This window comes from Phoca vitulina, unplaced genomic scaffold (assembly GCF_004348235.1).
Source record: "Phoca vitulina isolate PV1807 unplaced genomic scaffold, GSC_HSeal_1.0 scaffold66, whole genome shotgun sequence".
Taxonomy (NCBI): Eukaryota; Metazoa; Chordata; class Mammalia; order Carnivora; family Phocidae; genus Phoca; species Phoca vitulina.
Window position 1 is genome coordinate 7470994 of NW_022589769.1, and position 60948 is coordinate 7531941.

The following is a 60948-nucleotide window of genomic DNA, read 5'->3' on the forward strand; positions in this document are numbered from 1 at the left end:
TTCGCATGTCGTCCGAGATGGAGACCAACATCGTGGCGGTGGAGAGGCTGAAGGAGTATTCAGAAACGGGGAAGGAGGTAAAGCCAGCGCCTGGCCTGGCCTCTCCTGGCCTCTTCAGTGTGGCTTATCTCGCACGTGCGCTGAGCCACAGCCTATGTGCTACAAGGCAGCCTCTGTTCGACAAGAATTGTCTTCCGTTACTTGTCACGTATTTGCGTGGGGGACTTCTGTTATGGAAAATGAGACACTCGTTTCCTCTTTGAAGTTTAAAAATTAAGTACCCGTGAGTTGATTCAAAGCATGGAAAGGCACTCACAAGAGGCTCAGTACGTGCGTATTGTAAAAGTGGTGACGGTGGTAAGGATTTGACCCAAGTTTGGGGAACCCTGCAGTTATTCAACCAAAGTCCCCATTTTATAGATGGAGCAAAGGGTGGCCTAGGGAGGGACAGTGGCTGACCCGAGGTCACATGTGGTTGGAGCGGCTGGGAGTAGGACCCCAGTGTCCAGATTTCAGTGCCACATTGTCCTCAGAAACTGCCTTTTTCTGCCTGCGCACCGTCGCCTATAGCAGTGGTAGTGACGGTAACGAGCACCTGGGGAGACCCCACCGTCCCCGCCACCACCAGGCATGCCAGCGACCCATACTGTGGCCCTGGAGGTGCGTCAGGCCCCGTAGCACACATCTGACATGTTGTAATTCATACAGCCTTCCCGTAGCCTCGTAACGCCCATTCTGTCGTGATCCCCATTTTACAGGTGAGGAAACGGAGACTCAAGGTTAAGTTACTTGCCCAAGATTACATGGCTGGTAAATGGCTGACCTAGAATTTGCGTCTGGGCCATTGGCACACTGCCTCCCAAGAAGGTGCCCTTTGGGAATGAGACCAGGGCCCTGGTTAAACTGTCTTGAGGGATCTACAGAGGTGAGCCATGCCCCATCCTTAACGCTCTCACACAGGTGACCCAGGTTCCCCTTCATCAGAGAGCATTATTCAGAGTGGTGTGAGCACCCCCTGTGGAAATGTATGTATTACACCAGGGGTTTTCCCACTGCACTGAATTTTTTTTTTTTTTTTAATTTATTTATTTGACAGAGACACAGCAAGAGAGGGAACACAAGCAGGGGGAATGGGAGAGGGAGAAGCAGGCTTCCCGCAAGCAGAGAGCCCGATGTGGGGCTCGATCCCAGGACCCTGGGATCATGACCTGAGCCGAAGGCAGACGCCTAATGACTGAGCCACCCAGGTGCCCCTGAGTTTTTTTGTTTTTTTTTCTTACAACAGCTTTTAAGATATAATTCACATGCCATGCAGTTCATCATTTAAAGTATGAAATGAAATTGATTTTTTAGAAAGTACCATGTTTTTTTACTTCTTTTAATTGTTTTTATGTTTTTAGAATAAGAACATATTTGAAAAATACAAAAGAAAGTAAAGATTATCCAGGGTCTTATCACTACTAAAAATATATGTCTTTATATAGAATATATTTTCTTGGAAAGTTCCATCTACTTCTTTGTAGTGCTCTCCATGTTCTTACAGCTGTCCATTCATTTATATACCTAAGTTTATGAAAGGGAAATATGCTTGTTGAAAAAAAATTAATATAGCAAGTTTATGGGGGAGAAAGGATGAATGCTGTCTTTTGTCCTCTCCATTCCTGAGCTTTCCGCAAGCTAGCCCCAAGCCCGGCCCAGAGCACGTCCAGTTGTAGCGCTAAGGAAATATTGAACTGAACTAAGAAGCCCTTCAGAAATAAGAGCTGTGTGACCTTGGGCAAGTTACTTACCGTCTCTGTGTCAGTTTCCTCACGTGCAAGGACCCCACTCATGGGACTGTAGTGAGGATTAAATGAGGTCATGTGACCGTGCTCTTTAAAAGCATTAGCCATTGCTTTTATAGTTGCCCTCCACACGTAGGAGGCGTTTGGAGTAACACCTCTACCCTTGTGTCCGTCCGGACAAGATCACTCATTGATCGAATCAGTCCGTAAATATTCGTGGAGTCCCTGTTGTGTGCTGTAGGGGCTGGAGCATGGCAGTGAACAGTGAACGAACCTGTCTGCCTAGAGTGGACATTCCAGGGGCATGCGAAGCACAATAAGCAAATAAAAGCACGCCTCAAGTGCTAGGAGGTGCCACGCGGTGTGAGGGAGAACGGAGCAGGGGAGGGGATAGAGGGCACAGAGCCAGGGGGTGATCTCAGTGGCCCGAGATCAGCAGCACGTGAGGGAGCATGCGCAGAGGGGAGATGGGGGAAGAGCCTTCCAGGCAGGGTGCAGGGCCCCAGGAGCAGGGCGCGCAGGTGCGGTTTAGAAACAGTGCAGCCACGTGGGGAGCAGAGTGAGCCAGAGGGAGGGAGAGGGGTCAGAGGGGATGTGCAGCCGGCTTGCCGGAAGCCTTAGGCTGCTGAGACGGACCGAAGATTCCTTGTCCTGCCCCATCACAGGCTCCTTGGCAAGTCCAGGAAATGACTCCGCCCAGCACCTGGCCTCAGGTGGGCCGAGTAGAATTCCGTGACTACGGCCTGCGATACCGAGAAAACCTGGACTTGGTTCTCAAGCACATCAACGTCACCATTGATGGAGGGGAAAAGGTGGGTGCTCCTCGTCCCCCTGACCGTTCATAGCGGGGCATCACTTGCAACCAGGCAGGTGCAACCAGGCGCATCATTTCCCCAGTTTATCACAGTCCGATCCCGTGGGGTAGAGTGGCCTTTTCTGAGATGGGCTTGTGGAAGTAGAAGCTGCTAGAGTGTCCCAGCCACATTGCATACTGTTAGCAGGGAGCCAGATGAGGCCCGCGGGTACGTTTTGAAAAAAATCTGAATCTGTTGCAAATACTGAAAAATCTGGTATGTCTTATATAAAAATCCATTTCCTGTCCCCTTTTTTTTTTCTTTTTTGAGCGAGCGAGCATGTGCAACGGTGGTGGGAGGAAGGGCAGAGGGAGGGAGAGATTCCTAGGCAGGCTCCACACCCAGTGTGGGGGCTCAATCTCATGACCCTGAGATTATGATCTGAACGGAAACTAAGGATTGGATACCTAACCGACTGAGCCTCCTAGGCACCCCAACTTCCTGCTTTTCTTGAAAGATCAAACATCTCTGGGGCGCCTGGGTGGCTCAGTTGGTTGGGCAACTGCCTTCGGCTCAGGTCATGATCCTGGAGTCCCTGGATCGAGTCCCGCATCAGGCTCCCTGCTCGGCGGGGAGTCTGCTTCTCTCTCTGACCCTCCCCCTCTCATGTGCTCTCTCTCATTCTCTCTCTCAAATAAAAAAATAAAAATCTTTAAAAAAAAAAAAAACAAAACATCTAGCAGCACTGGGCTTATACTCCCTGCCTGGTTCTTTGTAGACAAGATGAGAGCCTCCAAGCTCACCCAGTCCCCTCCCATCTCACTTTTGTGCCTACTTGGCCCCTGAAGGAATTCGAGTTTGCCACCTCTAGAATGGAAAGATGCCATCGTCACTACTAGGGACAGCTCAGTGAATATGTGAAGTTGTCAGAATTCTGGAATATATCCCTAGTCCCAAGCTGTTGCTGGAAGATGTCCTTGCTGTTGAGACCCTTAGACCCTCAGGAATCAGACGAAGGGTCTTCCTGGCTGTCTGGCAGAGGACAGAGTCTCTTTCGTCTCTGAACATACGTGTTTGCTAAACACATATGTGTTTGCTAAACTGTTCCTACCCCACGGCTCAGAATGTTTAGTTCCCATGAGATAATTTCTCTAACTTCTACCAAGGAAAAGAACAGAGTGGATTGTGTTCTCACTGAGGCTTCATGGCTTATGTTCCATCATGAGACTGCTGTGTGACAATTCTGTTAGAGGCTGGAGGAAGCCTGCCTTTCAAGAACCCAGACGAGAAGGGGAGAGTTATAATTGGATGTCAGGAATGTCAGTCATTGGCCACGGAGCAGGGAGCCCCGTTTCCTCAAGGGAGGATGAGTGGAGACTGGGTCCTGTCCATAACCTCTCGTTGCTCCTGCAGCTGGGTTGGAGGGAGCAGGTATGCAGGGGGGATCTGCTTGAATCTTTAAGCTACTTCGACAGCTCAGGATGGAAAACTCACCATCAAAGGATTGAAAAACAGTATGGGGGAAAATACCTGATAATTAACATTATCTAGAGTTGAAAATAATAGGGCTTTATTGAAAATCCCTTCTCCCTGAGCCCAGTCTCTTTGGGAGGTCTGTACTAACTTACCAAAAGAGCTGAATATCATTTTAATTTATCAAAAGAGGTGGCACAGAGAAGGAAGTCCTTCTTGACCCTTCATACAGCCCCTGAAGGAGCGTCCCTGGGAAGCTGCTGACGGGGAGGAATGTGGTGGGCGTCAGATCGACCAGATGACTGAATTGCTTTAGGGCAGACACCTGAAATGTGGGCCTTGTGTGGGGGCAGGTGGGAGGTAACCCCCAGACACTGGCATTCCCACCTCACCCTGGGCCCTTCCTGTCCCACAGGTTGGCATCGTGGGGCGGACGGGAGCTGGGAAGTCGTCCCTGACCCTGGGCTTATTTCGGATCAACGAGTCTGCTGAGGGGGAGATTGTTATCGACGACATCAACATTGCCAAGATTGGCCTGCACGATCTGCGCTTTAAGATCACCATCATCCCGCAGGTGGGGTCTGGGTACACCAAGGGCGTGAGTGGGGGGCAGTGAGAGAGATGTAGGTATGTTTTCAGGACAAATATAAATGTATTCCTACTTTATTATTTTAATTCTTCTCATTGAAATGATACTGTTTCTTTGCCACTGAATCTCCCCTTAGCATATAAGTAACAGTGGGAATTAACTGGGTATCATTCCTTCACTCCTGCTGGCTTCACTCAGGACAAGAATAAGCCTCTCAAGAGCCAGGCGAGAAATAGGAATTTTCTAGACTGATTTCTGTAGGTGTGATTCTCTCATGTGTTGTCTGGTCGTGTTATTTTCCCTAAAATTTTTTTCTAAGATTCTCCTTTGGAGGCAGGGAACAGGGAGGAATCCACAGTACTTTATGATTAGGAATTACCCATGCTGCTTCTCCCCACCAGAAGGTTCCGTGTATTGGAGACTCTGGGAAGTTTTCCCAAAAGAAATTTATTTTATTTCACTTAACCCAGGATTTTCCAAACCTTTGCCCCCGTTTACTAATATCTCCAGAAATAGCGATTCCAAGGAACTCTGGAACCCCATCTTGAGCGATTCTGGCCAGAACTGTTCACGTCGCACCTGTTTGCCCCGGGTGCAGGCGTCATGACGTGAGCCTCACCTGCCGTCTGCCATCTTTTCTCGAACAGGACCCTGTTTTGTTCTCGGGTTCCCTCCGCATGAACCTGGACCCGTTCAGCCAGTACTCAGATGAGGAAGTCTGGACGTCCCTGGAGCTGGCTCACCTGAAGGACTTCGTGTCCGCCCTTCCCGACAAGCTAAACCACGAGTGTGCGGAAGGCGGGGAGAACCTGAGGTAAGCAGGGATGTGAGGCCCTGACCGGGTCTCCTCGGCTCCGCCTCCGTCGAGGTGTTTGAAGAGTCTGTCCTCCTGCATCTGTGTCAGGCCTGGGTTTGAGTCCCAGCTCTACCACGGATGAGCCATTTTCTCTTCACTTCTTGTAGCCTCGATTTCAGCATCTGTAAAGTGGGCTTCAGTCCAGGCTCGTTGTACCATGAGGTATAAAACCAGGATGGCCGATGTGGTTCTTTTCTTACACCGGGTTTAGTCAGTTGAGCGGGACTGTTCAACTATTGAAAGGCTTCTCTCTTGGTCAGTAAATGGCACTTTTCTGAGTTCTTTGAGTCACCACCCGCTGCCCCGGCCCTTGTCCCAGGATCCCCAGGATCCCCTCATGACCTGGCAACTACAGTGTGACTGCCTGGTGTCGCAGGGAACCTGAGCCCTGCTCCAGTGTCCTTCATGCCTCGTCCACCCCTGTGACAGCCAACCACCAATCCTCAGATGTTTTCAGCTGCTCAGACCCTTGGGGTGGTCAGCCAGGCGGTCGTGCTCTTCTCGGCTCCCTTCTATGGCTGGGGGTCCCCGGGGCAGGTCGGGTCGGCTGCGCACGGCCCTCATCCCGCAGCGACCAGCCCAGGCGTGTTGTCAGCGGCGATGGTGGGGGTGCGTGTTCCGTCTGCGAGCCTCCGCTGGCCTCGTCGGCTGGCATCCCGTCGACCACAGCGAGACATGTGGTTGAGTCCAGGGTCAAGTGGGAGGACCCTCCAGAAGGCACAGATACGGGGCCATCTGTTACCTGTCCCGTGGCCCATGCTGAGCTGGCCACATGTTTGGGATATCCCTGCCGAGCCCGGCTCCGGCTCCACAGCTGGGACGTCCTGAGCCGCCGCTGACGTCGGGTGCGGGCGCGGGGTGCGGGGCGCTCCTGGTCGTGGCAACACCTAGTGCCCCCTCCCTCTTCTCCCAGCTCCGGCCGGGGCTCAGGGTCGGGGCTGGTTTTGACCCTCTGTCCCCTGGCCTTTTCCTCCTGGTCCAGCGTCGGGCAGCGCCAGCTTGTGTGTCTGGCCCGGGCTCTGCTGCGGAAGACCAAGATCCTCGTGTTGGATGAGGCCACGGCGGCCGTGGATCTCGAAACGGACGACCTCATCCAGTCGACCATCCGGACGCAGTTTGAGGACTGCACCGTGCTCACCATTGCACACCGGCTCAACACCATCATGGACTACACGAGGTGACCCTGCCGGCGCAGATGCTCGGCACCGTCCTGTGTCTAGGGACAGCCCTCTCTTCCCCCTGGGTATTTCTGACATCCTCCATCATGTATTCAGTGCACACACGGGTGGAGTACCCGCCACATTCTCGGCCCTATTCTAGGCACTAGGGCCTCAGCAAGGAGGTATCAGCCAGGGAGCCTGCCTGAGGGACCTTCGCGGTCAGTCAGGGGCTGGGTGCGGACACAGACAGTAAGCACATGAGCACACGAAAGCACGTGGTGCTGGGAACGAAGTAGAAAAGGTGAGAGCCCTTCCCGGGGTAAGCATCCCAGGACCTTGACCGGAAGGGCTCAAGGATCGCAGCCAGTTGGAAGGCTACAGCAGGAGTCCTAACAGGTGTGAGGGGCCTGACCCAAAGCAGGGATTTGTTCGGGTGGCTCTTTGGGGGCACAAGATGCAGACCCCTTCCCTTCGCCTCACGTCTGTATCTCCTCGTCTTGCAGGGTCATCGTCCTGGACAAGGGAGAGATCCGGGAGTGCGGCCGGCCCTCCGACCTCCTGCAGCAGAGAGGTCTTTTCTACAGCATGGCCAAAGATGCTGGCCTGGTGTGAGCCGCGGAGCTGGTGCATCTGGTCAGAATTGCAGGGCTGACACGCCAGCGTCCGGGGGTGACGTACTGAGGCACCGTCCTTGGGAACCCAAGCCTCCTGTGTACTGAAACCAAAAAAAAAAAAGAGAAAAAAAAAACAACCCCCAAAACCAAAACTCAAAAGCAGCCACCGTCTGGCCCCCGAGCTGGAATTGGCCGTGAAGAAGCAGGAGAGACACAGAGATGCAGCCCACCCAGAACACTCCCGCCCTTGCCTCCGTGGCCCCTGCAAGACGCACATATATTCTCAGGCCCCCGGGATCGCACGCTCGTGCTCTTGGTGCTCCGTGAGGAGGTTTTGGCAGCCAGACTGCCAGAGAAAGTGGTTTCATAAAATAACGCTAGTGACCAAATCCAGCCAACTGCCTCAGATCTCTCCAGCCAAAGTCAACGGATTCCGTCTTTGAGAAGCTCCCCGGCCCCCGGCAACCCCCAGTGTGCTTTGTCTCCTTGGGGCTGCAGGTGGGAGTGAGGGGCCTGGGAAGATTACTCTCCCCTCAGGCAGTACCCTGAGGGCCACGGACACTCCTCTTACCAACCATCTGGTCTTCCAGGCGCTCAGACACTGGGAACCCACGTCCCAGCCCTGCTCTCCCGGTACTCGCCTCCCAGGCCAGGGGCAGCCTCCACGTCCCCGGACTTCTCACTGATGGGACTCAGCGGGACTTGGGCTGTCTGGACCCAGAGATCATCTCAGTACCAACTCCCCAGCCCGGCCGCTCCGCTCCTCATCCACTCCAGTCTTCTCCTTGCTTTCCTTGCTCCCTCTTTCTCCCCATCGCTAGGATGGCTTTACTGCCCTAGTCCCTGAGAGAGAAGATCTGCCGATGATGATGAAGCGGTCAAGGCCAAGAGCGCTAGGTACCTCCCAGGTGCAGCCGGTCGGGACTGAAAAGGGCCCCGTTGAGTCTCCTCCGTGTGGTTAGATTTTTTTTCCCTCGCCCTTGGCATCTGGGTGGCTTGAAGGATGGCAGTGTGGAGAACTCGACATTTCATGACCGAGTCTCTTCCAGGACAAGAAAAGGACCCATTCACAGATATCAGTGATGGCTTTTTCTTTTTTTTTGTTTTATTTTGTTTTGTTTTTTTGGCTTTAAGTGCTGCTCCAAGGGGGAAAAACAGTCTCAAGAGTTTAATTTCTTGGGAGGAGGTGTTGGTTGAGGAGCAGCATTCCCAGGGATTCCCAGCCACGTCGGCTGGCAGGTGACAGGTGGTCCACGTGTTCCTGGAAGAAAATGGAGAAGCAGAGTCCTTCTCGGTTTCTCGGAGACCAAAGCGAGACCCAAAACGCAGAGGAAGGTCACTGCTGCTCCAGGATTCATACTCGCTATGAATTACATTGCTGACTTCACACCCAGAGAAGCATCTTTCTTCTTTTAGGTGGAAATATATATTTATTTTTTTGTAAGTTATACCATTCTTTCACATTAGATAAACCAAGTTTTTCTTGGGGATCTTTTTCTAAAGACTTACACTGGAAACGTGAACATTTGCAAATAATTTACAGTAAAAAAAAATATTTTGTTTCTTACTGAACAATTGTTCTGTTTTCTTTGGGGCGTTAGCTGCGGGTTCTGCCACGTCCTTCAGAAGTTAGGACGGGGTTACGCTCTTGCCTGCTTCTGTTCTTTGTCTTTGGCAAACCCGTTGTCTCCAGTGGGAGCTCTTGTCCAGGAACGGGACCTGAGAGGTGAAGACGCAGGTGGGGTTCAGTGGGGAGTCGGCATGGTACGGTGGACGGAGCCTGGGCTTGAGCCCTGCCCTTGCGGTTTGCTGACTGGGTGACCCTGCATGAGTCACTGGACGTCTCTGCTGCAGCTGCCTCGTCTATAAAACAGGGCTGACCTGCCCCGCGGGATTGTTGTGCTGATGAGCAGTGATGGTTTGTGGCACGCACGACCTTGGTCATCTAAGACACAAGCCAGGCAAAAGTCCCACGTGGCCAAAGTTAGCCGAGAAACTGTTTAGGTGGGCCGGGCTGTGCTGTGGTAGCAAATTAGCCGTGAACGCTTAGGAAACGAACACCTGGGTTTATTTCTCACTCAGGCATTTTTTGATGAGCGTCAGATCCTCTCTAGGGTCCCTGTCTTCCCTGCAGCAACGGAGAGACCCAGGCTGTTGTGGTCTTACAGCATCACGCCTCCCAAGGGCTGGCTTGCGGAGACCGGCACCGCAGGGGAGGGGAAAGCGGGCAACAGGATGACGCACCCCCGTTCTTAAGTGCCCCAAACCGGAAGCGACACAAATCCGTTCCACTCAGCCCAGTGGCCAGAGTCAGTCACGTGGCCCCAGCCCCACCGCAAAGGAAGCTGGGAGATGGCAGGGGGAGGTAAGGAAGAGTAGTACCTCCCCTAGTGGTCGTTCCCGTGGTCTCTTGAGTCGTGGCCAGCGGGGAAGTGAGGCTGGCGTGTTGGGTTTCTGAGTTTGCACTGGGTGAGTCTTGCTCGTGAAGAGTTGCCGTGTTTGGGGAGCAAACCATCCGTGCTGCACCCTGAAAGCAGGCCCCGAGTAGCTGCGCAGAGCGGGCATCCTGCCGTGTCGCCCGGAGCGTGGACGTGCTCAGTAAAGAGAGGCTGGTCAGCTTGTTCCCATTAGAAGGGAAGTATTTGGATATGCCATGTGGGGGGGTCAGTTTTAGGGGTGAGGTCCCAGGTCAGATCCTAACCAGGTGTCCCAAGTGTGCGACCTGGTGTGTGCCTCATGGGCGTGCGCCGTGGGACAACCGGTGCTCAGGAGGGTCGCGGGCCTGGGTTCAAGCTCATGCTGCTTCCTGTAGAGGAGACCGCGTGCGGCCTTAACCCCGGAGAGGGTGGCGTCCAAAGCCCCGAGGCTGGGGCAGGGGTAAGCGCTTCAATGCCGTGGAAGGAGCAAGGGGGGCCCCCAGCCTCCTGGGTGCCCGGCCCTGGGCTCAGTGCTTAGCCTCACTCCTGTGGGAACGGACCCCCAGGCCAGAGCGGAGCGGGGAACAGGCGTGATGCTTCCCGCGTGGGTCCCACAGCACATTCCAGCAAAGTACTCACAGTCTGACCACTTCTCTGCCCTCCAGTTGCTGCCACGCGGGTCCCTGTCTCGTGCCCCTGTGACCACCACCTCAGCGATCTCCCTGCTGCCCTGGCCACCCCACTTCCCCCCAGTACAGTGTGTTCTCCACCCAGCAGCATCGTGTGCCTTTAAAAACCCTCCATCACAACCCTCCAGTGGTCCCCGTGTTTGGCGGCAGGCAGCTTCCCTGCACACCCCGGCTTCCCGTAACCTCTGCCCCCAGCTCCCCTCTGGCCATCTCGCAGGGCCCTCCAGCCACAAAGCCCCTCTGCTGTCCTTCCAGCATGCTGGGCACTGTCCCGCCCCCAGGGCTTCCCTCTGCCCCAGATGTCAGCGTGGCTGGTCGCTGCCCTGTTTCTTTCACAGTGGCGGCTCCCCAAGAGCAAGGCTCTGATCGCCTTACTCTGTAATGAATGCCCACCCTGGGCCCATAGCTCGCCCCCGGTGACTGCCTTCTCTGATCCAACACCGAGCTCGCTGTGCCGGGCCCTGGGCCAAGTGTGACGTCACTGGGGCCTCTCGAACCTGCCTTTCAGGAGCTGTGGTTTCTTCATTGGTACAGCTGGGATCGTGTCCATCTGGCCAGGTGGGTGTGAGGATGGAAGCCGATGCAGGTAAAGCACCCAGAGCCACGCCTGGCCCTCCGGACACCGTCCTACGTGGTGATGGCTTTCATTCATTCATTTGTCCGTCTATCCAGCCATCCTGATATCCATCCAGCCGTCCGTCCATCCATGCAATCGTCACTTATTGAACACTCCCACGTGCTGTGCACCGTGCCAGATGCTGGGAGACAGTGAACGCATGTGAACAAATCCCTTGTGTCAAGAACGAAAGGAGCCCATTCCTTCCCTTCTGGTGGGGGGGGGGGGTGTTGCTGCCGGAGTGGAATTCAGCTGTCAGCGAGCTGATGTTCTAGAGCTAAAGGAGTGTGCACGAGGCAGCTCAGTGGTTAGGACGTGGGCTCTGGCGCCAGGCCACCCGGGTTCAGATCCCTGCATTTTCTCCGTGAAAGGGGCCTCACGAAAGCGTCCTAGTAAGGTGATAACCCTGCTCCCTTCCTCCCCCCATTGTAAGGATTCACTGAAAGGCTGTGGCGGGCATCCGGGCAGGGATTGGTGAGCGTCGGCAGTGACGCGAGGGGACACGGGAGGATGAAGAACCGACCACAGGTCTGTACGTGACTTTCCCTGTAGCTGTCTCCCAGCGGGCCTTCGGCACGGTCTCTGGGGAGCCGTGGTGCGCCCCCCCCAGCACCCTCATTAGTGCTGGCTTCCATAGCACCCGCTCCCCTCTGTCCTTGAAAAAGCCTCAAAGGACCCCGAGTGCGTTTGCCAAACACAGCGGCTACCACTTTTGCCTGCGGTCCGTGTGCCCGGATGTCAGGGGCCCCGCTCCAAGCAAAGTGCAAAGTGCTGCGCCTGGTCCCTTCCTGTCCTTCCAAGTTGGGCAGGATCCCCCACGCGATGTCTTGGGCTGTGGTGTTAAATAGACCCAGGACAGACCCCCCTCACCCTCACCGGCCCGCTCTGCCACTTACAAGCCCGGTGACTTTGGCATGCCAAGGTCATGTGGGCTCTCTGGGCCTCATTTTCCACCTTTCCAAAACGGAGTTGGTAGGTGCTAGTAATGGTGGGGCCGGCCCTTCGGAGGCAGGACTGGGGGCCGGCAAGGGATGCAGCCCTCTGACCCCACTTGGAAGGCATCCAAATGAGCTTCTGGCCACACCTTGGCAGAGGGACGTAGAAGCTGCAATTAGATCTAGATTTAGTTTCCTCCGGGCTGAAAACCCTATGCTGGATGGAACAGCGTAAGGTCCCTGTGACGTGGCTAGGACAGGGTGGGTGGGTGTCCTCAGGCCCTTCCTGATACACCAACACAGCCACTGTCCGTGTATCTGGGTGATCGGTGGGTTGGCTTAGCCCAGTCCCTCTCAACTGGGTGACTGATCCCCCAGGGGACACTTGGCAGCGTCGGGAGACATCTTGTCACAATAGGTGACAGTATGATTGGCATCTAGTGAGGAGAGGCCAGGGATGCTGCCGAGCATCCCACGGTGCGCGACCCAGAATCATCAACCCCACGTCAGTAGCGATGCAGGTAAAAAAAATTCTGGCGTGTATACTCTCTGCCCCACGGAGGACCCGAGGAGCTCCTCAAACAGAACAGTATTGACACTAATAATGAAAGTTGATTGAGCACGTATTTGTGCCCAGCTCAGCTCAGACGCTTGCACGTATTAACTTTATCCCCACAGCGATGCCATGAGGTCACGGCAGAACCCTGGGCTGCCAGAAAGTTCTCATCCAAGGCGTGGACTTGTTCTCATGCTGCCCTTCACCGCAGCGTGTCTGTGTGACCTCAGGCTTGGCTATTTTAGACTCTGGTCCCTCTTGGCCCGCGCCTGCAGCCGGCTTCAGCCGCGCTGTATCAGCTTTCCGACTGCAGAGGGAGACGGGCCGAGCCCCACGGCACGCCGTGCTGGTGCCTCCCCTGGACGGGGGGGCAAGACCCGGCCCATCTCTGCCGCGGACCTGGGGCTTCCAACAGTCTCCGGAGGACACTCTCCGGCTGATGCACCTGCTGGTGGGCCTCCCCCCCACCCCCCAGCCGCCCACCCCCAGGAGCTAGAATTTGGTCTTTCACACACATGCAATGTGTGCCCTGAGCAAATTCTCTCCGTGGGGGGCCCGGGAGTCCCTGGCTCCGCAAATCTTGTTTTTGGCACTGAAGGTGCTGGTGTGGGGGGCCGGCCTGTTCTTGGTGGGGGGGTTGGGGGGTCGGCCTGTGTGTCGGTTCAGACAAGACGCTCCTTGGGGCTCACCTACGAGGGTGGAGGGGCAGCAGCAGGAGGTGTGGAATTCCCTGGAATCCTATGAGGAGCTTTAAAAATACTTACCAGAATGGAGAGCGCATCAGCACCTGGTTGTGGGCGGGAGGAAGGTGGGTACGGTCACAACATGGTGACTGGAGGTGTCCTAGTGGTACTGGCCATGCTCGGCATCCTGACTGGTGGTGGCAGGTGCAGAAGCTTGCCCAGAGACACGTGTGCGTGCACGCGCACAAATCCAAGTAAAAGTGGGGAAATCCGAACAGCATCGGCCAATGGTACCGATGTCACTATTCTGGTTATGATACTGTACTACTGTTTTTCAGGATGTTGTTATTGGGGGAAACAGAGTAAGGCTACCCAGGAACTTCCTGGAATATTTCTTATAATTGCTTGTCCATCTACAACCATCTCAAAATAAAGAGGGTAATTTGTAAAAGGTACATGCTCCACCCCCCCCAGCCCCAGCCCCAGCCCCAGCCCCGGGGATGTTGATTTTCAGGGTCTGTGGTGGAGCCCGGGCATGGGTGGGTTTTTGAGCCCCTCGGGTGAGGCCCCTGGGCAGCCAGCGCGGAGAGCCACCAGCAACTTCAGCTCCGGGGTGGACGAGGCTGGACGAGCCCTGATCAGACCGACCTGGGCATTGTTGTGTCCTCCCAGGGGTCTGTGACGGTTGGCCACTTCCTCTGCCATTTTCCTCCCAGAGAGCGGTGCCAACCGATGACCCCTGGGTCCCTGGCACCCCCAGGGCACAGCAGTCTCTCTGGGCTGGTACGACGAGGCGAGAGTTGAGGGCTCAGACCAGGCCCGATTCCTGCGCCAGCCTGTAAAACAGGCCCTTCTGGGCCAGCAGCTGGGCCGGGCTGCCACTCTCTGCCATCTGCCCCTTGTCCATGACCAGCACCCTGCAGGGTAGAGGGAAACGAGCAGCTCTTACCAGCCCAGTCGGCCCGGGCACTCTGCCGCCAAAAGCCCAGCGTGTCTGTTCTGGAAGAGTCTGGCCTTCCCTGCAGTTTCCTGACCCTGACATGCAGGGCGGAAGCATCAGCTGGGCATGAGTCCGTGGCCCCTCCCTTCCCCTCAGGGCATCAGTTCTGCCTCCCGTAGAGTGGGCACTCGCTAATCCATTCCAGCGCCCCTCCGGCTCTAAACCCCGCCGCTTCCTCGGCCGCTGCAGGGGCGGCGGGGGCCGGGGGAGCCCCCGAGGGCCAGCCGGGGAGGGGTGCGAACCTGGCGCAGTCCATCACGGAGCACAGGCGGTGGGCGATGAGCAGCACCGTGCACCGGGCGAACCAGCTGCCGAGGGCGGCCTGCATCTGGAGCTCCGTGCCTGGGTCCACGGCGGCCGTGGCCTCATCCAGGATGAGGATCCGGGTTTTCCGGAGAAGGGCCCTCGCCAGACACAGGAGCTGCTTCTGGCCCACACTGGGAATGAGTGGGAGGGTCAGGCCAGACACTGGTGTGCCTGCACGTCAGGATGGGCAGGGTCTGCCCACAGATGGGGTTCCCCCCGACAGCTGCAGAAGTTGGGGGTGTGTGTGTGCACATGCACGTCTACACGTGGGTCGGTCCCTGGTCCACGAGCTGGTAGGAATCCCCATCCTGCCATTTTTGAGCAGGGTGACTCGAGGCAAGACATTCAAACCCTGGTGCCTCAGTTTCCCCAGCAGTGAAACGGCTATTTCTGTTTCTATTCTGGGGTTTTCACCTTGTGCTGGACACATGAGTGCGTGCGTGTGCATATGCTGGGTCACTTCTCACAGTGACCACCAAGGTGGTTACTGTATTGAGTCTTGTGACTACTGACGGTGCGAGGACAATATAAGTCCCATAAAGTGCTCAGCGGTCTGCTTGCCACGGAGAAAGCCCTCAGCACCCGGGGCTTCTCCTACTCTAATTACAGACAGGGAAGTTGAGGCTCGAGGTCACATGGTCTGTGAGACCCCTTACCCTCGAGACCCAAGGGTGTCTGGGGCTCTTTCCTGCCATGCTTAACCGACTGAGCCACCCAGCCACCCCCAGAATGTCTTGGTTTTGAAAAAAGGCACACACCATACACCTGGCAGCATTATTCACAGTAGCCAAAAGGTGGAAGCAACCCAAGTATCCATCAATGAATGAATGGATAAAAAAGATGTGGTCTATCTATACAATGGAGTATCATTCAGTCTCAAAAAGGAAGTTCTGACACCTGCTACAACGTGGAGAACATTGTGCTGAGTGAAATAAGCCAGCCACTTAAATGAGAGGCCCAGAGTAGCCAAATTCCTAGAAACAGCAGAATGGTGGCTGCCGGGGGCTGCAGGCTGGGGAAAATAGGGAACTGCTCCTTTAATGGGTATAGGGTTTCAGTTTTGCAAGATGACAAAGTTCTAGAGATGGGTTACACAATGGTGGGGATGTACTCAACATTACCAGTTGTACATTAAAACATGGTAAAGATGCTCAATTTTATGTGTATTTTACCACAATTAAAATTTCTTTAAAAAGGCATAGGCCAGGAGCGCCTGGGAGGCTCAGTCGGTTAGGCGTCTGACTCTTGATTTGGGCTCAGGTCATGATCTCAGGGTCATGAGATCGAGCCCTGCCTTGGGCTCTGCGCTGGGCGTGGAGCCTGCTTGAGATTTTCTCTCTCCTTCTCCCTCTGTCCCTCCCAGCCTCACTCACACACACGTGCTCTCTCTGTCTCAAAAAAAAACAAAAAAAAAACCATAAACCATATGTTATTCAATACCCCAGTGAGTGTGTGGTTAAGCACCAATATCAAAAACCATACTTTTGCAGCAAAATAAATGCTGAGTGGGATAAAGAGAGACCGTAAGTAGCCTTGTGTGGGTAATTACAGGTTGGGTTTTGTCGCCCAGATACATTTAGGGACTGAATTTAGGAAAAAGAACCTGGCTACTCAGAGCCTGTGTTGGTGTTTGGGATTGCTGATAAGCGACGGGTTCATACTGTGAGTACTGACTGAATGGGCTGACTTCCAGGGCACATTAGCCCGGGGCTGACCCCAGTCGGGGCATGGGGGCCAAGCCTACCTCAGGCTGTGACCTTGCTCGGCACACTCATACTGCAGCTGGCCCGGCAGGCTGGCCACCACGGCTCTGAGCTGCACTGTCTCCAAGGCTTCCCAGATGGCCTCGTCCGTGTGCTCATTCAGCATGTCCAGGTTCATCCGCAGAGAGCCGGGGAACAGCGCCGAGTCCTGGCCGGAAGGGGGCAGAGGGTCAGAGCCGGGCCCGGCCGTGCCTCTCACCTCTGCCCACTCCGTTCCCTCCAGACCTCACCTGGGGGATGACGGTGATCCTGGACCGCAGCGTGTGCAGCCCCACGTGGGCGATGGGGACCCCGTCGATCCAAATCCCCCCCTCGGCCGCCTCCAGGAGCCGCAGGAGGCCCCCGGCCAGGGAGGACTTCCCGGCCCCCGTCCTGCCGACGATGCCCACCTGTCAGGGGATGGGAGGCGAGGCTCGTTCTGACCAGGCCCGACCAGACGAAGGCAGGCCATGGGCTGGAGGGTCCCCGGGCATCTCTGCGAGGTCTTTCCCCTGCGCCCAAGATCCATCCGTCTATCCATCATCCTTTGATGGATCGTCCTTCCATCTGTCCCTCTGTCCTTTCATTTGATTACCTTTCCATATACTCATCCCATTCTATCCAACCTTCTTTCTGGACATCATTACCTTCCGCCCCCGCTGCCCCCCCATCCTCCATCAGCATTTACTGTTGCATTCTCAATGTCTGACACTCCGTGGAGGTCCGGCACGATTTAAGAAGTGAATGACACGTGTCACCCATTGTAGGACAGGCACTGTTCTAGCCACCAGGAATACAGAAATGAAGGAGTCCTTGCTCCAAAGAGCTCCCTGGGTGGTCTGGGAAATAGTGCAACTGAGCATACTTCATTTGAATACAGTGGGATGAACAAGCCCCCTCTATAGTCAAAACTCTGGACCTGAAGCTGCCCGGGATGGGGGTAGTTAATGGGGCAATCAGAGAAGGCTTCATGGTGGAGGGGATTCTTGAGTGGCATCTTGAAGGATGAGTAAGAGTTTGGGGAGGGGGAAGATTCCAGGTCAACCACACTAAGTGCTAGACTGTAAACTCCCCGAGGGCAGCACTGGGTGCCCACCTGGGCCAGTGAGGCGGCTACTCCACGGTGTTGGCTAAGCCCCAACAGGGCAATACACGGAGACTTGGGCATAGCCTTGAATGCCAAGCTCAGGAGTTTGGGCTTTCTTCTAAGGGAAGCTGGGAGCAGACGGAAGGTCCCAAGCAGGGGAACAACATGCCGGGATAAAGATCATAGGAAAACAGACTGGAGGAGGTGAAACGGGAAGCTGGGGGCTCAGTTAGGGGCCTGGAGCCATTCGGGGGAAGGCAGGAAGGAAGTGTGCCTGGGTGGGGAGTCCATGGGCTAAACATCTGTAAAATGGGATAATCCTAGCGCTTCTGCCTAGGGTTGTTGTCAGAGTAAAAGTGCAAATGATAATGAATAAAAGCACTGGTAAACATTTCTGCAGCACTGGCAATGTGCCAGGCCCTGTTCCAGACAGTGTCCCCACGTATTAACTCAGTTAAGCTTCACAACAGCTCTAGGAGAGTGACACTATGATTTCCAATTTTACAGATGGAAAAACTGGGATCAAGACCTCAAGTGACTTGCCCAAGGTCAGCCATGGCAAAGCCAGGAACTGAGCCCAGGCCAACTGGATAAGGTACGTGGAGCATTCTGCCCCCTGCCCCGGCACATAGTAGGTGTTCAACTAATATCAGAGGCAAAAAGAAAGAAGGGAGTCAGGGAGATGCCTCCTTGTCTGGGAAACCAAGGGGGGCGGATGGTGCATCTCACCAAGATGGCGGCAGGTTTGGGGAAGACTAGGTTCGGTTAGGGTGTGGTGGGTCTGCAGACGAGGGGAGCTGAAGTGGGGTGTGGAGGAGGCATTGCTCACCCTGCGCCTGGCCTCCATGAGGAGGAAGACATGGAAGAGCCGCTCACCTTCTCTCCGGCGTGGATCTTGAAGGACACACCCCGGACGGCCAGTGGGAGCTCAGGTTGGTATCTTAGCCCAAAGTTCCGGAACTCGATCTGCCCCCCGTGAGGCCAGGGGGACCGGGCTGCACAGGTGGGCAGCCTCCAGGGTGCCTGGGGCAGGAGGGGACAGGGGGTCAGAGGAGTGTCTCTCCGAGGTGTCTCACGAAATGGCCCACCTCTTTGAGGTTCAGTTTCCTCTTCTGCAAAATGGGCATATTTACTGCTTTTTTACAGGGTGGTAGGGGGCATGGAACAGCAGAGCGAAAAACAATATCTGGGATTATAAAAATAATGCTGGTATTGGCTACTCTATTATTATTATTATTAGCCATTATTAATTGTCAAATAATAGTCTCTCTTCCTCTAGAAGGGGTAGACACGCCCCTTCACCTTTGCGAGGAGGACGAGACCGCGCCGTAGGGGGCATTAGCTGCCGCTGGCTCTTCCCGGGACCTTGAACGTGCCCTCCACGCCCTAGAGGTGTCAGGGGGCCGGTAAGAGCAGTGGGCGCAAATGGAGTGCCTCCAGTGGGCCTGCCCCGCCGTCCTTCCCTGCGGGGTCTCACGCCCCCCCCACCCCCCACGCCTGCACTGCGGGCTTGCCGCGTGGCTGTGATCTCGCTGGGACGCCTCTGTCGTGTTGCTAGCATGCGCGTGTCCTGCCACTGTCACTCGTGGTCCCCCCCCACTCAGAAGCAGGACCTGCTCTGCCCAAGTGAAGAAGCCCAGGAACCAGGATTTGTCCTGGTTCCACACGCTCTGCTCTGAACCGGTACTGCTATGTTGGCCCTGACTGCACGTGCAGCCCGCGGCGCTCGGGGCCCGCACGCCTGGAGCGGATCTAGACCCGGGCTCACCCCCCCCACCTCCCGCACCCCCCCACCGCCGTCACCTCCTTGGGCGTCTGGTCATAGTCCTTCATCCGCTCCACCGACATGATGCTACTCTCCAGGTCCGTCCAGCTGCGAACGGCCCACTGTAGCGTCTGCGTCATCTGGTGGGAGAAGGCACGAGAAGGCATGGCAGGCCAGCTTCCGCAAGGCCGCCTGCAGGCTTGCCTCAGCCCCCCCTGCAGACAATCACCCACGTCCTGGGACAGACAAGGGCATGGGATTTGACTGCAGCCGCCAGGACACCCCCCCCCCCCCAATGCCTTCTATGCAGAGTAGAAAGGAGCCTGTCCAACCCATCTTGATACAGGTGGGGAGATAGGACCAGAGAGGGCGTGTGGCCCTCCCAAGGACACACAGCAGGACCCAGGCCCACTGACTTCCGTTCTGAGAGGTTTCTATCCCCGGATTTTCCCATCATTTTGCCTCATTGTAAAATGAGGATAATGAGAGGATCCCTGATGGGGTTGTGGGCAGAGTTAAACGAGTTAATATTTGTAAAGCTGTGAGAACAATGCTTCATTCATAAAGAATGCTACTTAGGTATATATTTTTTTCCCTCATACATATGATCTGACATTAGATATTGTTATTAATAGTTAACAAAATTTAGCAAGGCACTCTCTCTATATACCTTATTTCTATATACCTTATCTCAACTAGTCTTTACAATGTGTGAGGTGAAGAGATGACTGCCCCATTTTTCAGATGCACACACTGAGGCTTTGTGAGGGAAGACTCTGGCCCAAGGTCCAGGAAGGTCCCCCCAGCTAAGCTTCTGTAGAGCTGTATTTTCCTCACGGGTTGGTAGTTTGGACTCGCTCCTGGAAGGTCCCCCTGGCAGGGGTCTGTCTTGGGCGTTGGGAGTACCTGGAGGGTGGCGGACACCGAGAAGCCCACGAGGCCGGCGCTAAGGTGGGCCTTCCTCAGCACGGCACACACGGAGGCCGCCAGCACCAGCACGTTTCCCAGCAGCTCTATGTTGGCAGCCAGCCACCTGCGAGGGGAGGCAGGTAAGAGCCCTGTCGGCGGGGGGCCCTGTCTGCAGGACTTGCTTCTCTGGGCACAGGGTCCGGTCATCGTGCCAGCTTGAGTCCCACAGGGGTCCCCAGCAGTGGTCCCCTCCACACCCCAGACCCCCCCCAAGCTCAGTGGGTGGGGGAGGTTGATGATTTCCTGTCTCACCTGTGCCCAGCTCAGAGCCTGGCTCACAGTCGGTGCCAGTTTTCTGTCCCTGGGAGACGCCTGCCCATATCCCTTGTGCTCCCCCTGCCTGAACCCAACTCCATCTTATCTTCTTGCCCACGTTGGCTTGAACGTCGCCTCCTCTAAGAGCCCTCCTGGACTGCTCCCTCCTTTCTCTCTCACATGTAACTGATAACTTCATAACAGTTACCATTCTTTATAATAAAACTATTTACTCAGCCCTTGACCATCAGTCTCCATTGGCAGGTTGTGAGCTCGGCGTGGGCATTGGCTTTGTCTCGTTCATGACTCTGTCCCCGGTACCTAGCACGGGACCCAGCGCATAGTAGATGCTCAATGGCGAATATATTGAATGCATGAATAAATACGCAACCCCTCCTACTGGATTCCTACTCTACCATTCATTCATTCAACAAACATGTATTAAGCATCTACTGTATGCCGTGCATGCCAGAGGCACTGGAGACACAGTGTGATCCAGTTTTAGAATCCCTGTCTTCAGGGAGCTCTGGGCTTTACTATATATAATATTTTGTTCTCCAAACAACCCCCCAAAGTGGGGTTGTCCCCATTTGACAGGTGAGGACACTAAGGCTCAGAAGAGTTAGGTATACACATTAACAAGTCTTGGAAGCCACATCGCCCTGACTGATACCAGAAAGCATGAACCTTTTCAACAGGTCATGGATTTTCAATGAAGCAGCCAACAAGTGAGTAAATAAGCCACTTCCTAGACGGCTGACCTTGAGACAGTCCCTTTGTTTCTTTAAACTCCAGTTTACCCATCTGTGCAATGAGGTAACGTCTGGCTCCTTACAGTTGAGAGGATTAAATGGGATGTGCTATACGTAGCACGGAAATCAGGGGGCCTTCCACATAGTAGGTGCTTTCTAAATGTTCATAAGTTCTTTCCTCCCTAGGCTGGGGCCCCAGGAAGAGGCAGGCCAGGTCACCCAGAAGGCATGTGGGAGTGAGACATTGCCCACAGCCAATCAGCTGGCCAGGGACCTGGGGCACAAAGGAGGAAGGAATTCGCATTTACTGAGTGCCTACTGTGTGCTTGGCCCTCTCCACACCATGGCACCTGGGTTCAAAGCCTGAGTCCACCACGTATTTGCTGCATGGCCCGGGGCAAGTTCCTAAATCTCTCTGTGCCTGAGATTCACCATCTCTAGAATGGCCTCTGCCTCGTGAGTTGTTAATAGGACTAAGGGAATAAATCCATGTAGAGTGCCCAGAACCGTGTCGGGCATGTAGTAAGCTTGTTACAAGTATTAGCTGAGTGTATTTACTGAATCCTGATAGCCACCCCATGAAAGCCATCCCGCTTTGACAAATGAGGCTCAGAGATGTATGTAACTTGCCCAAGATCGCCCAGCGAGGAAGTTGCAGAGCTGGGACTGGAGCCCAGGCTGTCTGTGCTCAAAGCCTGCATTCCCGAAAGGACGCTGAGGCTTGTAGAGCTGCTCTCTCAGCAAGGCAAGAGTCCAGTGGCCTGAGCACAGAGGTTTCTCCCCTTCTGCTGGCATCTCTACCTCCCGCCCACCTGCTGCTGGGGACTCGGCAGGCCACGTTCCATCTGCTCACGGCGCAAGCCGAGTGCACCCATGGTATGCAGCCTCGGTTTTATCCCTGCCTTGCTGTGTGACCTTGGGCAGGCCGCTTGATCTCTCTGGCCACGCAGTATGACCCTCGGTTCACTCTATGGGGACAGAGATGGAGTACAGTGTCTTCTCTGCCCCCGGGCTCGTCCTACCTCTCAGCCACCAGCCGTGGGAAACTGACTCTCTGGCTTTCGTCCACGTTTGTGTCATTCTGAGCCACAAAGGGGCACTGGGCCTGGAAGGCTCTGACCACTGCGTTGCCCTGGAAGGTCTCGGCCACATGGGAACACACGCGCGAGTGTCTGGCTGACTCCAGGCGTCTGAGCTGGCATAGGCTGGCCACGTACAGGCTCTGCAGTGGGACAGGTGCGGAGGGGAGAAGTCACAGACACCGATGGGGAGTGTGAGAAGCACAGGGAGCCCCGAGGACAGACTTTCCAAGCAGGCTCTGCTACCAGCTTGCTCTGTGACCTTGGGCTAGTTGCTTCCCCTCTCTGGGCTCCCATTTCCTTGCAGGATCAGAGTTACGTGGTTCTTTTTAAGATCACCTGGGAAGCTCTAAAACCCTCCCGTGGCCCAGCCCAGAACGAGTAAATCGGAATCTCTGGCGGGGTCACCTTGGCCCCAGTATGTTTTTAAAAACCCTTCTGGGTGATTCTCATGCACAGCCAGGATTGAGAAATCACTCCTCTGGTGTGAATGTCTCATTCCCAGCTCTGAGGCCACCTGCTTCCCTTAGGGCCCAGTCACTGTGGGAACAAAATCATAAAGGACACGGAAGGCAGTTGGCCAAGTGGAACTCATTCCCTTAACTGGAGCTTCCATGCCAGGTGCTGGCAGCGTAACAATGCGCGAATAATCTGCAGCGTTATTTGCTTTGAGTTGCCATTTGTGTGCAGGCAGGGAGGACTGGCGTTTGCCGAACACCCAGGCTGTGACTAGGCCCTTTACAAATACCATTTATGAATGCGAGGTGGGCGTTCATGGGCTTCACGGTCTACAGATGAGAACACCCAAGGCCCGGACGGACAAAGCAGCTGCTTCGGGTTTCTACGGCAAGCAAGTGGCAGGGCCTGGATTCAGACCCACCTCTGCCTGCCCCCAAAGCTGCCCCTCCCCAAGTCAAGGGGACAGAGAGAAGACAGTGGTGGTTGTGGGATTTTCCTGCTCTATTTCTGATTTCCTGGGGCAGGGCTTGGGGGGGTGGAGTTCAACCGTGGGACCCAGTCACGGAGGGCTGGCATGGCACAGCCTAGCCGATTGGAGTATATGCCATCCCTTGGGTGGCTGTGAGGAGCCCTGGGATAAACACACGCCCCTCCCCCCCATCCGGCAAGTCTAATCTTTCCTGGGACTGACCTATGCATGCTGAGCTGGAGAGCAGGTGACTTTGTGTCGGGGCTGTGAGCCTAGGGTGGCCAGGGGCCACCAGGCCTGCCCCCGGAAAGAGAGAGTGTGCAACCTCAGGCCAAGCAGAGCTAAAGCCAGTGGTTCTCAAACATTAGCATGCATCGGGGGTGCCTGGGTGGCTCAGTCGTTAAGCGTCTGCCTTCGGCTCAGGTCATGATCCCAGGGTCCTGGGATCGAGCCCCGCATCGGGCTCCCTGCTTGGCGGGAAGCCTGCTTCTCCCTCTCCCACTCCCCCTGCTTGTGTTCCCTCTCTCGCTGTCTCTGTCAAATAAATAAATAAAATCTTTAAAAAAACAAAAACAAAACATTAGCATGCATCGGAAGGACCTGGAGGGTCTGTGAAAACCCAGATTTCTGCGCTCCATTTTCACAGTGTCTGCGTCGGTAGGTCTTGGGTGGGGCCCAAGAACATGCGTTTCTAACTAGCTCCCAGCTGGTACTGACGCTGTTGGTCTGAGGCCACACTTGGAGACCCATGGAGCGAAGATCCGGAGAGAGGGACAGTGTCCTGGCGACCACTGGCCCACTGCACTTCAGGAATGTAAGCCATTAGATCCCGTCCTTTCGTTTAAAGCTAATGAAACAATTGCTCAGGAACAGGAAGAGTCAAACCTAATACTACATCTTTGAGATCTTGCAACGCCTTCTTGGTTTCTAGATCATTGGGAACGATGAAGCGGATTTCAGTTAGCTACTGAGAACTTTGATGTGGACATCTGGGAGACAGAGATGAGTATAGGATGTTGTAAACAAATTGTGGTGTCTCTGCCTCTGGGAATTCTTCTAGGGATTCTCCCCAGATGCCCACTGGGCAGAAGCTCCTACACCGAATCCTGCCCAGAGACAGGGGACTGGCCGAGGTGCCGTGGGCTGGCCCCGGGAACCTGCTCAATTTCTCCTACCTGAAACCCAGCATAGAGAACCAGCACTGGCAGGATGACCACAGCAGCCAGCGGGGTGACCACCGTCACCGCCAGAATGACCTCCAGGAGTCCGAAGACATAAATCAGCAATGACCGGACTTTGTCAGGGATGTCCACATCAACGATGTCTGTCTCCTTGGAGAAGTGATTCAGCAGGTTCCCGAAGGGGGTCCGCTCAAAGAAGCCAATGGGAGATAGCACCACATCCCATAGAAGTCTCTGGAAAAGCAGTCTGGATGCCCGGATCCCCCCTAGGAGCACCATGGCCATGGAGGCAAACAGCCCAAGGGCTGGGGAGAGAGAGAGGGTGTCAGAGCAGGAGAGCTGAGACCACCCCCCATCCACCCCATGGTGGCCATCTTATGATGTGACCACCTTGACAATCCCTTGACGGAACCACCCTGTAGTAGGTTGAATAGTGTGCCTCCCCACCCTGCAAACTCAAGTCCACCAGGAACCTCAGAATGTGACCTTATTTGGGAATAGGCTCTTTGGAGATGTTTTTAAGTGAAAGATCTTGAGATGGTATCACCCTGGATTTAGGGTGGGTTCTAAATCCAATGACTAGTGTCCTTCTGAGAAGAGAAGACATCCAGAGACACAGAGAAGGTGATGTGAAGACAGGTACAGATACTATAAGCTAAGGATTGCTGGCCCCTAACAGAAGCTGGGAGAGAGGCATGGGACCCAGTCCTGCTGAGAGCTTGGTGGTGGGCTTCTGGCTTCAGGACTGTGAGAGATACATTTCTATTGTTCTAAGCTACCAAGTTTGTGGTCGTTTCTGTCAGCCCTGGGAAACTGATATACCCCCTTCTTCCCAATGCTGATCTGTGCGCTCGGGATGCGGCTCACTTCCCTCCCTGTTGCTGGGGTGGGGCAGATTTTATCCCTGGCCCATCCAAACACCGCGGTTGGTCTGTCCCCACCCGAGTCCTCAGCTGCCCCCAACAACTGGGGGCCAAGATCCTGCATTTATTTGCTGATGAGCCAGGTACAGACTCTGGGGGCTCCAGGAGAGGGGGAATGTGCAGTGTCCCCACTCCCCCACGCCTTATCTGAAGGATGCAGGTCTGCACTTGGATCCAGGATGTTCGCATGGATGTGCAGGAAGGACAGGGTAAGCCAGGGACGGGAGGACCAGGGAGTCCTGAACACCTCGGAGGGGGCTGGGAGGATGGAGGGTGAGGAGGGCCCGGGGAGGGGTACCTTGGAGGCAGCCCAGGAGCCCGAAGACCCAGCCCCGCAAAGCCGCCTGCGTCTGCCGCCCGTCCACAGTGGGGTCGTCCGCCCACAGGCTGAGCCAGTAGCTGCAGCAGAAGGAGGCCACTTGCTGGCAGAGGAAGAGGAAGAGTACGTAGAGGCAGAGGGGAGCCCCCACAGCCCGTAGGTAGGTCAGGTACATGGTGGCCTTCACCTGTAGCACATGGAGGGGAGACGGGGGCAGAGAGAGGCCCCGGGGGAAGGGAGGGAGGAAAGACAACGTAAGACGCTCACAGCACGTCGACAGGGCAGATGGAACCACGATGCAGACCTCACCGGTCTTCTCTCAGTGCCGCCCACCTGGAGCCCCATCTCTCCTTTAGGCCCTACCTCGCCTCCAGAACCCCTTCGTCTGCAGAACCCTCAGAGGGCCAGTGGGGGCCATAAAGGGGACAGGCTGTGGCACTTCCTGGCTTGGGAGTGATTTATTGAACACATACTACAGGACAGGCATGTGTCTCTGCCCCCATCATCATTCTCACCTGACGGATAAGGAAACTGAGGCACGAAGAGGTTAAGACCCTTGCCTAAGGTCCAGCTCCCACGAATCTGAAGTTATTCACATGGCTAGAAGTAGCCAGAGCGAACTTCTGGAAACATCAACCGGCCCCATCTTGCTGTTGCTGTTGCTGACCTGCTCGTGGCTTTCCCTTGCTCTCAGAAGAAATTCCAAACTTCTGGTCTATCTCTCTGACCTTACCTCCTACTCACTATCTGCTGGTCTCAGGGGATCCCCTTCTCTTCTCTAGCACCCTAAGCTCCTTCCCACCTCAGAGCCTTTGCACCTGTGCCCTCTGCCTGGAATGCTCTCCCCCTGCTCTGTCTGTGGCTGGTCCCTTGCTTTAGGGCTCCGCTCAAGTGCCACTCTTCAGAGCATCTTAATCCAAGCAGGCTCCTGACTCTCGGTTGGTCCACATCTCATTGCCCTTATTTTTTTCTTATAGCATTTATCATTATCTGATATTACCTTGCTTACTAGCCTGATTGCTGACTGTTTCCCCCCGCTAGTATGCAGTCTCCACCAGAGCAGAGACATTGCCTAGCATGTAGTGGGGGTTCTGTAAATGTTTTCTGGGTGGATGAGTGGGTGGATGGTTGGGTGGGATAATGGGTGATTGGGTGAATGGGTGAATGAAAGGGTAGATGCGTGGATGGATGAATAAATGAGTCTGTAGATGAGTGGGTGCATAGGTGGGTTAATGGATGGGTAAGTGGATGGATGGATGGAAAGATGGAAGGGTGGATGGATAAGTGGGTCGATGGGTGGATAGATAGAAGATGGGTAGATGAATGGGTGGGTGAGTGGGTGGGTGGATGGATGGATAAGTGGGTGCATGGATGGATGGATGGAAGATGGGTAGATGGATGGGTGGGTGGATGGATAGTAGGTAGATGGATGGATATATGGAAGATGGGTATATGGATGGATAAGTGGGTGGGTGGGTGGATGGGTAGATGGCTGGATGAGTGAATGGGTGGGAGGTTGGGTGAGATTGATAGATGACTGAGTAGATGGGTAGGTGGATGGATGGGTGAGTAGGATGGATGGGGTGGGTGGTGAATGGGTGGAAATGTAGAGGGACAGAGAAATGAATGAGTAGGTAGGTGGATGGATGGGTGGACAAAGCAACATAGAAGAAAAGAAATAGTATAAGCTGCAGATTGTCCTGGATTTGAGTCCCAGGTTGGTCCCTTGCTAGCTATGAGAACACAAACTCTTTAAGACCTCAGTTTCTTCATCTCTAAAGTGGGGCTATCATCATCTAATTATAGAGTGGTTATAAGCACAAAGAAATATGAAGGGTCTACAGTTTTACTTGGCACACAGCAGGTGTTCAGTAAAGGTGAGTCTCCCCGCTCCCTGCCCAGCGCTGTATCTGATGGGAGGTCTTGAGCCCCGAGGGGTGGGGGGATGGGCAGAGGGGAGGGAGCAGCTGGTGGTTACCCTGCCATCCCGCACACTGTCCTCTCCTGTTGGCCGTCCTGCCCACTCGGGATCATCTAGGGCAACCCTTGTCTGGGTCTCTGAAGTGGTGCTGTCCTTCCTGGGGACTAACTTCATGGACCTGCCACTGAGAGGAAAGGAGGATAAATCAGTGTCTCTGTCCACGGGCTGTGTTCGCACCCAACCCTCAAGGCCACTGGTAGCCACTGAACCCTGAGGTACGCTCTCCACTCACTCATTCACTCACTCATTCATTCTATGAGCATATTGAGCACCACAGGGCGTCATGCCCCGTCCTCCCTCCATGGTGCCTGGTGAAATGCTGTATCTTACCCCAGAGGCGAGCGAGCCTGTTCTTCCGACGCCGCCTCACTGAATGAACTTATTTGCCCAACTTTGGAACTTGGTTTTTCAGAGTCTTCGTTTTGGCTTAAGCTTTGCTACATCATTTTGTGTGCCCCTGCAGTTTACCCTCAGACTTGCTAGTCCAGTTTGGCAGAATGTCAATTTTGCACAATTCAATGTTGAGGACTTCTTGTATGTTCCTTTCATCTATGGAGAAGTGGGCTGCCTTAACCTTGATACCTGCTGAGCGTGAAGCCATGGGCAGCTGACTTATCCTGTCTGTGCCTCAGTTTCTTCAGCTGTAAAATGGGGCTAGTCTATGTCTGCCTAGCTACCAATCAATCATCTACCCATTCATCATTTATCAATCTATCAACTATCTATATATTCATCTATCTATATATTCATCTATGTACATCTATCTATCTATCTCTCTATCTATCATCTATCTATCCGATCTTACGTAGGATTATCGTGCACTGGGAAGACAAGCAGGCTTGTCCAGTGTGTGACCCAGATGTGCTCGGGGTGGCTAGCTGGCATGGAGAGGAACTCTGCCAGCCTCTACTTTCCCCCAGGGACCAAGGCCCCTCAAGATCCCCCTGGAGTCCCCCGACAGCCAGCACTTAAGTTCACACTGCCTGGCACCCAGGGGTCCATTGTTCTGTTTTACAAAATCACTTCCCATAAAAAGGGAGAGCTCCAGGTGGCTGGGTTCCTCTGCCGCAGACAGCCCACAATGAGTCCAGCTATGGCCTGGCTGGAGGGGGCTGGAGAAAAGGGGACAGCAGGCCTTCTGGTGAACCCCCACCTGTGTGTTCTGTTCTGGCCTGTGCCAAGTGATCCCATGAGTGTAGACTCAAGCCCTTGGCGCAGCAAGCCTGTCAAAGCATGATGAACAACAGGGCCAGGCAGGTCCTTAACAACTATGGTGAGGATCTTTCTTTGGAGTCAGCCCTGCTCCCCTCTGGCAATGAGACCACCTGACAAACTGTAAGGCATTTGTCATATTTGTGGGCACATCGGTCATTCTATGAACTGGCCACTTGGGGACTTGATCATTTCGGCCAATTGATTATCAAATAGTTGAGGTGAAGTATCCCGCAGCTGAGCACCATGGCGGGCACTCAGCAGGCGTGGGGTCCAAAGTAGTTTGGGCCGCCCTTACCTGCCTGAGATGCAGCGGGTGACCCAGATACCCTGCCACACGGCCTCAGCCCGTGCCCTCCCTGTGCTCAGCACCACAGCAGACTCACCTCTTGGGTCCACCCACGGGCCTCCCGCGTCCAGCTGAGCCTCTGGGGTCCTTGGCCTCGGTCGTGAGTTCTGTCTCTGCAAGGTCAAAGGAGTCCTGTCACGTGATGGGAGTGAGTACTTGGGGTCCGGACGCTGGCTTTGACACCTGCTGGCTATATGACTTTAACTTGTGTGAGCACCTGTTTCCTTCCATCTGGCTCCTGCAACCGCTCTCCATCCTCCCTGGGTTCTTCCGGGAACATTATTCCTTCAGTCACTCATTCATTCATTCATTCATTCACTCAGCAAACACTATCGCACACCTGCTACGAACTTGGGGCTGGAAAGCAGGAGCAAATACCGTGCATGGCGTGACAGCCTTGCCCCAGCAGTTCCTTGTGCCTGGAGTGTTCTTTTCTAGTAACTGCCAGCCAACCCCAGGAGTCACTTCCCCGAGGAAGGACCCTTCCTCTGACCGTCCCCCGGGCCAGATGGGTTCCATCTTCAAACTCCAGGAGGGTGACACTGTGAGTCAACACTTCGGATTTTTACCAGGGTGAGCCACTGCTCAACAGATGTTTGTAGCCAAGGCAGAGCCTGGGGCTGGCGGCCCCTGACTGTGTGTCCTTGCTTTGTCATGGTGGCAGGGAGTCGGGGGCAGCATCCAGCCTACTCATGGAAAAGCACATGCTCTGGAGTCAAGCTGCTCGGGTTCAAATCCCAGCACTACCACTTAGAAGTCATGTAAGCTTGGGCTAGTTCCTTCACTTCTGCACCTCGGTTTTCTCATCTGTGAAATGGAGGCAAAGACAGCCCTGACCTCACAGAGGCATTGTGATGATTAAATGAGCTCACGCATGGGAGGACCACTCACTGTGGGTGGGCTCGCATCGGCGGCTTCACTTCTAATGCGTGGTCATTTTTCCAGCACGCATTGTGTTTTCTGGTTATTGGAAGCCCTAGCTACGGGGTGTCTGGGTGGCTCAGTTGGTGAAGCATCTGCCTTCGGCTCAGGTCATGATCTTAGGGTCGTGGGATCGAGTCCCGCTTTGGGCTCCTTGCTCAGCGGGGAGCCTGCTTCTCCCTCTGCTTATGCTCTCTCTCTCTCTGACAAATAAATAAATACAATCTTAAAAAAAAAAAAAAAAGAAGAAGCCCCAGCTAGCGTGTCGTGGGCTTTCTGGCCTCGAGCCACCAAGTGACCACCTTGCTCAGTCTCTGTAGCAGTTAGGAACCCAGACATCAGATTTGAACAACCCCAAAGCTCTAATCTTGTGACCTCAGAAAATCTGTCTTTGCCCAGTTTGCCTGTTAGTAGGGCAGCAAAGACTGCATGTGCCTCCGAGGGCCGTTGTGCAGATCTAATGAAATAATGTACGTAGAAGACCTTAGCGCCATTCACACAAGGTGGCGCTGGCTCTAACTGAGGGGATGCGTGACCTCTTCAGAGAACCATCTGCTTCCAGGCCTGGGCCCCCACGAACGCTGTGGCCAAGGGCATTCCAGTCATGCCAATGGGGTCCTTGGAGCCTTCTCCCCAAGGGTGGGGGGAGCCAGGCACACACAGCTGGCCAAGACCGGCCAGTACCTCCATCTCCGCTGTCTTCTGGATGTCCGGCTGCATCCAGAAGGCCCACCAGAGCCCCCTTCCTGTGCAGGAGCTCCTGGTAGGGACCCATCTCTGCGATGGCTCCATCTTCCAGCACCACGATCCAATCAGCCTGGGGCAGGACGTGCAGCGCGTGGGTCACGAGAATCCGCGTCTGGGCGGGGAAGGGGTAGAAATTACACTCCTGTGTTTGACCCAGTCTTCCAGGGAGAGCTGGGGGGAAGGGGCAGGCAGTGTCCTGGGGCTCAGCGTGGGGCAGCTCCCCTTCTTGTACTCCTGCCCTCTTTGTCTCTGTCTCAGCAGAGCAATAGAGGGTCTCCTTCGAACGGTGTCCCGAAACAAGAAGACACAGGCTTCCCGTGAACCCGGCCAGTGACCTGAGGCTGAGCTGGAATAGTCAAACCACGGGCCCCAAAGCAAGAATGAACTGTCGTAAGCCACTGAGATTGGGGGTTGTTTGTCATACGGCATTGTCAGAGCCAAAGCTGACCATTGTAGGGGAAAATGAGACCTGGAGGAGAGCGCTGGGGAGACAGACAGGGGTCAGGACGTTCCCCTGCCTTTGCCCTGTGAACACTGACACGTTCTCCCGAACTTACCGTTCCGTGGAGCAGCCCGCAGGGCCCAATGACCTGGTTGAAGACGTGCTGGCCGACACGGGCATCCAGGGCCGCCAGGGGGTCGTCGAGCAGGTACACGGCAGCCTTCCTGTACACGGCCCGGGCCAGGCTCAGCCGCTGCTTCTGGCCCCCGGAGAGGTTCATGCCCTGTGGCCACAGGAGAGGGACAGGGGCCTGGTGCACACCTGCTCATCAGAGTGAGGGCCAGCTCACTGTGCCTGTCCTCTGGGGCCAGCTTCCAGCTTCAAACACTCGCAATCCAGCGGCCCCCTCAGCCTCCACTCAGCCTCGCTTCCTGGAGGAGAGGTCCGCACACTCTGCACCTATGTTCTCTCCTCCCTCCCACTTGTCCCTTGAGTCTGGCTTGCGTTCTCTTTTCCCCACTGTATGGTCCTGCCTTCCTCAGGGACACCAGTCATCTCCCCGTTGTCCAACCCAGTCCTTATTTTCATTCATTCATTCATTCATTCATTCATTCAATCATTCCACTCCCATTTTCCACATGGCTACTGTATACCCAGTGTTCTAGGCTCTGGGGATACAGCAATGAACAAGACCCAGTCCCTGCTCTCATGCATCTTACACTCTAACGAGGGTGGGGTGGGAGACACATCATCAATAAACAAACAAGTAAAATATATCACCTGTGGGAAGGTGTTATGTGCTATGAAGAATAATGAAGTAGAATTAGAGCGTATGCTGAACAGGCATGAGCAGGGCTGCGTGCGGGGTAAGGTGGTCAGGTGAGGCCTCTCCACTAAGGGGACATTTGAGTTGAGACCTGACAGAGTGAGGGATGAGCCATGTGGACCTCTGGGAAAGAGTTTTACAAGCAGCGAGAAAAGCAGGTGCAAAGGCCCTGAGGTAGGAAACGTGCTTTGGGTGTTTAATGAATATCATAGAGATCCATGTGGCTGGAGTGAAACAGAAAAGGGGGAGCAATGACAGGAGGTGGGGTCAGAGAGATAAGTGGGGCCAGACCTTGAGAAGCCTTGTTGCCAATTGTCAGGACTTTGGCTTTGACTCTGAGGGAGATGGGAAGACCTTGGAAGATTCCAAGCAGAGGAAGCATGTGGTCTGCCCTACGTTTGAACAGAATCCCTTTAGCTGCTGCACCGGGATTAGCCTATGTGGTGTGAAGACAGAAACAAGCAGGGCAGCCATGTAGGGGAGAATTGATGACGGACGATACCAGAACACTCTGGGTCTGCTCTGAAGGTGGACCCAACAGGATTTGCCAAGGGATCAGATGTATGGGTGTAGGAAAAAGAGGAAAATCAAGGATGACACCATGGTTTGGGATCTGAGCTCTGGAGGGATGGAGCTCTGGTCACTGGGGATGGGGGTGGGTGGGCAGTTCCTGGGGGAGCACAGGTTTGGTTTAGGAGGTGACAGTGGGACAGAAGTGAAGGGCAACAGGCATTCCTTCCTTCTGCAACACCCTCCCTTGGCCTCCAGGATGCCCTGTCCTCCTCCATGGACACTCCTCAGCCTTACAGAGGCACCTTCAAGACCCTCTCCCGGGTCCTCTCCTCTTCTCGCCAGGAAACCCACTCATTCCCTTAATAGTAGCTCCTACCTTTTCACTCTCCACTCCCTAATCCAGGGCGGGGCAAACTTTTTCTGTAAGGGGCCAGACAGTAACTATTTTAACCCCAGTTCCATGACAACCGCTCATCTCTGCCCATCATGCAAAGCCGCCACACACTGCCGGTAAATGAACGGGCGTGTCCGTGTCCCCATAAGATTTCATTCACAAAAACACACAGTGGACTGGACTTGAACCTGGGGGTTATAGTTTGCTGACCCCTGCCCAATCCGTAGCTCCAGATGCATAAATCCTGTCTATTGGATATCTCTGCCCCAGACCCTTTGGTGAGGCCCAGAGAGGGGAAGCTATTTGACCAATGTCACCCAGAACAGCAGGGCAGGGCAGGATGGGAGCCCAGGTCTCCTGATGCCCTGTTGCTGAAAGCCGCCTTCCACCAATCCCTACCACGCCTCTGCTTTTGTTTCTATTTGCAATCGTTCGTTCATTAGCCTCTGTTGATTGAACTCTTCCTATGTGTTTGGCCCTGAGCGAGACCCTCTGTCTGCCCCATTTCCCAGCTCCCCTGTCTCCTCTTTGTCCCTCCCTCCACACGGCCCCACAGGTCAGGGAGACACATGGTCCTGAGCGCCCAGCTCCGATGCCTCCCTGTGGCAAGCGGGCCCCGAGACCCTCACCTGCTCCCCAATTTTGGTGTGGACCCCTGCAGGGAAGCTGCTCACGTCTGGCCACAGGGCGCAGGCCTCCAGGACCCTCTCTAGCCACAGCGGGTCCAGCTTCTGCCTGAAGCACACATTCTCTACCACGGACGTGTTCTGGACCCAGGCCTCCTGGGGCACGTAAGCCACGGAACCCTAAAATGCAAACTCATTTGGCCATTAAAAGGCTGTTAGGGATGGAGGTAGGAGTGATTTTGGAGAAGAAGGAGAAGCGGGGAGGCAGGGGGCAGGAGTGGGGGGGAAGGGGAGGAGAGGGAGGGCTTTTAGGATGGGGGACATTCTAGCAGACAGGCAGGGGGGCAGCCTCACCTTGATCCTCACCGATCCCTCCACTTTTGACAGCTCCCCAAGGAGGGCAGACAGCAGGGAGGACTTCCCTGCCCCCACGGCGCCGACAACAGCCAGCAGACGACCCTGGGGCACAGTGAGGTTGATCCTGGCAACACAGGAGGGGAGACATGTCCCTGGGGCCCAGCCTGAGTCTGTGCAGGACTGGAACCTCGGACGGAGCCGGCCTTTCCCGTTGGCGACTCATCCGGAGATCCTTCGCTCTCCCAGTCCGTCCGGTGACTCAAGCAGCCTTCTTGCCCCAAGCACGCGCATGCGCACGCACACAAGCGCACACGTATAAGGCACACACGCATGCAGCCTCCCACACAGACAAGCGCGTGCATGCACGCACACCACACATACCACACACGTGCAAACACGAACACACGCACGGACACGTATGTGTGCGTACATTTACAAAGACACACGAGCACGCCTGTTCTAACTCACACATGTGCACACATGCTCACAGCTGTATGTGCACACACACCTGCTTGCACCTATGAACACTTGCACGCACACACACACACACACACACACACTCTCTCTCTCTCTGTTGTCGCAGGAGGGTTTACCGGCCTTGCTCTCGTCTAGGTTACTGCACTAGGCTGCTCACCACTTGCCCTCTGCCCCTGCCCGTGGGCCGTAGCCCATCCTCCACCCTGTGGCCACAGGGACCTGTTAAAACCCAAGGGGGATCATGAGGCTCCCTTGGCTCAAGCCCTCCACTGCTCCCCATTTCACTCAGGAGGAAAGGTAATGTCCCAGCAGTTCATGAAGGACGCCCAACCTCCTACTGCTCTGTCCCTTAGCTGCTCTGCCTTGGCCACATTGACCTCCTATTTCTCAAAGGCCGCAGGTCAGTGGTTCTCAAGCAGGAGGGATTGTGCTTCCCCCAAGTGTCATTTGTCACACCTGGTGGGGGGTTGCTGCTAGAAGCTGGTGGGTAGATACTGGAGGTTCTACTAAACATCCTGCAAGGCACAGGACAGCCCCTACAACAAAGAAATCTCCAGCCCTAAGTGTCAACAGTGCTGAGCCAGATAAACCTTGGTCTAGGCACATTCCTGCCTCAGGACCTTTGTACTTGCTGTTTCCACCGCCTACAAAGCTCTTCTCCCAGACACCTGCAAGCCTCATTCCTTCCCTTTATCATCACCTTACTACTCATGCCTCTCCCTCGACATCACTCCCTTACCCCGATTTCTCATTTGTGTGCCCCCATCAGAAGGTCAACCCCAAGAGAGCAGTGCCCGTGTTTGTTTTCTTCACTCTGTCCCCTGGGCCTCCAGATGGGGTCTGAGCTTCCCATCTCCAGGAGTTCTCCATCTCTAGGAGTCTTGTTCCTCCATCTCCAGGAGTCTTGCTTCCCCCAAACTCTCTGCCCGGGGCTGGTCCTACCAATCTCCCTGCCGCCCCAGGGCAGACTAACCCACCCTCCAGTGCCCGGCTGTTGGAAGCTGCTGGAGCCTCTTGCATCTTCCTCCTGCTGACGGGAGGGGAGTGAGCAGGGAGGCCGTGCCGTACCTGTGCAGGCAGGGCGTGCTCCCCCGGGACCAAACGAAGGTGCCGTCGTGAATGCTGATGCAGGTCTCCCCAGCAGCTGCGGGGCGGAATGGGGAAACCAAGCCGTGCTTGGTGAGTCTCATCACACAATGGTGCCCGTAACCTCTCCAATTTTATTTTCTAGCTCGAGGAACACGTGGCCATGCTTGTCTCCCTGGCCTTTCTGCACGAGGGCAAGGACCTGGTCCTCCCAGAGTGGCACATAGTAGGTGCTCACGAGTCACTGCTGAATGACCGGGGAGAGAGCAGCATCACCACCCGTTTCCATGGTACACGGCTGCCAGCCTCATCCGCACGGGCCATCCTGGCGCCAGCAGCCCGCCCCAGCTGGGACCCTGGCATTTGGTCGGGGGGCTGCAGGGGCGCTGCCGGTCCTGTCATCCCTCCCGCACCCCTCCTGCCGAACTCTGCACTCACAGCATCTGGAGGGACTTGAGTCCACAGCCCCAGGGTCCACTTCTTCCAGGCAGAGGAAGGCGGCCAGACGGTCAAAGGACACCCGGGCCTGGGGAAACCAAAGCCCCAGGTCACTGATGCCCAAAGAGCAAAAAAAAAGAACTCAGGCTTCGGGTGTCTGGTGCCTTAGGATGTGGAAAATCTTCCGGTCTCCCAAGCTCGATGCATTTGCCAGGCATTAGCACAAAGCTTTCTGGGTCACATGAAACAGTGCGCACGGAGGTGGGGACCATGAGGGTGACAATGACCTCCCAGCCCCTCTCCCCCTCATTAGCATAACAGGGACAATCGGGCTGCCATCCTGCAGATGAGACCCAGGAGGAGGATGGCGGCTTTTCCAAGGGAGTCATAGACCATTATCAGAAATGATTCCAAACTTCGTCCACCTAGGGCGGCCGTTTAAATGGGGACGCGTCAGCGAAGCAACTTGCTCTCAACTCCGTCATGGCTCAGTGTGAGTGGGGACAGCAAGGGGAGAGAATCCACATAAAAATGCTGGGTATGGAAAGCGAACGGGCAGGCTGGCACGACAGGGTCCTCTGCCCCTCCCTGCTTCCCTGCTCTGTCTCCCCGCCTCTTCCTCCCTCCCCTGTCCGGCCTCCTGCTCTGTGGGCAGCGTGGGGCTGCATGGAGTCGGGCCTTCCCGCTACACCCCTGCAAGGCTGCCCCCAGGGGGCCTCCCCGCCCCGCTGCCTCACCTGGACCACGGCGTTGATGGAGAAGGGCAGGAAAACCTGAGCCTTGTTGAGGATGGTGAGGACTGTGAGGGTCACAAAAGCTTTCTCAGCATCCATGGTGTTCTCCTCGGCCGTGAGTGTATGGACAGCAAACAGAACCAGCGCGACCTGCGGCGGGGCACACGGGCGGTGACAATAAGCTGGAATGTTCTCCTCCATCCACCCCTCACCCCAAATTCTGCGAAGCCCCCTGGCCTCGCTCCTAGTTCATGCAGCTGTGTAAGTGTTTCTTAAAGAATACGAGTGTTTTGGTGAAGGGAGCTGCGTGTGCGGCCCCTGTTCTAGGACCAGCAACTGTTGGTCCCAGGCATCCAGGGACACCGTGGCGTTTGATCTTGGTAGCATGTGGAAGGTTCTAGACGTGGGTGGGACTTGGGGTTCTAGAACACCTTGGAGATGACCCTGGAGTTGCGGGCATCAGTAGCACTCGAGGGGAGGGCCCTGGACAGTGGTGGCATCTGCAGTTCCGGATGTCACTGGGTGATGTCAGTTCTAGGTGTTGGCGGTGTTTCGGTTCTAGGTGTCACTTGGTGATGACGCCATGGTCCTTTGGTGTGATGGTGACTCAGCGATCCTGCCGGGGAGCTCTCACGGTTCTGAGTGATGGTACTTGTGGTTCTGAGTGTTGATTGTGTCAGCGACATCAGATGCCTGCCCCTGGGGTGGCGGGTTCTAATCCTTCTGGAAATACTGATTAAGGCCCACCTGCCACCAGCCTTGAATATCTTACGAGGAGTTTGGATTATTTATTTATTCATGCAGCAGTGAGTCCCTGCAGGTTTGTTGGCAACAGCGTGACCGGAGTCAGAGCCGTGCCTTTAGGAAGGCTGATCGGGCAGCAGTTTGTGAAATGAACTGGAGAACGGGACAGGCCCCGTGCCCCATGTGGGGCCACTGCACCCGTGTGACAGCCGGTGTCAGTGTGGACGTGGGGTTCTCCCTCTGCAGCTTCCCGCCCCTGTGGCCTCGTCCCCGTGCCAGACACCTGGAACCTTCTACAGGAGAAAGACGGACCTTATTAGCCACCACCGCCTTTGGGGGCATCGTCTAAGTGGTTGGCTAACTCCGCACAAAGCAAGCATCCCTGACAGAGGGAAGGATCTAGGAGAGGTACATTTTGATGGATGGGGTGGTCTGCAAAGAAAAGCTCCAGGATCTGGCTGGGGGGGGGGGGGGGGGGGGGGCGGCAGGGGGCTCCGCCTACCTCATCCCCCCGAGCATTCCCTCCCTTAGTCTATGCTCTACCGAGAGACCAGGGTGACCTCACCAGAAACGTGGACACTTGGAAGGACACCAGAGACACAGAGAAGAGGAGGTTGGAGGTCCTCAAGGAGCCCAGCTCCTGGCCCCGGATGCGCAGGATTCTTTCTAGAAAGGCTCCCTCCCAGCCATGGGACTTGACGGTCTTCATATTCCTGATGATGCAGCTGGTGAGCCGTGCCCGAGAATCCTTCTGCCCCATGTGCTCTTCCTAGGACCAGAGGGAAGAAGAGGGCAGAGGTCAGGGAAATGTCAAGAATTCTCCTTCTGCAAAACCGTCACACCCCACCTTCAGCAAATGCGGTTGATTCTTCCTGCACACCAGGACCCAAGCTGTCTGCCTCTCAGCGTCGCTGTCCCCACTGTCCTGGCCCAAATCACTGTCATCTTGCCCCTGGACCACAGGGTGCCTCCTCCCCCCGTCCCCGTGCTTCTGCCCTCATCGTGGGTGACAGATGATGCGCCATCACAGAGGGAAGCTCCCAAAGACCAGGAAAGGGGTGGAAAAGGCAGAGCCCTGAATCAGCCTGGGTGTGGTGACATCTGGAAGGCTTCCTGGAGGAGGGAGTGACGCATGAGCTATGAGGAGGAGGAGGTGCTGAGCACACAAAGAATGGGTGGATGAGGTGGATGGGGAAGATGGAGGGGACAGCATGACCCAGAGGACAGGCAGTGTGGTCCGGGAGGGTGTGGGGGTTGGGGGAGGTGGGCTGGACCGTAGCGGGACTTGGAGGTCAGGCAGAGGAGTTGGGGCTGTGTTTCCCTGTGTCTCACCAAGGAGGTGCATCGTCACAGGGGCCGGTGTGGAGAAGGTCTTAGAGGAGGCCAGACAGGAGGCTGGAGCAACAGTGTATGTGAGACCGACCTTCCTCCTCCTGACCTCCCTCCCGCCCTCCCTCCTTCCCTCCTTCTAAGCGCCAGGCGTCATTCTAGAAGCTGAGATTGCATCAGTGCCTATTTCTTCCTGCAGCGAAGGTTCCAGTCGCAAGAAAGAGAGACAGCAGCCAGAAGAGCCAGGCACAAAGTGACAAGTGCTATGGAAGCAGACATCACAGGCCAAGTTGATGAGCAGCTGGGTGTGAAGGGGAGGGACACGTTGCTACGGTAATCGGGGGCCAGTGAGGGGTGGGGGTGGGGGAGACTGGGACGTCTTGCGGGAGGGTGGTCCAGGCAGAGGGAACCAGGGGAGTAAAGGCCCTGAGTGGAGCTTGAGGATCAGGGGGAGGGCAGTGGGGGAGTGGAGTGAGCCGGGGCAGAGGGCCAGGAGGTGAGGCCAGATCCCAGCTGGCCTGCTGGCCACCTCAGCATCTTGGCTTTGACTCTGAAGGAGATGGGAGCCATTGTGGTTCTGAGCTGAGAGGGGTGTGTGAAGAGGCCTGGGAAGGGACGAGGGCAGAAGCAGAGACCCAGGGAGCGTGAGACAGGGGCAATGCTCTGGATGCATCTGCTGATAGATGGCATGTGAGAAAAAGAGATGCATCAAAGCTGGCTCGCGGCCTGAATGCTGGAGGGGTGCAGCAAGTACCCGAGATGGGGGTACTGGGTGGAAGGCGAAGGTCTGAGTGACGGGAAGGCTCACGCCACCAGGTCCCCTCCCCTCCTCACCTCCCTGCACCTCACCAATGCCAGTCCCATGACCTGCAGGCTTCCCTTACCACTTCCTGCCCAGCGTGGCCCTTCTCCCAAATAGCACACCTGATGCTGTTTCCTCTTCTTGGTGATGAAGAAATTCAGAGGGAGGAGGCTCATGAAGACAGCGATGGCAGTGAGGGCAGAGGGTCCTAGAAGCTGGAGACAGAGCAGGTGGGATGCCACAGGACATGTCCAAGAGTGCAGTTGACAACCCCAAGGGATTTGGTCAGACTTGGGTCCTAAGGCAAGGGACGCCAGGAAGCTGATGAGAGCAGTCAATGGACACCTGCTGAGGATGGAGTCCTTCTCTGTCATGGAGGGGAACAATGCACTAGTCGTACTGGAGTTATATTCAAGCAGGTCAGGCTTCTAGACAGGACAGTGCAAGGGTGCATGTCTGGCCAGAACAGTGAAGTCGGATCTGCAGAATCAGGGTCTGAGTTCAAATCCTGGCCCTGGCGCTTACTGGTGTGGCCTTGGGCAAGTTACTTACCCTCCCTAAGCTGCAGTGTCCTCATCTGTGAAAGGGAAATCAAGCGTTGCCCATCACATATACTAAGTGCCCATGTCATACAATCAGTTATTATCCTAGTCTTCATTTTACCCCTGACAAGGTTGCCAGATTTAGTAGGAAAAAAACCCAGAAAAACCCACAACATAGGATACCTAGTTCAATTTGAATTTCAGATGAAACAGCAAATGTCTTCTTAGTATAAGTATATCCCATGCTATATTTGGGAAATTACATTTATATTATATTAGATATATAATTTATTTATATTTATTATATTATAATATATATTTATATTTATATTATAATTATTATACCCCATGCTATATTTGGGAAATTAGTATAAGTATATCCCATGCTATATTTGGGAATAAAGAAATTATTCAGTTTCTCTGAAATTCGTATTTAACTGGACGTCCTGTGTTTTGTCTGGCAGCCCTAACCCCCCACCAGCTTCATGACTTCAGGACAGTTATGTTCCCTCTTGGCTTTTGTTTCTCTATCCGGAAAATGTTGGGGTGGGGGGTAAGGTAAATGATTTCTAAGAGGTTGTGACTGAAATTCCACTCAAGGTCATCTGCATCCAGTTTCTAGAGAAACCCCACCGCTCTTCAGACCATGGCCCTCAGTTTCCCTTCTCAGCCTGTAAGGACTCTATTTCTGTAATCTCCTTGACAACCGAGCAAGCCAGTTTCATTTATGCAACAATCGTGCCACCCAGTGGCCAAGTTTCGGAGAAGTACCAGAAGGCAAACACCAGCCCCCAGCCAGGGTTGGGAAAATAAACCAAGGAAGGTGAAGGTAAGGTGAAACTTTCTCTGGCAAAAATAGTATCACTTGGAAAACATGTTACAATTGCTAACTGTGGCAACTTTGATGTCCATCCTCCCACTTAGCCAGATTTCAGGGTGACCCACTGATGTTAGGGGACCATCTGCTGAAAGGCCAGGGAAGTGATGGGTGTGTCTTCTGCAGATTTGCTGGGGGGGAAGGGGGGAGGGTCTGTGCACTCATATGCTCTGCATTTTCCTGTCTTTCCTTGCCCTCTCTCTTCCTAACTATAACATCTAACATTTATTTATTTATTTATTTGGAGAGAGAGAGAGAGAAAGAAGGAGAGAGAGCACATGCTTGAGAGGGGGGAGGGGCAGAAGGAGAGAATCTTCACTGAGGCTCCCTGCTCAGCACGGAGTCCGATATGGGGCTTGATCTCACGACCCATGAGATCATGACCTGAGCCAAAACCACGAGTCGGACGCTCAGCCGACTGAGCCAGCCAGGCACCCCTCACATCTAACATTTATGTACTGCAGGTCAGGAACTGTTTGAAGCGATGCTGGGCCCTGGACACAAGGTAGCAAGTCAGAGAGGATCCTGGCCCCATGCCCCACGGGGTCGGGTCGGGACAGCAGGAGGAGATGTGGTACAGTCACCATGATGTACAGTGAGCGAATACCACTGGATGGTATTGGGGAGTATTCCATGCTCACAGTCAATATGCCACTGATACCCCCGCCTAGGGGTCTCTGAACTATGGCATACCTGCCAGAGGTAGACAAAGCAGATGATCATCCAGATGATTGTTATCCAAGGCCCATTAAGGTAGATGACACTCTCCATCAGTCGCTGTACATCCACGGACACCAGGTTGACCACGTCACCCACTGCACTGACCTTTCTGGAAGCGCTGGAGAGGACCAGGACCTGGGCAGGGTGGGAGGATCGAGACCTAAGTAGGAGGGAAGGACAGGACGAGTTCGGTGGAGTGAGGCAGGAGGACCCACAGCACGGATGGAGCAAGGGCATGGCACCTGGCAGGCCTGGGTCAAAGCTGGTCTGCCCTTGCTGGCAGAGGCAGGTCTCTGTGCACTCATCTGTAAAATGGGCCAGTAAACCTCCTAAGCCGCCCTCCTGGGGGCCGTCGTGAGAATTCAGAGAGATGACAAAAACGGAAATGCTCCGAGATCCCTAGAGCACTGGAATGATAAGTCAATAGCATAACACGTCAAACCCTGGGGTTTATGACCATAATGGTGGTCCTTTGCTGAGTGCTCCCTACGTCCCAGGCCCTGTGCTAAGTGAGGAGTGTCATCGTTTTCTGGGATGGAGCACATCCCACAGCCAGATGGAGCAGGGACCGCCGCATTTCATTCCATCTGCAATGCCATGGATAAAACGCTCAATTTTTGTATCACTAAGGGGAAAAAAAATCAATGCAATTAACTTAAAACACATGAGACACATCTTGATTTCAGAAGGGTTAAATAAGTGAGACGAGAATCAGTGAAATGCAGAATGACTCCATTTTACAGCCAAGGAAACTGAGGCACAGAGACGTTGACCAACTTGCCCAAAGTCGGAGGGCTTATTAAAGGCTAGGCCAAGCTTGGAATCTGGGATATGACCAAGGCCAGGCACAAGCCAGACAGGGTGGCAGACCAACCCCTGCGGGCCTTTCATGTGCCCCTCACACCCCAACCTGGTTCTCTGGCAGCCTCAGATGTGCCCCGGCCCTGGGGTCACAGTGGACCCCAGCCAGCCTGTTGAATGTGAGGTTCTATTTGCAATCCTCTCTGCTGAGTGTGTGAGGGAAGAAGTAAGGGAGTGAAGGAGTGAGCCCGAATGAATGAGTAGAAAATCTCCAAAAAAAAAAAAAAATCTTCAGGGGCACCTGGGTGGCTCTGTCGGTTAAGCATCTGCCTTTGGCTCAGGTCATGATCCCAGGGTTCTGAGATCGAGCCCTGCATCGAGCTCCCTGCTCAGTGGGGAGCCTGCTTCTCCCTCTCCCTCTGCCTGCTGCTGCCCCTGCTTGTGCACTCTCTTTTTCTCTCTTTCTGTCAAATAAATAAATAAAACCTTAAAAAAAAAAAAATCTTCAAATCTTTATTGAGTACCTGCAATGGACCTCACAGTGAACTGAGTACTAAGAATATAGCTGTGAACAACAGAGGCAGGTGGCTTGTTCTCCCAGGAGCAGAGTTTGAGTTGGGAAGGAAAATTAAATAAAGACTTACATAGTTCATTCTTCTTCTTTTTTTTTTAAGATTTATTTATTTATTTTAGAGAGAGAGTGTGCGCGCATGTACTTGCACATGAGCGGGAGAGGGGCAGAGGGAGAACCAGACTCCCCATTGAGCAGGGAGCAACCTGGGACTTGATCCCAGGACCCTGAGATCATGACCTGAGCCAAAATCAAAGAAGTCGGAAGCTTAACCGACTGAGCCACCAAGGTGCCCCATACCTCATTCTTTAATGACAATTAAGAGGAGTGTTAGGAAGAAAGGTTTTAAAATATTATTCAGTAATATTATTCAATTATTATTATTATTATTATTATTACCTATTAGCAAGGTAAACTATGAGCCAGGGCCTTTATTGTGATTTTCACAGGAAGGAAGGGCCAAGCAGGGGAAGCAGGATCGGCTCGTCTGAATAATCTCGGTGGGCTCTGGGACCCAGGAGCTGTCCCTTGTGGTCCAGTACCTGGCCCTGGGGTGAAGAGGGCAGGTGTGTGGTGGCCCAGAGTGTTGAGAGCACCATCAAGGGGGCGATTGGGAGTGTGAGTTCTGGATTGTTTGGTTGGCATGTGAAAAGTATGCGCCCAGTGAGTCATTTACTACCTCTAGGCACTGGCTAGCCCTGGGCTGGGGGAGAGACCCTCCAAGGTTGCCAACGCCCCTGATAGCAAAGCATTGGATGTAGAAAATAAGAAGACACGGTTAATGCGGTTAATGTGGAGGCAGCCCAGCAGGAAGAGCCGGGGTCTGACCTCTCCAGAGATGAGCAAGGCTTCCCTAAGCTTGAGCTCGGGTGCCCTTGGTGGGGAGATGCGGGTCTGAAACCCAGCAGGCAGGCCGTCTGGGGATCTGCCCCTGCAGCCATCCAGGAGCTGTTCCCTCCACTCTGCTTCTCCCCCAGGGAACAGCACAGGTGCGAGAGGAGACTCATGGGGACTGAGGCGCCCTGACTCTGGTGCTCCAGACCCCACAGGAGCCAATATTTCATGGCAGATCGTCTTGTGGGCTTCACTTCCAGGGCTCCCGAGGGGATAAGAGTCACTGCACCAAGAGAAGCCCAAAGCCATGGCTACCCACCAGGTATTTGTACTCCACTGACAGAAGTTTCAGCCCTAATGAGTTTACCAGTAGGTCAGGAGTCATTTTTACCATAAGCAGTGTTGCCTGGTAACACAGCTGACAGCCCACTTCTATCTGGTTTCCACACAGCCCCAAGATTAGCCCCTTCTCCTCATGGGGGGACGAGGGGAAGGTAGGTACATGAAAAGAAATGGAAAGTGTGTCCAGGTAGTAGGAACAGCAAGTGCAAAGGCCCTGAGGTGGGAGGTTGCCTGGTATGTTTGTGGCTGGAGTAGGTTGAGCAAGAGAGAAGGTATGTGATGTGAAAGAGTTGGAGAGGTCCCAGGGTCAGATCACTCAAGGTCTTAGGGAAATAACCAAGGAGGTGAGAGTGTAGTGAGAGTGACTACGAATGAGTAAAGTAATGAATGAGTGCATTTTCAGACACAGATGATATGATATGACCTTTCTTGGCTAGAATGTTTATACATAAACTGGGACAAGATTGGGGGGACGGGAAAGACCCACCCCTCTCCCCTAAGGCTCACCTTTCTGTACACCAGGCCTGTGATGGCCGTTCGCAGCCTCATCTGCAGCACCTTGACCCTGTACATGAAGTGCTGCTCCACCAGCGATTGCAGGGAGGCAGACAGGAACATCAGCACCGCGAGGAGATACCCCTTCCAGGCTGGGGTCATGGGATTGCCCATAAATTCCAGAAAAAGGCTTTTGAGAGAGGGAGGGTACAAGTGGTGAGAGAAGGCACGCGTGGCTGTCACCTTTGCCTGAGCCTGGCAAGGTGTGGAGGATCAGACAGCATGGTAGATAGCTTTGCCAAAACGGCTGCAATGGTTTCTCCCACCACCCGCACGCACTCACTTTCAACCTGACTGCTGTTCCTTCGACCAAGGGGTGAGCGTTTTATCTCCACCTGTCATGGGCTGAATTGTGTCCCCACAAAATACCTGTGCTAAGTCCTAATCCCTGGTACTTTAGAATGCACCTCTATTTGGAGCCCAGGCCTTTCAGGTGGGGATTTAGTTAAAAGAAAGCTGTTAGGGTGGGACCCTAGTCCAATCTAACTGGTGTCGTTTTAAGAGCAAATGTGCACACACAAGGAGATACAGCGGGCATGCATGCACAAAGGAAAAACCGCGTGAGGACACAGCAAACCGAGAGAGAGGCCTCGAATAAAATCAGTCTTGATCTTGGACTTCCAGCCTCCAGAACTCTTGAGAGGATAAATGTGTGTTGTCTAAGCCGCCCAGCCCGTAATCCTTTGTTATGGCGGCCACAGCAAACAAATACGCAATTCCCTGAATCTGGGCTGGTCATACAACCAGCTTCAGCCCAGAAAACCCAGTGGAGGTGAGATGGTGTGAGCTCCAAGCCTGAGGCGTCAAGAGAAAATGCAGCTCTTGGTCCGAGGTTTCGAGGCCCTGCCAAGGGGCCATGCGAAGAATAGCCGGAGCAGAGCGTATGGAGCGTGAAAGAGGACGTGGGGCAGAGCCAAGCTGTCCCAGCTGAGACCATCTGAGACCAGCCAGTCCCCAGCCAGCCTCCCAGCTGACCGCAGGCACATGTGTGAACCCGACTGAGGAACGAAGAATGGCCCAGTGGAGCCCAGCCCAAATTGCTGGCCCACATTATCATGAGCACGAGACGTGGTTGTAAAACGCTTTGGGGCTGTTTTATTACACAGCAAACACTAACTGATACAGTCAGGTTAGAGTTCATTCATTTTCTCTCCCTGAGGTTTGTCACTTTCTCGTTTATTTTTTTTTTCCCTTCCTCAGTAGCCTTTTCACCCACCCTCCAGGGCCCTGAGCTCTGGAGGACTAGGCAGAGGCAGAAGGAGAGCTGATGCCCCCCCCACCCGCCCCCAGCTCTGGAAGGACACCACTAAGGAGGGGACCACCAGCGTCAGCAAAGCCCCCAAGGCCTGGACCCACCTGAGGAGCTTGGGGACAGAGAACCTGAAGATATCACAGATGATAATGCTGAAGGTCGCCAGGAGGAAGGTGGAGCGGGACATCTGCCAGATGGCTCTCAGCAGCGGGCCTCTCTGGCTCCCTTCTTGCTTCAGCAAGGGCTGCATCTCTGGGGTCTCTACACCACAGCTTCCTTTCCTTTTAGCTGCTCTCGCCTTGGCACACCTTCAGGGACAGGAGAAATTGGCTCTGGGTCATTGCAACAGACTGAATGTTTGCATTCCCAGCCCCCCCAAACTCATCTGTGGGAACCTTACCCCCAGTGTTGTGGTATTTGGAGGCGGGGCTTTGGGCAGGTGATTAGGTCACAAGGATGGAGCCCTCATGGATGGGATTAGCGCCCTGATAAAACGGGCCCCAGACAGCGCCTTCCTCCTTCTGCCAAGTGAGGACAGAGCGTGGACACAGCCGTCTAGGAAGCAGACCCCCACCAGACACCACATCGGTGGTATTTTAAATATTCTTACAGGTGGCAGCTGAGCGTCCAGCAAGACCAGGCATTACAGGGCCGTCTTCCTGGCAAGGGGGACGAGTTGGTGTGGATCCAGCTTTGCTCCCTCACCTGTTCTTCTCTGTCCCCCAGAGGACTCCTTTATGAGACAACTGGGCAGGGGAGGGGCCAGGCAGGTGGGCAGCCCTAAGGCGTTACGGCTGGTGATGGGAATGCATGCGCATCGAGCACCTCCTGTGTGCCAGGCACGCCTTAGTCCTCCGAAGAAGCTGACAGGCAAGGTGTTACACCCATTTCACGGATGGGGAGATGAAGGTTTAGAAGGAACTAGTCCAAGGGCCTGCAGCGGGAAAGCTGAAGCACTGGGATTTGATCCCAGCCCTGGGCCTCCAGAGCCCAGGCACCTTGTAAGCCGTTGATGAAGCTGCCCCTTTTCCCTCCCACAACTGGCTAGCCCGGAGGTGGTTTAGAGCTGGTCTAGAACCAGTTTAGAATCACAGCTGATGTCCGTGGCCCTGGCACTCTTGGTCTGGATGAAACCACAGGTGGAAGTTTCGGCAGGGTGGGTGGTGGAGAGCCAGCCGGGCAGGTCCTCAGCTGCTGAGAGCCCAGGGGCAGATGACTGTCCTCTTTGGGCTTCTGTGTCCTTGTGCATGAAAGGACAGGGCTGGTCCCACTCTCAGCGCTCCTTCCAGCGCCCACAACCTCCGGGGTTAGCAGTAATTTCAGTGCCTGTTTACAGAGCTGGGACCTGGGATCAGCCCTTTACCTGCACCAGCTTATCGATTTTTCTTACCCTCCCGGCCTGGTGGCTGTCTTGGGCTCCCTGTTGTACCTAGGAGGACACGGAGGCTCTGAGAGTGGGTGGCAACTGCCTGAGGTCACACATCAAGGACAGAGCAGGGATTTGAGCCCAGATCTCAATTCATGGAGCACAGAGCACCTCTTTGACCACGGCCCAGCTTCTTGTTTGGTTTGGCATCTCTGGAGGGCATGGCCTGCTGCCCACAAACATTTTGGTATTCGAGTCTCAAATGCCAAAAAGATGTCACCTTCTTGTCACCTGGCCACCTCTCCCCATCGGCCCATTGTTTAGTTCATTGCCTTCAAAGCCACGCTCACCCTCTCCAACCCTCATCTTTATGTATTTGTCTTGGGTAGACTTCGCTTGTATTCTCCCCACATTCGGCTCCTGAATGCAGTAGGCGATCAATAAATACTTGCTGAATGACTGGGAAAAAACAGTTGTGTGACGGGTGCCAAGGGCCTAACAGGTGTGCCCGGTGCATAAAGTTGTAAAGACGTGTGGAAGGAAGGAAGGCAACCTGGTCTGGTGGACAGCCAGGAGCCTGAGATTCAAATGCCTGCTCTGTCCCCTCGCCCCTGAGCCTCAGTGTTTCCATCTATAAAATGGGGTGGGCCAGGAGATGACTATGAAGGTCTCTTTCCAGCTGGTTTTTTTCACTCCATTCTGCTCTGGCTGCTCGCCCCAGAATTCTGAATCACTGTGTTCAACCTGCAGGCTCTGTTGCCAGCTCCCTCCTTCCCAGCGGGTCTCACATTCCATCATGGGAGGTCTCTAGATTGGCGTCTGGTCTTTGGTCTCTGGACTGAAGGCCATTTAGTGCAGGGCTTACACAAAACCACAGGGAGAGGCAGGGGATGTCAGTGAGCGGCCAGGGTCCAAGTTGGGGGAGCAAAAGGGAGGGGTGCGGACTGCGGCAAAGCAAAGAGCGTGTGCCCTGTCCACTGGGGCAGCTGTTACCCAGATCCACTCCCTTGTTGCTATTTAGGGATGTGACTTGACACTGCCAGTCTCCTTTATTTTTTCATTTTTTAAAAGATTTATTTATTTATTTTAGAGAGCGAGCGCAAGCGGAGGAGGGCAGAGGGAGAGGAGAGAGAGAATCTCAAGCAGACTCCCCACTGAGCACAGAGCCCAACATGGAGCTCAATCTCACGACCCTGAGATCATGACCTGAGCCAAAATCAAGATTCAGATGCTTAACTGACTGCGCCATCCAGGCATCCCCTGCCAGCCTACTTTAAAAGAGACCAGAATTCCAGATTTTTACATGAAGTCTCCAATGTTTTAAATGTTGGCACCTTAAAAAAAAAAAAAAGTCCCAAATAACAACAACAGTAAACACCACGTGGACCAAACATACCTCTGTGAACCTCATCTGGTCAGCAAGTGGCTTGTTCCTGACTTCTCAGGATGACGTCCTCTCCCTTCCCCCCAGAATTGTGAAATACTTTGGAAATAAAACCAAAGTTCTCTTCGTGTGTAATCAGTCAGCTCCGAAAATAACTGAGCTGGATCTCGGTCTGGCCATGCCTTCCTCCTTTCTTTCTGTCAATTGCTACGGATTCTTAAACTGTTGTGAAGAATGTTTGTGTCCCAAGTTCTCGTGCCCCAAGGGGAGGTGACAGCTGGGAGAGAGTGGGCAGGACCTTGAGGGTCCTTCTGAATGAATTCTGCCACTTAAAAATCTTGTATGAGTGGAGGGGCAGGACAGCAAGATAGGCCTGGAGAATGAGTTGCTGTTTTGATTTGCTCATATCATTTACCCCTTTTGCGGAATCACACCCTACTGTGGCTCTGAAGGGACCGCCAAGTATGGGGGCCTGACCCTGGCTATGGTATTGGTCCCTGATTGGCACATGACTGGAGCCAGCCAATCAGAGGCCTTCCCTAGCATTTTCTATATGGATGCTAGGAGAGACACTCATTTTGCAGGAGTTGCTACACCGGCAGGATATGAGATAGGCTGCGGCACAGACATCAGCTGAGCTGAGAGATGGAGAGAAAGAATTTGAACATTATGCAAGTCCCTGGATCCAGCCACACCTGAAGCTAGACTACCTTCTCAACTATGTGAGCCAATAGACATCTCTCTCCCTTTTTCTAATTTGTAGGATTCAGCTATCTACAACAACTGCCCCAAATCCTAGAGTATACAGGAGAACCCCATAACTCTTCCCACAGAGCTAAGTCACTTTTGTCTGTCCCCTGAAACACCAAGGTCACGTGATTTGTCCAAGGCCATCAACTACGCAATGGCAAGACTGCATTTAACCCACGTTTAATGAATCCTATGTTGACCGCTCTTTTCTGTAGGTCAGAGGTTCCCAGACTGGGTTCCTCAGAGTCAGAGGGGACCACAGAAGTTTCCAGAGATGCCACAGAGGGCAGGAGTGAGGCAGAGTGGACAGGACTAGAAAGAGCTTGAAATCCTCTGGATAACGGATACTGTTTGAGCTTTTACCATTTTTGAGGTATTCACTAAATTCTTTTCCAAAATCATTTTTTTTTTCCTCCCGCATGAGCTATGAGCCAGGGCCTAATGGCATGCCCATTGAACGGATGAGAAAACCGAGGACCAGGAAACCAATCCCTCAGGTTAAGTAGTAAGTAGCTGCATGCATGTTATGGACCACCACCCAACCCTCCACTCCCCTACTCCCCGCCCCCCCATTTCCTGCCTGCCATCCCCCCATTCAAGCTTCCTTCTGGGGGCCCCGAGGAGCACCCACTGTGTCCTTTGAGAGCCTGCAAAGCTCTCTGGGAGGAAACGTCCCTTGACCCTAGTCAGTTATTGCTTAGTGGGATCGGCTGTCAGGTAGGGGACTATGGCACTGGAGCCCAGAGTAGGGTCTGGGGTTGTATTTGGGGCCAGATGATGAATTTTGCTCACCAGGCATGGGGCCATGCTCTCATTTTTCACACACTCACCGCTGGGCCGCACTGCAGTTCCTTTTCCATTCCCTTTCGAACTGGGAAACAAGTTCTTCTGAGGAGTTTTCTCGGCTAAGCGACCAGAGGTCTTCTGGCCCCAGCGGCTTCCTGTAGCCCCTCCAGACCAGCCTGTGAAAGGTCACCAGGGCAAGCTCCCGAGGCCATTCCCCCTGCAAGGTCCTGACCTGGTCCAGACCCCTCTGCACCTCTGCTGGCCCCTCAGGAAAATGAAAGCAATTAACCTAACCACACCTAACATTTGTGGGGCACTTCCCAGTTTACAAAGAACCATCTCATTAAATCTCACGCGATAACTATTGATCCATTTTACAGATGAGGAAATAAAAAATCGAGGCTCAGAGAGATTAAGTGACTTAAACAAGGGACGACCTGCATGGCGAGGGAAGTAAACCTCCCTAGGCGTCAGATGTCCGGAGTTGGACACCTGAATTCTACCCTCAGCTTTCCCTGTTATAAATTCCTTTCCTGAGCTTTTCTTTATAATACTTGCTGCAATTATGATTTACTTTTTTGGTCTGGTTATTTATTGAGTGTCTTTCTCCATTACCATTGAATGGTAAGCTCCACGGAGACAAAGAGTATTTACCTTTATTCTCCTCCTCTGTATCCTTGCCTCCTGACACAGGGCAAAAGGTTTGTCAAGTGAACCCACTTACCAGGTCTGTGACCTAGGGCAAGTCACTTCCCATCATTAGACCTCAGTTTTCTCACTTGAAAATGAAGAGTTTCCCAACACTTGAGACTAGTACGTGAGATGATTGTAGATGGCACAGTGTTGGAGGAGGTCATGGGGAGGACGTGACCTCTGGTTGTCCTGTAAGCTGGACGGGGGCAATCGGAGTCTCCTCACCTGTCCCCTGTCCTTGGAATGGATGTTCTGCCCACTCTGCCATTGCAAGGAAGCAGCCCTGAGACAGCAATGTGTTATCGAGACCGTCTGGATGGTAGATGGGACTGAACCCTGTTGAACCCTCCGCATAAACTACGATTCTGGCGGGGAAGGTGCAGAGATCTCCTCGTCTTGTGGCCGCCCAGGAAAAGTCTCGCAAGTTCCCTTGCTTATTAAAGCTGCCACCTGCCAATAGGAATGGCCTTCCTCTTTCTTCAGTCTCTCCTTGCCTTCCAGGTATGGGGGCCAGTTTGCGAACCAACACACATAGACAAGAAATTAATTACTATAGACTTCTGTAGCGGGAGTGTTGCTTCTCAGGTCTCTGTGATCTTTCTGGTAATACCAAGGAAAAGGTCTTGTTTGGTGCTGGTCCTTAGTTCCCCATCTGAGACTTTCCAAGTTCCTTTTTCTTTTTTTTTTAGAGAGGTGGGGGACAGACGGAGAAGGAGAAAGAATCTTAAGCAGGCTCCATGCCCAGCACAGAGCCCAATGCAGGGCTCGATCTCATGACCCTGAGATCATGACCTGTGCCGAAATCAAGAGTCGGACGCTTAACCGACTGAGCCACCCAGGCGCCCCTCCAAGTTCCTTTTTTTGTTTAACCCAGGGCAAACTCAGGCAATCTAGTGCTGATCTAGAAGTTATTAACATGGCTTGGTTTTCACTGGAATTTTTGGGGGAGGAGAGCTACATGGCAAGTGATTTAATAGATTTTTCCAACTTGGCAGTGATAGAAAGTTTCCTTTTAAAAAAGTTTATGAAGGGGCGCCTGGGTGGCTCAGTCGGTTAAGCGTCTGCCTTCGGCTCAGGTCGTGATCCCAGGGTCCTGGGTTTGAGTCCTGCATCAGGCTCCCTGCACAGTGGGGAGCCTGCTTCTCCCTCTCCCTCTGCCTGCCACTCTGCCTACCTGTGCTTCCTCTCTGTCAAATAAATAAATAAAATCTTAAAATAAAATAAAATTAAAAAACCAAAAAAGTTTATGAAAGTATAAAAACTGAGTTGATTTCCAGAAAAAAGACATTAAGTAAAGAGAGGACAATAATACCCCAATAAGGCAAAAAGCTTGAAGAATGGTCCATAAATGCCATGTTTGGGAGACAGAGGGCTAGGTCCTCTCTAGAGCTGGTTAGCAAACCTGTATGCACTTCCCACCCATTCCTCACCCCCTAGAGCATCCTATTCTTTGTGTATTTACCAACCACTTTGTACAATACTCATTAAGGGCCATACGCTATGCTAAGTGCCTCACAAGACTTATTTCACTTAATCCTCAGCACCCTACAAGGTAGATGCTATTATTATCCTCATTTTACAGGCACGGGGACTGAGACACAGAGAGGTTAAGTAGCTTGCCCAGGGTCACACAGCCCGGAAGTGGTGGGGCTAGGATTCGAATCCAGGTGCTACCAAGATCTGACTGCAGTGTGGCCAACAGGGGACCCAGCAATGTGGGCGCACCCTCAGCGCCTGGCACGCTGGCCCTGGAGAAACATCTGTGTTCTCCACCAGCCTGGGAGCCTCTGGGAAGTAGAGATGTGGTCTTTTACCTCCTCAGTGCCGGTGTTTAGCACACAGTAGGTGCTTCTTAGCCGTTGGTGGAATGCATGAAGCCAAGTAATTGATACAATTTTGCTGAGCACCTGCTGCGTACCAGCACTAAGCAATTTACATTTAATGAAGGTAGAGTTGTTCCCCTTTTCAGAGGGGCAAACTGAGACTCTGAATGTTTGCCATATGGGCCGGCTAAGAGTGAGAGCCAGGACTCAAACCCAGACCTCACTCCAGTGGAGGAATGGGAATGGGATGTGGATATTGGGCACATTGAAATCTGACAGAGAAGCACCAAGGCTGGGAGGAAGAAAGCCTGGCTGACCTCCATAGGCTTGGGAGGAAACGTCTCGGGGGGAAAGGTGGGATGACAAATAAGGGCAGCAAATGCAGGAGGTGGGGGCACCACCTCAGCCCCTTTCCTGCTACTTTACTTACCCAGAAATCCACCAGAACATGACCCTGGAGGGGAAGGAAGCTTCAGCCTCTGGACATGGGTTCTGTAAAGACAAGAGTTGGGGTGGAGGGAGGACTCGATCTCGTGTTCCATGGCCAATGTAAGGCAAGGGAACCAAGGTCAGGAAGACAGGAGGAACGGTCCATGAGCTTGGTCCTGAGAGTGCTCATTGACATGCCCTGCCTACTTGTCGGAGGTGCTTGGTGCTTCCTAGCAGGCAAGGCGAAAAGGGACTACGCCACAAGTCTGACAGCATCCACAAGAACTGTTTCCCAGAGGAACAACTGTTATTAATACTGAGACCAAGAAGTTCTCAAAGCAGGAGCATGCATGACACAGACACTAACATCCTTGACAATATCCCTCAGGGAATACGGCGAGAAGATGCAGAGGGATCCGTCCTGAGACCATGCCAGAAAATTCCCATGCATCTACACCCTTCACCAATAGGGCACAAGACTGCCCATGTCACCATATGTGTACCATTATGGCTCATTATCAATTTTTGATTTTTTTCTTCCATTCTCCTAGAACAAAAAAGCTCTACCAGAGTTTTCACTTGATTACTCGCATAGCTGAGCTTTTTTTTTTTTTTTTTGAGGTGATCTCTCCCTCAGAATTCTTTCCTGATTTCACAGGCTAGCTCAGGGCTCCCTGTTGTCAACTCTCGTGGGCCATGAATTCCTCCTGCAGGGCCCCAGTGGTAATTTCGCACGTGTTTGTAGAATTCATGTGGTTAACGTCTGGTTCCTCGACTTGGCTGTTAGCTGCGTGGGGATGGGGACTGCATCTGCTTGTTTACCCTAGGTCCTCAGCACCTAGCTGGGGCACAGAGCATGAGCTGACAGACTGCAGCCCCCTGGCCCAGATCTGGCACACTGCCTGTCTCTGCAAATAAAGTTTTATTGGAACACAGCCAAGCTCACGCCACAACAGCAGAGTTGAATGTCAGAAAAACCATATGGCCCACAAAGCCTAAAACATTGTCTATCTTGCCCTGATCAGAAAAAGTGGGCCAACCCATGGCATAGAGTAGATATACAATACTCATTCTGCTGAATGAAAGAATGAATGAAACATTGTGAAAGGCTTGTGCTCTAGTCTAGCTCTCTTCTGTCCCATGGGGAGACCGAGACCAGAAGTGGAACAGGGACAAGGGAGGCACCGGGTTGGAGGCACGGCAACTTACAGACTGCTGGGGGTCTTCAGGGAAGAAGGGTGGGTGATCAACAAGGCAGGACAGCACAAACTGGGCTACCACCAACGACAAGCACAGGTAGGTCGACAGGTGGTAGAAGGGGTTGCTCTGGAAGCCCTGTGGAAGAGAAAGCAGAAGTCCCACTGAGTCTGGAATGCTTAAGTCCGTAGCCTGAGCAGCAGTCTTTATAGGCATTGTTTCATCAAGTCCCTCCCTACCCTGACCCTAGCTGGAGTCTCCTTGTTCTGTTCACTCACGTGGAGACTGGGGCTCAGAGAAGCGACAGCACCTTGCTCAAGGGCACACAGAGGATCTGATCCAAACCACAAGCTTTTGCTGTCACGCCACGCCATGATTGCTTTGACGTCCGTTGCCCCTCCAGTCAGAGCCCCTTAATTTGTTTTCCCATGCTCAGGTATGTGGTTTATGCAGAACTGACTACATTCCAGGCTGGGCAGGTGACTGAGGTCTGATCAAGGAGAATGTTCCAGTCCCCTGGCTACTGTGATTGCGTTAGGAATGGATGCCGGACCCACACTGGGCCAATGAGAGCTAGAACCATCGGGAGATCTTCCATCTGGTTTGCTACACTGGAGGAACATAGGTCTGGAGCAATTGGTGGCTCTTGTTGCCACCCCACTGGGGAGTGAAGCTAACATGGCAGAGCCAAGAGACAGAGAGAAATGGAGATCTGGTGTCATCTGGACACCTGGATCAGCTAAGGCCAGGAGATCCCCCATTTATGAGCTAATAAATTCCTTTGGAATTTTTCCCCTTTAAGCTAGTGTGAGTTGAGTTTTTGTGGCTTAAAACGAGAGCCCTAGTTTCAAATTGCAATTCCTCTACTGGATTTCTATACTCTTCTGTTTTTGTTTTTTGCAGATAGTAGATAATTTGATATTCCAAGTACATTACAGCCCACCTTCCCTATACTGCTATTTTTACTACTGTTTCTATCGGGTAGGGGAGATGGACTTGGGCTCTGCACTCCTGGGCTGTGTGACCTCAAGGAAGCCATTCACAATTCTTAGCCTTGGTTTCCTCATAAAACGGGACTGTTGGAATCCACCACAAGGCGTTCTTGCGAGAACCCAATGAAGCCATGATGTAAAGAGCCTGGCCCGGGGCCCGGCACGGGGCTGGGGCTCCAGAGCATGTGAGTTCACGATATTATTATTTCTGTGATTTGTCCATCAACTGTGGGACCCTCGCTTTTCACAAATCAGTGGATGGCCTATGGAATTTTCCCATCAGTTACAAACTCAGTTACAAAGATTACTTTGTAAAAATCTGTCCCTAAGAACCGAATGGCGTTCCTCTGCCTTTTCCTTTCAGGAGCAGGATGGCGCAACCATTTAGCTCAAGAAATGATGATCTACAGCCTGTTGCAGTGGGCCTCCCGATCAGATGTCTTGGGTGGGCATGCCGTCTACGTGGGCAGTTTTCAACTGGGGCAAATCTGTCCCCAGTGGATGTTTGGCTATGTCCGCAGACATTCTGGATTACCATAAGGGGAGGTGTACGGTTGGGATCTAGCGGGTGGAGGCTGGGGATGCTGTTCAACACCCCAAAATGCAAGAACGGGCTCCCGCCGCCCATCTCTTCTTGCCCACTGTGTCCTGAGGTTGAGAAACCCTGGCCTCTATAAACCTTGAAGGCTCTGGAAGGCGGGTGCAGAGATCTATTTGTCTTGCAGCACCTGGGACAAGCCTCGTAAGTCCTCTCGCTTACTAACCCTGCCCGTACCGTCTGGAGTGCCCTGCCTCTTCCTTCATCTGTCCTTGTGTATGGGGCCACTTTCAGATTTCACCCGGGAAGCTCCTGCGGTTGTGAACTGGCAGTGTCCCTGTGCCCCGGTTGGGGGAGGGAGGGGGAAGATGTGTGAATAGATGCGCCGTCTGGGAATGTGGGACACGTGGGCCTGAGTCGTGTGGGAGCTTGAAGGCACGGATATACCGGGTGGCGGCAAACGTGGACGGCTGTGTGCAGCAGGTGTGTGTGTCTCAGTCTGTGGTTGTGAGATGCACGAAGGGGGGCATAGAGGTGTGAGTCTGGGGTGCAGGTAAAATGTGTGACCTGCGCGTGTCAGGCAGTGGGAATTTGTGTCCGAGAAAAATGTATGGGATGACGGGTGCACCTGTGTGAGGGAGTGCACCTGTGCATCGCTGGAGTTTAAGCAACCGTGGTGTGTGTCTCTGTTTAGACAAGAAGTCATGTGTGGAAAGGGGAGGAGGAAGGACAGGGCCCAAGGCTTGCAACTGCCATATCGGTCCTCCCGGGCCTCCACTTACCCCTTGCAAGGCCAGCTGGGCGGCACTGGTAGCTGGCAAGGGAAAGCACAACAGCCAGTATCCAAACAGCACCCCGGATGCCCGGACCCCCTTCTTCCTCTCCATGTGGATCAGGAACATGGCAAAGCTCTGGACAGGAGAGTCAGGATGGGCCCCTTAAGGTGGGGAGGGAGAAAGGGAGCCCCGCTCTGCCCCACACCCTCCACCAGGGCAGGAAAAGCCACAGCCAGAAGCAAGACCAGCAAGCCTGGGTCATCATTACCATCGTGGTGAGCCACACGGTGGGATGAATGAGGAATTCCGGGGCCTGGGGCGTTCCCCGCTGGATTCTCCAAAGAGCCACAGACACGCTGGAGGTGCACAGCATTATGAGGGTGAGCCCAAGCACCTGGGAAACAGGCTTAGATAAGGCTGGTGGGCAAAAAGAAAAGTGATGGCAAACTGGACAGTGACCCCGTGCCCAACTGGACAGTGGCTCTGGATGAGGCACCTGTTAAGGTACCAGTGTTATAATTTAACAGTGCCAATGTAAAAGATGCTTAAGAAAAAGCAGGAAGGGCTGTTGCAGATGGATCTTGACCTGTAAGTGTCCTATAAATAATGCGCCACAGGGGTCTGAGCCAACCCAGTGTTTCCCAAAATGCAGGGGTGGGGTGGGGTGCACCAAGAGTGGACAGGAGAGATGCTTTATGTATGAAGAAGTGGCATGAAACGACATTTGCTCAGCAGGTGAAAAAGTTCCACTCTCTTCGAGTCCCTTTTGAGCCCTCCTATTAAATCAAGGAGAAACTCTCTGCTGGAACTGGTATGTCTCTAGACCCTTCTCTAAGATGTGGTGGTCTCTCTTTTGAACGAGAGAAAGCGACACGGTGCATGCAGGTGAGAAAGAAGACAGGACCTGGGCGCATTGAGAAACTATTGTAAGCACCTCAGTTAGTCCAAAGCAGGGCTCAAACTACTACCGGCAGGCTGAGTTTGACACGCTGCCTGTTTTTGTATCATCTGTGAGCTAAGAATGGTTTTGACAATTTTTTTTTTTTTTTAAGTAGGCTCCATGTCCATCGTGGAGCCCAATGCAGGGCTTGAACTTATGAACCCGAGATCAAGACCTGAGCTGAGATCAAGAGTCCAATGCTTAAGCGATGGGGCCACCCAGGTGCCCCTGGTTTTGACATTTTTTGATCATTGAACAAAACTCAAAAAAAGTACAATGTGTCATGACATGTAAAAAGTATATGAAATTCAAATTTCAGTGACTATCGAGAAAATGTTACTTGAAACACAGTCATGTCTGTTTATTCACTGTTGCCTGTGGTCACTTTCCTGCTGCAGAATAGCTGGGGTGGAGACCACATGACCCTCAAAGCCTCAAATATATACTCTCTGGCCCTTTAAGGAAGAGCGTGCAACCACTTGATAGGTGGTCAGCAATAGGAGAAAAATTAACAAGGTGTTATGGGAATAAATGAACCTTGAAGGACATTCTTGTAGAAGTTTGGAGAAGGAGCGGATGAGCAGAAAGGCTCACAGGTGGAAAGCCAGTGTTTCTGTAACACGCGAAAACAAATACATTACAATTTTAAGAACTGGTTTTTAGAACTGCCAGTGGAGAAGCATGAAAATCAACGTGTGACTGTTAAAAAACTTAAAAAGTTTATCCCAGCACCATCCTAAAATCACCTCGTGGATCCCAGGAGTAGACACTGCACACTCTGGGGGAATGCCAGGTGATAGTGTTCATAAACTGGCCGGGAACGTACGAGGGTCTAGATGTGTGTGTCTGCAGACGCGTGGATTTTATTATCATGGAATCTGTGTGGGACGGATCTTGTTCCACAGAGTTTTTCCTCTGTAGCCTCTGGAGTATTGCTCTGTTTGATGAACAGGTTCCCCTTCTTATCCCCACACTGTGTGTTCCTCGAAAGGAGGAATGTCCACTTCAGGGGTCTCAGCCCGGTTCCAGCCTGCTCCCCCCCACCTCCCAACCCTTGTCTGCTTACAGGCTCCCAGAAGCAGCAGTTACCAGTTTGGCCTTGAAGAGCAGGGACATCCGGAGGTAGCCTCGGCCATGGCGGTGGAGGTATAGGAGGTAGATGGGGCCAAGGACCCAGAGGTACATAGGGGGCACCCAGACCCCTGCCGTTTTCAGGAAGCACACATTCAGTAGGTGGGCAGCAGTGGGCTCAGGCTCCGTCCAGTTCCAAACCTGAGGGAACACCAGGGCCACCCTTGTAATGCTACAATGCAGGGGTCCCAAACTCACCTGATTAGGGAAAAGGCAACCTTTTGGACTCCTTTTTTTTTTTCCAAGATTTTATTTATTTATTTGACAGAGAGAGAGAGCACAAGCAGGGGGAACGGCAGGAAGAGGGAGAGGGAGAAGCAGGCTCCCCGCTGAGCAGGGAGCCTGATGAGGGGGTTCCATCCCAGGACGGATCATGACCCGAGCTGAAGGCAGACCCTTAACCAACTGAGCCACCCAGGCGCCCCAACCTTTTGGACTCCTAACATTGACGTGAAAATGGGCCAAGCACTTTTTGGAGTACCTTGAAATTCTCAACTCCTTTAATGCTAATAACATCAACACTAAGAAGTAGAAACAACTATCATACTGATTTTGCATAGAAGGAAGCGGAGGCCCAGAAAGTAAATAGTTTGGGTGATTGTCATCCAGGTGGAAAGTGGAGGTGCCAGTTATCTTTCTTGACTGCTCCCCACTTCACCACTGGCCAACACTAGGAACTTCAACCTCCCTGTGCCTCAGTTTCCTTCCCGGAAAAGGGGAGGGGTGGTGTGAAGAGATTCTACCTCTAAAGGTTGCATTAAATGGGTTAATACCAGTAAAGCACATAGTAGGATGTTGGGCACAAAGTAAGCCCTCAGTTTACATCAGCTATTATTACTGCCTTACCTACCTGGCCCCTGAAATCCTGGGAGTTGGCGACTCTCACTCCCACCCTCTGAACGTCACTCCCCAGAGTCCTTTGCTAAGAACCTGGATCAAAGAGGAAGCCAGCCAGAGAGGCGGGGGTCCTGAAGCTTTTATGCAAATAGAGGTCAAAGCCCGCCAGCAGCTGGGAGGTCTGGAGGCCCCATTAGCGGGGTTGGGGTCTGGGGAGGGGGGGCACGATCTGTTAAACGGGTCGCTGTTCTTCTGGCTGAGAATTTAGGGGTCTCTCCCCTCCCCAGTATCGCCGCCTTAGAGAGCTGTCGGAGAGATCTACCCAGCCCGGAAAAGGAGAGTAGGACAGGAGGGGGACACTTACCTCCTGTCCCACACAGGGCTCTGCAGGCGCAGCCATCGCGCGTCTCCCGGTGCCCGTCTGTCTGTCCGTCCCGCAGTATGTCGGTCGGTCCCTGGGCAACCTCCTCGGCCAAGCTCCGGTCCTGGAAGGGGCGGGGACTGGCAGGCTTGGCTGAGATTTGAGCTCGGGGATTGCCAAGCCCAGGGCAAGGTCCCGCCGTGCGGCAGGGGTGGGGCGTGAAGGGGTGAGACGAGGCGATTGGAGGGGGCGCCGGGGGCGGGGATCCCGGAGCCCCAGAAAGTGCAGCTGGGATCACGAATAGAGTTTAGCACAGTGTCCAGCACACAGTAAATGCTCAGTTAAGAATTAGCGATTATTAGCATTAGTGGTGTTATTTCATGCATAGGTTACTAAGCAGGGGATCCCAGTGCCATATCAGAAATATAATATGGAAAGATGGTTGCTACATGCTAAATGAAAAAAAATTATGATACAAAACAGCCTATGATATTTTTGCAAAAAAAAAAAAGTATATACTTAGGTTGTGGAAAGTGGGGAAGGAAGCCAAATCTTTCCCTTCCTCTTCCTGCTCCTTAAAGCAAGGTGTGTGTTACCAGCCAGCAGCTCTTTTTGGAAAAACCCCTATGTAACCTATATGCATAGATGAAAAATAGAAATGCACTGCAGCAGTGATCATGGGAATCCTAATTTTCTTTTCTTTTTCCTTTCCTTTTCTGTTTTTTCTTTCTGCCACAAGCATGCATTCCTTTCGCGAGAGAAATGAAAAGACAGCTTCTTCAGGTGAGCATCATCTGCACTCCCCACACTGCCCTGTCCCTTCTCTGCAGGTTTTTACGCCTGCCCTCCTGCATGCCCTCCACTGTGTGGGTTCCCCCTTTCTTTTTGGGTTTCCCTAACCATGGTCTGGGAGGGTGCCTTTCAGCTGTCCTCCTGCCTGGGTCTTCTGGAAGAGCAGGGACACAAAGAAAAGCTCAGTTTTGAAGCTGAAGGTGGCAGGT

The 60948-nt window shown here is 53.6% G+C and overlaps 2 protein-coding genes across 3 annotated transcripts in view; one reads left to right on the top strand and one right to left on the bottom strand.

Annotated features, from left to right (window-relative positions):
* The window catches only part of ABCC1 (ATP binding cassette subfamily C member 1), a 126794-nt gene extending 119500 nt beyond the window's left edge, over window positions 1–7294 (top strand). Inside the window, exons 26-31 of one of the 2 annotated variants that reach the window (XM_032392185.1) lie at window positions 1–77; window positions 2450–2596; window positions 4467–4625; window positions 5288–5454; window positions 6479–6673; window positions 7160–7294. The exon at window positions 1–77 is cut by the window's left edge and continues 25 nt beyond it. In XM_032392185.1, the coding sequence (XP_032248076.1) occupies window positions 1–77; window positions 2450–2596; window positions 4467–4625; window positions 5288–5454; window positions 6479–6673; window positions 7160–7268 (854 nt within the window). In that variant the 3' untranslated portion in view covers window positions 7269–7294. Of the gene's footprint in view, window positions 78–758; window positions 926–2449; window positions 2597–4466; window positions 4626–5287; window positions 5455–6478; window positions 6674–7159 lie in introns of those variants that run through there. The other variant, XR_004297883.1, reaches the window with a different exon arrangement.
* A 6346-nt stretch (window positions 7295–13640) lies between these two features.
* ABCC6 (ATP binding cassette subfamily C member 6) lies at window positions 13641–60087 on the bottom strand. Its single transcript, XM_032392222.1, has 31 exons — window positions 59951–60087; window positions 58708–58890; window positions 56947–57072; window positions 56685–56813; window positions 54385–54510; window positions 53177–53238; window positions 50275–50406; window positions 46049–46252; window positions 44645–44822; window positions 41563–41724; window positions 39573–39665; window positions 37885–38088; window positions 36579–36725; window positions 35842–35929; window positions 35386–35461; window positions 33838–33964; window positions 33487–33663; window positions 31240–31407; window positions 30620–30794; window positions 29052–29127; window positions 27451–27571; window positions 25452–25659; window positions 24225–24535; window positions 22065–22264; window positions 19973–20099; window positions 19105–19206; window positions 18178–18324; window positions 16466–16624; window positions 16217–16383; window positions 14409–14603; window positions 13641–14083 (listed from the first exon to the last, which is right to left on the bottom strand). Exons 1-31 carry the CDS (start codon window positions 59984–59986, stop codon window positions 13975–13977), a joined length of 4515 nt encoding a protein of 1504 aa, XP_032248113.1. The 5' UTR covers window positions 59987–60087; the 3' UTR covers window positions 13641–13974.
* Window positions 60088–60948: the final 861 nt, after the last annotated feature.

Bases quoted from the DNA above. Each gene is read 5' to 3' on its own strand.
- ABCC6 (XM_032392222.1), bottom strand. From the start codon at position 59,986: ATGGCTGCGCCTGCAGAGCCCTGTGTGGGACAGGAG. The intron at 35,930-36,578 runs GTGAGGCAGCGG...TGGTTTCCCCAG, and splicing joins CCATCAACGCCGTGGTCCAG to GCCCGGGTGTCCTTTGACCG. The intron at 24,536-25,451 runs GTACCCCTCCCC...CTCTCTCCCCAG, and splicing joins GCTCCTGGGCTGCCTCCAAG to CCCTTGGGCTGTTTGCCTCC.